The sequence below is a fragment of the Moschus berezovskii genome, chromosome 1 (genome assembly GCF_049115385.1).
Source record: "Moschus berezovskii isolate FMDL1 chromosome 1, NW_MosBer_1.0, whole genome shotgun sequence".
NCBI lineage: Eukaryota > Metazoa > Chordata > Mammalia > Artiodactyla > Moschidae > Moschus > Moschus berezovskii.
Window position 1 is genome coordinate 142,626,244 of NC_142460.1, and position 72,089 is coordinate 142,698,332.

General features: G+C 43.0%; 1 protein-coding gene, 1 non-coding gene and 1 pseudogene across 2 annotated transcripts; 2 read left to right on the forward strand and 1 right to left on the reverse strand.

Moving 5' to 3' along the window:
* Window positions 1-3,392: 3,392 nt before the first annotated feature.
* GYG1 (glycogenin 1) lies at window positions 3,393-44,587 on the reverse strand. Its single transcript, XM_055412096.2, has 7 exons — window positions 44,386-44,587; window positions 41,538-41,673; window positions 39,508-39,682; window positions 39,045-39,207; window positions 26,417-26,543; window positions 7,585-7,804; window positions 3,393-4,252 (listed from the first exon to the last, which is right to left on the reverse strand). The coding sequence occupies exons 1-7, from the start codon at window positions 44,570-44,572 to the stop codon at window positions 4,079-4,081; spliced, it is 1,182 nt and encodes a 393-aa protein (XP_055268071.2). The 5' UTR covers window positions 44,573-44,587; the 3' UTR covers window positions 3,393-4,078.
* Window positions 44,588-62,758: 18,171 nt separating this feature from the next.
* LOC129551193 (E3 ubiquitin-protein ligase RNF146-B pseudogene) lies at window positions 62,759-64,645 on the forward strand (annotated as a pseudogene).
* A 6,383-nt stretch (window positions 64,646-71,028) lies between these two features.
* On the forward strand, window positions 71,029-71,100 carry TRNAW-CCA (transfer RNA tryptophan (anticodon CCA)). The gene has a single exon. It is a non-coding gene; the product is annotated as a tRNA-Trp (tRNA).
* The last annotated feature ends 989 nt before the right edge of the window (window positions 71,101-72,089 follow it).

Genomic DNA, 72,089 nt, shown 5'->3' on the forward strand with positions numbered 1-72,089 from the left:
TGCAGAGCCTCTCTTTCTGGCTTAATCAGCATCTTGTACGAGGTTTTTCCTGAAGACCCTAAGGCTGGATTTGCTCAGGGGCAAGTGTATTTGTCAGTGTATTTAACATAATTTGCAATTATGTATGTTAGTGTCTTTCAGTCTGTTTGCTACTAGAATATAAGAAAATATGTCTGTCTTATACAATACATTCCTATGTATCTACTGTCCATCACATGTGTGATATGGTCAGTACTTAGTAAGTACTTATTGAATGAATTATTCAGAGTTGTATAAATGTATATGTCAACCCAAACTGTGTTTGATGTGAAAATAAGATGACTGAATAAATGCTTTGGTAGATGTAATTTCTGGAATAAGCTCAAGTATTTCCTTGAAATCAGACATTTTTATAACCATTGAGACTGTGAAAGCAACGTAGGGCTGAGACCAACTTTAAGATTAGGCACAGATTCCTTAAAAAAGTAGAAATATAGCAAAGTATAGCAAAGTGATACAGTCATTTATATATATATATATGAATTACAGTCATATATATATATATATATATATATATATATATGAATTAACAAAAGTAGTTCCTGTCTTTTGATGGGGTGCTCATGGTTTATAACATAAATGGCATTATTTTGAGAGAGGGATAACTTAGGTATGGCATTGGGTTTTTTTTTTCTTTTTGCAGCCTGAGGCGGTTGTAAAATAACTTAATGTAGCTTTTTACAACTGTGTATTCTATAGTATTTTTTCATTTGGTGAAATTTTAACTGTTAATGTTTTTGGCATTGTGCTTTGTACCATTTATTAAATAAAAATTGAAAAAAACACACACAAGAAAAACAAAAAACCAACTGTGTAACGGCTGAGCCAGCAGCCACCGCCACAAAAGGAAAGGATGAACCCTAAAGTGCTCTCCCGCCATGGCTCGTCCATGAGTCCTCCTATAGATAGCAGATTTCACAAATAGCAGGCAGAGCTCCTGTCTCCTCTGGTCTGCACCTATCTCCAGTAACCAACCCCAGTCTCGTTTCCACACACAGATTCCTCTAGGGGCTGAGCCCAGATCACCTTCCCGCTATCTGCTTCATCTAGCCAGCTCCAGGGGATGGAGGTACCTGGAGAGAGCAGCTCACATGTCAGGTACCACATGGGTAAACAGAGGACATAACGGAGAGCCTGGGAGGCACAATTTCCCCCACAAGCTCACAGATATGACGCCAATCAATCTCCTGCTGTTAGGTGTATATTAGCCAGATTTGGCAGGGGGAGGAGTGCCAGAAGAGAACTTCCCATTTCCCATAACCTCATGACAAAGCAGCTTCCCCTAATCCTCCACAGTCCCCGAGAGAAAGCGAGGCTCCTTTAGTAGGTTCAAACACAAGTAACCTGAACCTGTAAGCTCTCATTATCTGGCCCACTTTCTTTTGGAAAAGGAAAAAAATTAGAGTCAGCATGGTATTCATTATTCAATAACAGAAGGAAAGGACAAGAAAAAAAAAAGGTAGAAATAAAACTACTGTATGACCCAGCAATCCCACTACTGGGCATTACCCTGAGGAAACCATAACTGAAAAAGACACATGTACCTGAATGTCCACTGCAGCACTATTTACAATAGCTAGGACATGGAAGCAACCTAGATGTCCGTCAACATATTAATAAATAAAGAAGCAGTGGTATGTGGAATATTACTTAGCCATAAAAAGGAACACATTTGACTCAATTCGAATGAGGTGGCTGAACCTAGAGTCTATTATACAGAGTAAGTCAGAAAAACAAAAGTCGTATATTAACATATATACATGGAATCTAAAAAGACGGTACTGATGAACCTACTTAAAGGACAGCAGTGGAGATGCAGACAGACATAGAGAACAGACTTATGGACATGGGACGGCAGGAGCAGGAAAGGAGAGGGTGGGATGAATGGAGAGAGTAGCATGGAAACACACACTACCATATGTAAAACAGATAGCCAGTGGGAATTTGCTATGTGACTCAGGGAACTCAAACGGGCTCAGTAACAACCTAGAGGGTGGGATGGGGTGGGTCTGAGGAGCGACATTCAAGAGGAAAGGGACGTATATATACCTATGGCTGATTCATGTTGATGAATGGCAGAAACCAACACAATATTGTAAAGCAATTATCCTTCAATTAAAAAATTTTAGTATTAGATACAAATAGATTGTCCAGAAATACTTGTTTGTGTGACTTGTAAATTGCACTGTAATGAATTTCAGTTTTGCCAGAATTTTCTATGCAATGGATTCTCATTGGAAGAGATTCTCATACCCCTCAATGCAGAGATTCTTGGACTAGGAGGATCTTGAAGGGTCTTTGTATGGCTGCAGCACCTGACACCTGGAGGCACCTAAATCTTTGGTAGTGCTTCATGGAAAAGGCAATGGCAACCCACTCCAGTACTCTTGCCTGGAAAATCCCATGGGCGGAGGAGCCTGGTAGGCTGCAGTCCATGGGGTCGCACAGAGTCGAACACGACTGAAGCGACTTAGCAGCAGCAGCAGAAGCATGTATTTGAAGATCACAGCAACTCACTTTCCACCAGTCCAACTAACTAGCTTATTTTACCTTCAGAAATCATTTGTTATTTAACAGTTTACACTTTGAGGTAAATCCTCAGGCTCTTCTTAAGCTCTTCTGGTAGCCAGCCTCCAAGGTGGTCCCCCAATTCATTCTTGCCTCCCAATTTCCATAGTCCAACATTCATTCGCACCCTTACTGTGGAAATAAAGGAATCTTTATTCCTGATCTTGAAGGTTAAAAGCCACTGCAGCTTCTGGCCAGTTAAACCTCTAAAGTTTCTTCTTGTCATGGTCTTCTCTCTCGTTTTCTTCAACAGAATAATTTGTGATTACTTCAGATTTAAAAGGTCATTTAAATCATGCCTTCCACTAGCTTGCCGTCCGTGCAACCTGGAATCACCTGCACATTTAATAAGTATGTTTTATATTGATACTTCTATCATTTTAAGCCACGGATAAAAATGCCAGAAGACACTGGGTCTGATACTGATTCTAATAGTCCTGAAAGATTATTGAGCATGTTTAGAGACTGACAATGAACCTAGGTTCATTAAGGTTACAATATTCTAAAATTTGAGTACCCACTTAATATAGAGATGAAATGTGAGTGACAGATGAGATAAACTTGATCTTCCTTTCCTCTCTCCATCATATCAGATACATCACCATCACTGGAGAACACTAGATGCAGATTTCCCTAGGGATCTAGAAAACAACTTCTAAAGCACATATTTCAGTGTCAAGTTTTACATGGTTTTTAAAATACAAATTCTACAAATTATGAATAATTCCCTGATACTTTTTACCCCATGAGGAGTGGGCATCCTTAATTTAATGAAACAACCAAGATATGGCAATAAGTCTTTATTTTTCATACAGGGTGCCACTGCAAGGAACCATCACACTGCTGTTTTCAGATATACAGAACGGAACAAAGCATTTTAGCATGCCGCCTTACTGTACACAGAAAACTGGTGAACATCTTCAGACACTAAGACTAGGAAATGGGTTAACACCATTTGTTGATATGCTTATGAATCACTCAGCAGTGCTATTACAGGCTGTCTTTATCTGAAAGCAGAATTATGATCACTCTGGCAGCCTCTGGGCGACTCTGAAATGCAGGTCTAGTGAGGGGTACAGCAAGCAAGCAAGAGACATGTACCGTGCGTGTCCCATTCTGAAAGGAGACTGATTTGAAGCCTGGCTTGGCACATTTTAAGAGTTGATACAGCTATCTTAACAACTTAAGGTTGAGTTTCCCTTACCATATACATTGGCCATCAGCTTAATTCGAATTTCTGAAATATAAGCTCAGGGTTAAAAAGCAGAACCGTTGTTCATGTAACAGAATTGCTACTTAAACAACTTTTGCCCAGTTCTCACCAGTTGTCTTGCAAAAAACCCCACATCTGATGAATTTTAGTGAAAGCCTCTAGCAACTGTAACAGACCTTTCTTAACCCAGCTCTAGGTACTAAGTATCAGAAACAAGTGCCTGTGAAGTGGATGTGTCCACAGAAAACGGCAGTGTTTCTACTGGAGGTAAGTGTCAAGTTTCCTCTTGATGTTGTCAAAGGAATCCGCTCCCATGTAGTCAGCCTGGCCTTGTTCCCACCGCTCCTTTCGTTCTTCTGAGGATACAAAAGGCTGTGCCGGACCTGGGATCTCCCCAAGGGATAGCTGTGAAATGGCTCCTGAGACATTTTCCTAGAAAGGAGAGAATAAGTAAAGACTCCTTTAGAACTTAAAGTCGGACCATTTTAAAGAATGCAATAAATTGAGGAAGGTGAGTAAAACCAGGATGAATTATCATGCAAAGTAGCAAAAACCAAAAAGTATTACATGAAACAAAACAAAGACACGGAAATACAAGGATCATATGATTTTTTTTTTCCTAACAAAATGAAGACTTCTTGACTTGGTGAAAACATTGGGGGAACAAATTAACTGGGTAGGGTTAATGTTTAAGTTCTGCATACCTTTCTACAGAAGCCACAAGAGAAAGCCAGTGTATAGACCAAGTCTGAAAGCTGCAACAGTTCATTAGAAAGCGTAAGATGGATGGACAAGGGAACAGAAGTCTCATGATAAGTTCCTGATCTGTGTGGGCTCAGAAAGGTTGAGAACTTAAACAAAATGGTACCTCAGAAGCTAAGAACCTAAGCAGAGAGCCACACCACATATATAGCCATCATGTTATAAAAGTGAGCTAAATGGTTTGAGACTATACATCAAACTTATCTTCCTGTTCAAGTTTATTGCCAAGTAGCAGCTATTCCTGTAGCTTCTGTTAATCTGCTTAGTTTTGAATTAATCTTCATTTCCCATCTTTACTTCCCTTGGTTCATAACCCTCAGTCCCTGGCTTGTGTGGAAGGAACAAGGTAAATGTGCTGGAAATGGAGCAAGCCTGATGCTGCTGCTGCTGCTAAGTCACTTCAGTCGTGTCCAACTCTGTGTGACCCCATAGACGGCAGCCCATCAGGCTCCCCCGTCCCTGGGATTCTCCGGGCAAGAACACTGGAGTGGGTTGCCATTTCCTTCTCCAGTGTGTGAAAGTCAAAAGGGAAAGTGAAGTCGCTCAGTCATGTCTGACTCGTAGTGACCCCATGGACTGCAGCCTACCAGGCTCCTCCGTCCATGGGATTTTCTAGGCAAGAGTACTGGAGTGGCTTGCCATTGCCTTCTCCGGGAGCAAGCCTGCTGCTGCTGCTGCTGCTGAGTCACTTCAGTCGTGTCCGACTCTGTGTGACCCCTTAGACGGAAGCCCACCAGGCTCCCCCGTCCTTGGGATTCTCCAGGCAAGAACACTGGAGTGGGTTGCCATTTCCTTCTCCAATGTGTGAAAGTGAAAAGTGAAAGTGAAGTCGCTCAGTCGTGTCCGACCCTTAGCGATCCCACGGACTGCAGCCTACCAGGCTCCTCCGTCCATGGGATTTTCTAGGCAAGAGTACTGGAGTGGCTTGCCATTGCCTTCTCCGGGAGCAAGCCTGCTGCTGCTGCTGAGTCACTTCAGTCGTGTCCGACTCTGTGTGACCCCTTAGACGGAAGCCCACCAGGCTCCCCCGTCCTTGGGATTCTCCAGGCAAGAACACTGGAGTGGGTTGCCATTTCCTTCTCCAATGTGTGAAAGTGAAAAGTGAAAGTGAAGTCGCTCAGTCGTGTCCGACCCTTAGCGATCCCACGGACTGCAGCCTACTAGGCTCCTCCATCCATGGGATTTTCTAGGCAAGAGTACTGGAGTGGCTTGCCATTGCCTTCTCCGGGAGCAAGCCTACTCTGCATTAAATTAAATTATCATTACATACAGGTGGGGAATTAACTTCAGGCTTCCCAGGTGACACTAGTGGTAAAGAATCCGCCTGCCAATGAAGCAGACATAAGACACGCAGATTCAATCCCTGGGTCAGGAAGATCCCCTGGGGTAGGAAATGGCACCCCACTCCAGTATTCTTTCCCGGAAAATTCCAAAGGCAGAGGAGCCTGGTGGGCTACAGTCCATGGGGTCGCAAAGAGTTAGATACGACTGAGCACACACACAACACGGGCAATTAACTTCAGCAGTATCATAAAAGAACATTTAAGGCTATCCTTCATAAAGCTCCCCGACGGGACTAGAATCATTAGTAGAGAAAAAGGAAGGCAAATGAATACATACAGGTATTGCTTTTAACAGAGAAAATGGTAGAACAGAACGTGTGATTACCTATTTCTGTTGCTATATGTGTGTGTAAGTATGAGTATATATGTATGAATTTAAATATTCTAGAATTCCAAGGTATTTGGGTAGATTCCACGGACTCGATTATAGCTGCGGCAACATCTGTCCTTCCCCTGGATTAGTCCTGCGTCTGCCTTCCACTTGCCACAGGAATGACACAGGCAGCCTCTCGCAGTCCCCTTCTCACAATGCTCTTCACAAGGACCACAGTCTCTCAGACCTGGATGTGAGTCCCAGTTCTGCTCCTGCCTAGTCTGTTACATAACTAAGAGAAGTTGTGTGACTTCTTTAAGTCTCAGTTAATTTTAATATATAAGAAGGGGATATTAACAAAAATAATACTTACTTGCCAGGGTTAAATAAGAATAGATAACTTTTCGTAAGCACTTCCTATGTACAAGGCAATATTCCAAGTACTGTATAAATATTTCATGGTCCATATAAAGCAAACAGTGTAAGAATGTAAGTGTTGTTTTTCACTTTCTCCTTTTTATATTTCAGCACCAGTGTTCATAAGTGAAATGACTAAAATCTAACTTTATTGTCTCTTATATTATAGCAAGGTAATTAACTGATCTTTTAGACTTGATTAAACTTTTGATTTTTTAGATGTGATTCACCCATTTAGTTTTATTCTTTATATCTTAATATGTAACATAAAAGTTTAATTTTCTATCCTTCTCCAACTCTTCCAAAAGAACCAACCTCAGAGGAAGACCTTTAAAGTCAGAAAAGATGCTAAGCAGAATGTAACTGCAAATGTTACTATGTAATCTTCTTACAAAGACATTTTCTAAAATCCTATATAACCAGAGGAATAAAACACGGCAGCTCAAAATAATCCTAGAAAAGTATTTATTGTATGTTCCTGTTACTGTAATTTTCACTTGAAAAATATTCTACACAAATGGCAAAACTAAAATAAGTATATTTAAAATCTTTGCAGCTTCTAAAACATGAACTGGGACAATTCTTTGTTTTTGTAAACCATTACTTTAGGAATAATCTTACAGTCTTAGGACAACGGACTAAGAATTTTATAGTTACAACATATGGATGTATATACAGATACATCTATCAGTCTAAACCTCTAAAACCATTTTTGTGCTCCCAAGTCTAATGACATCTGCCACAAAATCGACTTCTGCTTTAATCTTTGCTGGTAATATTTCTCCCCTCTAAGATGAACACTGTTTTCTTTCCACAAAGTCTTACTTATCTCTCTGTTCAAAACACCACTAAAAATTCTGTCTCTACTAGTATACCAAATCTTTAAAAACAAAACACCAAATTACCTGAAGGAAAAAAAGAGGACCTACCACATGTACATATGAGCGGGTGTCTTCGACAAGGCCAAACTGCTGAAGCACAGGGAACACGCTGGTAGCGAAGATGTTCCACCACAGGCTGAGAAACTCTGGGTGAGTCATATTGGGATCATGGGACTCACTCTGAATACTTTTTGTTTGAGGATCGTAAGTATAATTCCATGGTTTGGTTCGTCCTAGGAAATGCACAACTTTGGCATTTGCACCAAATCTGCCAGGTGAACACAAGTTGAAACAGTTAGTGAATTCTGAGCACTGATGGTACACCTTCCATCCTTCAGTCGTGGTTAGAAAAGTTGAGCTCACTGAAAAAACTTTAGACCTACTTCTAAAATTATTCAGTTGTACATTGTTCCTGAGTGCTAGGTTGCTTCAGTCTTGTCCAACTCTTTGCAACCCTACAGACTGGAGCCAGTAAGGCTCCTCTGTTCATGGGATTCTCCAGGCAGGAATACTGGAGTGGGTTGCCAAGCCCTCCTCTAGGGGATCTTCCTGACACAGCGACTGAACCCAAGTCTCCTGCAGCTCTTACACTAGGTAGATTCTCTACCACTGAGCCACCAGGGAAGTCGTCAATTGTATGTTAAACATACACAAAAATCCCAAAGTAACAGTGGATCAGTGCAACAACCACATACCAACCCACCAAGGATAGAGCTGGTGGCTCAGTGGTAAAGAATCTGCCTGCAATGCAGGAGATGTGGGTTCGATACCTGGGTTGGGAAAATCCCCTGGAGGAGGGCGTGGCAACCCACTCCAGTATTCTTGCCCGGAGAATCCCATGAACAGAGGAGCCTGGTGGGCTATGTCCATGGGATTGCAGAGAGTCGGACAACTGAAACGACTGAGCACACACTCAAGGATAGAAAAGGTACAACCACTTGGAAAACCATCTGATATTACCTAGTAAAGCTGAAAATGCTCACGCTTTACAGCCCAGAAGAAAGCTCACCTCTTAGGCATGAACCCTAGAGAAACTCCTACACGTGCGCAATAGGAGACATAATCAAAACGTTCACAGCCATAGCACTGTCTGAAATAGTCATTAACTGGAAACAACCAGAATGGCCACACATCAGGTTAGTTTACCGTCTACAAACATTCACTTTTTTGCCCAATCTCTTTCCTGCCTCCCTGATATTAGTGTGTTTGCATGATCTGCTTTCACTGATGAAATGTGAGCAGAAGGGACAGTGTGCCTTCTAAAAGCATTGCTTGTTTCTGTTCAGCCTCCCTGAGAAGCTACAACTTCTGCCAGCAGAAGAATGTTCCAGAAGAATGAGATGATCGCAACAGATATGGATCAAACCTGTGGCCTAGCTCCTAACTCAGCTGAGACAATCAGAGCTGTCCCTATCTAGGCACTAACATATGAGCAAGAAATACAATGCTGACTGTTGAATGTCACTGAAATTTGATGTTTACTTATCCATTCTTTTTAAGGACAACTTCTAGTATACTGATATCATAGAATACAATACAGCAACGAAAATAAATGAACTGTAGGAGAAGGCAATGGCAAGCCACTCCAGTACTCTTGCCTAGAAAATCCCATCGACGGAGGAACCTGGTGGGCTGCAGTCCGTGGGGTCGCTATGGGTCGGACATGACTGAGTGACTTCACTTTCCCTTTTCACTTTCACACATTGGAGAAGGAAATGGCAACCCACTCCAGTGTTCTTGCCTGGAGAATCCCAGGGACGGGGGAGCCTGGTGGGCTTCCGTCTATGGGGTCACACAGAGTCGGACACGACTGAAGTGACTTAGCAGCAGCAGCAGCTACACGCATCCTGTAGCCAATAGATGACTGATTTTTAAAAATATGAACTATACAAATTCAAATAGAAATATGAATACATGTATATATTCATATGTATGTAAATATGAATCAGTTCAGTTGAGTCGCTCAATTGTGTCCGACTCTTTGCGACCCCATGAACCACAGCACGCCAGGCCTCCCTGTCCATCACCAACTCCCGTAGTTCACTCAAACTCATGTCCATCGAGTCGGTGATGCCATCCAGCCAGCTCATTCTCTGTCATCTCCTTCTCCTCCTGCCCCCAATCCCTCCCAGCATCAGTCTTTTCCAGTGAGTCAACTCATCGCATGAGGTGGTCAAAGTATTGGAGTTTCAGCTTTAGCATCAGTCCTTCCAATGAACACCTAGGATTGATCTCCTTTAGAATGGACTGGTTGGATCTCCTTGCAGTCCAAGGGACTGTCAAGAGTCTTCTCCAGCACCACAGTTCAAAAGCATCAATTCTTCGGCGATCAGCCTTCTTCACAGTCCAACTCTCACATCCATACATGACCACGGGAAAAACCATAGCCTTGACTAGACGGACCTTTGTTGGCAAAGTAATGTCTCTGCTCTTTAATATACTATCTAGGTTGGTCATAACTTTCCTTCCAAGGAGTAAGCGTCTTTTAATTTCATGGCTGCAATCAGCATCTGCAGTGATTTTGGAGCCCAAAAGAATAAAGTCTGACACTGTTTCCACTGTTTTCCCATCTATTTCCCATGAATTGATGGGACCAGATGCCATGATCTTTGTTTTCTGAATGCTGAGCTTCAAGCCAACCTTTTCACTCTCCTCTTTCACTTTCATCAAAAGGCCTTTGAGTTCCTCTTCACTTTCTGCCATAAGGGTGGTGTCATCTGCATATCTGAGGTTATTGATATTTCTCCCGGCAAACTTGATTTCAGCCTGTGCTTCTTCCAGCCCAGCGTTCCTCATGATGTACTCTGCATATAAGTTAAATAAACAGGGTGACAATATACCACCCTGACGTACTCCTTTTCCTATTTGGAACCAGTCTGTTGTTCCACGTACAGTACTAACTGTTGCTTTCTGACCTGCATACAGGTTTCTCAAGAGGCAGGTCAGGTGGTCTGGTATTCCCATCTCTTTCAGAATTTTCCACAGTTTGTGCTGATCCACACAGTCAAAGGCTTTGGCATAGTCAATAAAGCAGAAGTAGATATTTTTCTGGAACTTTCTTGCTTTTTTGATAATCCACCAGATGTTGGCAATTTGATCTCTGGTGCCTCTGTCTTTTCTAAATCCAGCTTGAACATCTGGAAGTTCACAGTTCACGAATTGCTGAAGCCTGGCTTGGAGAATTTTGAGCATGACTTTGCTAGTGTGTGAGATGAGTGCACTTGTGCGGCAGTTTGAGCATTCTTTGGCATTGCCTTTCTTACATATGAATCTACTTACATAAGGACAAAAAAAAAGTACCGTTTAAACAGCAGAAAACCGTAATCAATACAAATTTCATGATACTGGTTATTTTGAGAAGCGAGGGGAAGCTGTGATAGGAAAGAGACAACAAGCGGCTTCTAAGATGCTGGTTATAGTCCAATTCTGAACTTGGGTGGTGGATGTTTCTTAAAACTGAACATTTCTGTATATCCTCTTGTGTATATGCTATATTTCACAATACACACACACTATATTCTCCAAAGAAGACATAAACATGGCTAACAAACACATGAAAAAATGCTCAACATCCCTCATAATCAGAGAGATGCAAATCAAAACCACAATGAGATACCATTTCACACCAGTCAGAATGGCTGCTATCCAAAAATCTACATGCAATAAATGCTGGAGAGGGTGTGGAGAGAAGGGAACCCTCTTACACTGTTGGTGGGAATGCAAACTAGTACAGCCACTATGGAGAACAGTGTGGAGATTCCTCAAAAAACTGGAAATAGAACTGCCATATGATCCAGCAATCGCACTCCTGGGCATACACACCGAGGAAACCAGAATTGAAAGAGACACATATACTCCAATGTTCATTGCAGCACTGTTTATAATAGCCAGGACATGGAAGCAAGCTAGATGTCCATCTGCAGACGAATGGATAAGAAAGCTTTGGTACATATACACAATGGAGTATTATTCAGCCATTAAAAAGAATACATTTGAATCAGTTCTAATGAGGTGGATGAAACTGGAGCCTATTATACAGAGTGAAGTAAGCCAGAAAGAAAAACACCAACACAGTATACTAATGCATATATATGGAATTTAGAAAGATGCAAATGATAACCCTGTATACAAGACAGCAGAAGAGACACAGATGTATAGAATAGTCTTTGGGACTCTGTGGGAGAGGGTAAGGGTGGGATGATTTGGGAGAATGGCATTGAAACACGTATGTTGTCATATGTGAAACGAATCACTAGTTCAGGGTCGATGCATGTTATAGGATGCTCGGGGCTGGCATGCAGGGATGACCCAGAGGGAGGATAAAGGGAGGAGGGAGGTGGGAGGGGGATTCAGGAGGGGGAACTTATGTAAACCCGGGGTGAATTCATGTCAATGTATGGCAAAACCAACCAATATAATATTGTAAAATAATTTCCCTCCAAAAAAAATAAATTACAAAAAAAAAAATTGAACATACTAATGCCAAAAAAAAAAAGAAAAGTACGAGTTAAGAATGGTCCTACTCTGTCTGTCCTATGTATATAGTCTATATATATGTAAAATGAAATAATGATAAAGGTGAATACAAGTGCCAAAAGGAAGATGGGAACAGCAAGTGTCCTAGGAGTTCAGAGGCAAAGAGTTCACTGACAGCTAAGGTCAGTGGGGCAGGTGGTGATGAGATAGAGGATGTGACTTAAAAACCTGTACAGCAGACAGGCATTGGGTAGCAGGTGCTAATACAGGGTCTCCTAGGCAGGGGCCACAGAGCATATGTATGCCAGACCGAGTGTCCTCCAATTAGAGACAAACGGGAAGATCTGAGGGCTTCCCTGGTGGCTCAGCTGGTAAAGAATCCACCTGCAATGTGGGAGACCTGGGTTCAATTCCTGGGTTGGGAAGATACCCTGGAGAAGGGAAAGGCTAGCCACTTCAGTATTCTGGCCTGTAGAATTCTATGGACTATATAGTCCATGGGGTTGCAAAGAGTTGGACATGACTGAGTGACTTTCAGTTTCAGGAAGCGCTGATAGGGAAAGGTAACATGGGACAGATCCTTGGGTGTTGGGTTCAAGTGTCAGATTTAGTGGAGTTATCCTATAGGCAACCGAAGTACTTGAGCATGATATGCAGATCAAAACAATGCAAACTCAATTCATGTAACCTTTCTTATCTCATAAAGGATTTTTGTTTTGTTTTTAATGTCAGAGACATGTTATATAGCTATCATTATCTGACATTTTGCTGACAAAGGTCCATCTAGTCAAAGCTATTGTTTTCCCAGTAGTCATGTAATGATGTGAGAGTTGGATCATAAAGAAGGCTGAGCACCAAAGAATTGATGCTTCTGAGCTGTGGTGTTGGAGAAGACTCTTGAGAGTCCCCTGGACTTCAAGGAGATCCAATCAGTCAATCCTAAAGGAAAACAGTCCTGAATATTCATTAGAAGGATTGGTGCTGAAGCTCCAATACTTTGACCACCTGATGCGAACAGCTGACTCATTAGAAAAGACCCTGATGCTGGGAAAGATTGAATGCAGGAGGAGAAGGGGATGACAGATGACGAGATGGTTGGATGGCATCAATGACTCAATGGACATGAATTTAAGCAAGTTCCAGGAGATGGTGAAGGACAGGGAAGCCTGGGGTGCTGCAGTCCATGGGGTCACAAAGACTTGGACACGACTGAGCAACTGAACAACAACATCTGACATTTTACTGTGTTTGGGGTCCAAATTCTTTCAGGACACATTTGGGAATAAAAATAGTCCTGCCAGGTAGATTTTACTAATGTGTTAAATGGAGGGTCCTAGAGCTGAGTTATCTCGAGTCATACGGCTATTTAGTGGCAGCGATGGGGTCTTGTCCATCTCTTAAACCTAAGTTCTTACCATCCTACCATGCTGCTACTCCAAAACCAAGCTCAAAAAGAGAACCTACTGTCTAATTCCTCCTAAGGATAACTATCTCCCCTCAAGGCACTTCTTCTGATGATGGAATGGATACTTGATATTCCCAAGCATACTCTTTATTTTATACATGTGGTATATTTTACATGCATGCACATACTTGGGCACATCACACACAAGAACTCTCAATGTTATTCCTGAAGGGATAAATCATAATGCTCAAATTTGTGCATAGACAGGCTTCCCTCGTAGCTCAGCAGGTAATGAATCTGCCTGCAGTGCAGGAGACCTGGGTTCGTTCCCTAGGTTGGGAAGGTCTCCTGGAGAAGGAAATGGCAACTCACTCCAGTATTCTTGCCTGGAGAATCCTATGGACAGAGGAACCTGGCAGGCTACAGTCCGTGGGGTAGCAAGAGATGGACATGACTTTGCAACTAAACCACCACCAGGGTGATCAATTAAATAACCAACAGTTCCATGTAAGGCCCTATTACTATGGTCAGTGTGCAGCCCCAAGAGCCTTTATCCAAACATGGAGATGAGTCACCCACATAAAAATAAGAAACAATAGCACAAGCGGGCAACACATCAGAGCCAGGAGGGCAGTGCTGACATAAGTCCTATGGACATTCCAAAGCAATTACTGCAGGTGGGGATTTTCGCAAGAGGCTCAGTCAAGGCCTGAGAAAGATGAGCAGGATTAAGAGAAGTGCCTTTAACAAATGTTCTAATGATGAGGGGCAACCCATCCCAGAGACCTGATACTTGTGTTCTGGGGCAGTGGGGACCAGGCAGGGACAACAGGCACTGCCTCAGCCTACAGGGACACTTAAGCCTAAAACCAGAATAGAGCACATGTGAGGGGGGCCCCTCCCACCTCCTCTGATATCCACCCCTATTGCCCTGACTTCCCTGCCTGAAGCAATAGCACTTATCGGCTTCTCCTTTATTAACTAACCATTGTCTCAACCCATGACCTGCTGAGCTTAATTTAAATGTCATATACAGTCATTATATGAGAGACAGCAACACTAAGAAAAATAATATTAAAACATGAATACAGCATGAACTTTATTTCTTTCCAGCCCACTCTCCTCATAGTTCATACATGCTTAAGCAATAGTAATCAGAATAGCTAACCTCTATTGGCTTCCTCGGAGAAGGCAATGGCAAGCCACTCCAGTACTATTGCCTAGAAAATCCCATGGATGGAGGAGCCTGGTGGGCTGCAGTCCGTGGGGTCGCTGGGGGTCAGATGTGACTGAGCGACTTCACTTCCACTTTCACACATTGGAGAAGGAAATGGCAACCCACTCCAGTGTTCTTGCCTGGAGAATCCCAGGGACGGGGGAGCCTGGTGGGCTGCCGTCTATGGGGTCGCACAGAGTCGGACACGACTGAAGTGACTTAGCAGCAGCAGCAGCATTGGCTTCCTAGGTGGCTCTGTGGTAAGGAATCCACCTGCCAATTCAGGAGATGTAGGTTCAATTCCTGGGTCAGGAAGATCCCCAGGAGGAGGAAATGGCAACTCCTTTGAGTATTACCTGGAGAATTCCATGGGCGGAGGAGCCTGGCAGGCTACGGTCCCTGGGGTCGTAAAGAGTCGGACACAGCTAAGTGACTGAGCATGCACTGAGTACTCACATGTGCCAGGCACTGGTTAACATTTGCCTGGTTTACCTCAGTTAATTTCCAAAACAACTTTGTGAGGAAACCAAGGTAGGAAGAAATTAACTAATTTGTCTAGAATCATGTGGCTGGTGAATAACAGGATTAGGATTTCAGCAAAGCAGTCTGGCTCCAGAGCCAAGGTTCTCCACTACAGCCAGGCTATAAGACATTCCCAGAATTATTAAGGACATAATCTCAGAGTATCACTTGTCACTCCACAGATTAACCCCTTGCCTACAGACAGTCGGGCTTCCCTGGTGGCACAGATGGTAAAGAATCTGCCAGCAATGCGAGAGACCCACAACTGACCCCAGGGTCAGGAAGACACCCTGGAGAAGGGAATGGCTACCCACTCCAGTATTCTTGCCTGGAGAATTCCATGGACACAGGAGCCTGGCGGGCTACAGTCCATGGGATCACAAAGAGTCAGACATGACTGAGCAACTAATACAAGAGACAGTCAATATCAAAGCTGGAAATGAACCCTGAAAATATCCCCAATATAGTCAAGGACATAGCAGCAGGAAGTAATTAACAGGAAAGAAAGCTAGAAAACAAGTAACTTAGCAATGTCTGAAAACTGTTCTCAGAAGGATGCAGTCTGCACAAAGTTTAGTGGGAAAGCGGAAAACAAGAGCAAGAAATGGATGGTGCTTCTTAGGGACTCTCAAGTGGACTGTGCTTGACAATGTCTAGGGGCCTTCCCAGCACCTCACTCCATGAACTGGGCCATCAGAGCTCATGCAGAGGAAGGCACAATGGTCTAATCTACAGCAGAATGCCACTGCAAAGCAGCAAACCTGCCTACCTGCAGGACTGCCCACTGTCTGCGGGAGGCAGAAGTGTATACTGGCTCTGCCTATGCCCTGAGGTGGCTCAGGGGCCTCTGCCGCCTCCCTGGATACCCGGCTCATGCGCGTTGGATTCCTGCCCACGTGGCCCATGGCCTTCTCCTAGTCAACAGGAATGCCACTTGGGGACGGTCCATACACTGCATTTCACTGTAGTTCAGGCCTGGGCTCTTCCTTCATGAATCCACGGTGCCTGAGTGTTTCTTTAATGCTAAGTCACCGTTACCTTCTGTGGCCAGGGGAAAGACCTTTTCTCAAGGACTCCCCATTCCACCCTAACAGTGTGAAAAATTCTATTCTCTGGAGGGTCCTTTCATAGACAGAGCGGCGTTAAGAGAGTTCTTGATAAGTCTGTTAGAGGTACAAACTGAGATCTTAAAGGGTCCTAAACGTGGGGTGAACTGCTCTTTCTGCTCAAAGGTGAGGAATCCCTTGGGTGCTGGTGAGCTGGGGAGAGGGTGGGGTGTATCAAGAGGTGAGCAGAACTGTGAAAGGCTGCCCAGTGTGACGCACTCCCCCAACAGTTACTCAAATTCCAGCAACAAAACAAGTCACAAAATGTCCAATGTGAGGTGTCTCTTAGAAAAAAAAAATGACTGGGTCCAGGGTACTGAGAGGCAGACTGGGAAGAGTTCATGAGGATGTCAGGAGGTGACAGCAGAGAGATACACGAGAGAGGAAGATGCTGGGCTTATAGCCCATGGTGCGGAGGCTTCCGATGTCACAGGTTCATACTACAGTCAGCCCTATTTCTGCACAGTCAGGAATCAGAACTTGTTTTTTAGGTGCTGAGGTATTACTTTAACCTCAGTGCCACCTACCTGACAGATCTGTGGGAATGAATAGGGGTGGGAGAAAAACAAGTTTCAGAGCAAGGATGCTTTATGAGAAGAACAGGCCTGGTGAGTCACTGAAGATTTTGCCCTGGGCCCTTTGAGGGTGGGGAGAGAGGCAGCTGCTGAGTGGGAATCATGGAGCTCAGACAGAAAGGTGAAGACAGACTCAGCAGTTGTGCAGAAGGTAGTCACCCAAAGGATATTCCTGGACATCACCTGAGGCTTCCCTGGGCTCCACGAAAGGGGTGGCCTCATTAGACCTAACCCTGACCACCACATATGAAGGTTTGTCAGTTACATAGTTTATGTAACTATGGTCTCACTGCACAAACAGAATGGTATTTAATTACAAAACACAGTGGCCTGAAGGGCCTGCTCTATTAGCTTTCATGATAAAACAGTCTGTTTGCAAAAGAGATGAGCAAAAGGTCTCAGATTTTGTATCTGGAATTTCCATTCATCTAGATACGGATTTCATGTAATTATGTTTGTCACAATCATGTTCCCTGAGGAATGTTTTTAAAAATCATTTTCTATCATTTTAACCAACTTACTCTTCAGCCATTTATAAAAAGTCCAAAATAACCAAGTGAAATGAAATAGAAAAGGGAAATTACTTCTGCTTAAAAGAACAATTTCACTTAAATGCAAATTTGCGGGAGGGGTGTTTCCTAGACAAGAGAAACCCAGAGTATTTTTCTGGTGGAATCTCTTTCCCTTACCAAAGGCCAAACAGGTACGACAGTCAGAATTTAGGTTGCTGTTTTAGTCAAAAGCAAAGTAGGCAGTGAACAAGAAGGGGACACGCTGATATCAGAAGATCAAGTTCAACTGACCTCGATTCAGTGCAAGGATAACCAGAAGAATCACTGACTCACTGCCCGATTTATCCACCAAATTTTACCAGCCAGGAAAAAAAAAAAATTGGGTACATATCACAATTGTCTCTAAATTACTGAGAGCCATTCATTCTGACCCACTACTGGGGATTTGTCTCAGCTTGCACACATCTCTTAAAATAAATGTTCTAATTTTAACTTGATAGAATCTCAAAAGTGACGTCCAGATCACAAGACATAGTTTGAACCCAAGCCAGCAATAATACTGCTTAGGTTAGCCGTTAAAATAATCCCTATGACCTGGTGTTACCAAAAGATCAGATAGAATTTTCACGACCAGTTTAGCAGTTGAGAAATGCAGCCGGTAAGGTGTGGATGAGACGACAGGACTGGTCAGAGCAGAATGGGAACTAACCCATGACAGTGCACACAGGAGCAATTTCAAGTCTCATGAAGCTCTTTGCGTGCAGTGTTCACGCAGGTTCCAAGAAGAGACACACAGCCCTGCCAGCCCAATCCTTCCCTAGGAAAGGTGGCCGCCGTGCCAATCATCCTCGGACCATTTCAGTGACTCACGCTCTCTGGTCTGTGGTTACTCTCTTTCGTATCTTCTCGGGTTCCCTCTCACACACGAACCCAAACCGATCCCCACAGTTGATCAGCCACCTCTCCTCTCTCACCAAAAATTTCCTCCTCTTACCACTCACAATCTAGATCAAGAGTTATAAAGCCAAGGGCCCATGGGGAGGGCTGCTCATGCAGAGAGTGGAGCTGGTGAGGGGGGGTCATGGGGTGAGTGCTTTTCCCATCACCAGAAGACAGCTGCTACCCAGCAACAAACAACTGCAGCCTCCAGGGACCCACCCAATCTTTCTTTGCCTTTCAAGCTAAATTAATCAACCCTCCCAATTGTGCCCTGGAAATGCCAACAACATCAGTACTCAAACCCAGGCTTTAATAAGCTCAACTTGGGACTTCCCTGGTGTAAGAATCTACCTGCCAATGCAGGGGACACAGGCTCCATTCCTGGTCTGGGAAGATCCCACATGCTGCGGGGCAACTGAACCCAAGCACTGCAGCTACTGAGCCTGTTGCACCCTGGAGCCTGTGCTCCACAACAAGAGAAGCCCACACATACAATGAGGGAGAGCTCCCACTCACTGAATCTAGAGAAAGGCCACATGCAGCAGTGAAGACCCAGTGCAGCCATAAACAAACAAATATTAAAAAAAAAAATAACCTCAACCTGGACCTTGTCAACTCCACCACCTACCTGGTTGGCTACTCTTCACAAAGTAGCAGGGAGAGCCCCATGAGGAAGGGTCACCAGGGAGACTCTCCTGGGGGTAGCGTGTCCCTCGAGTCTCTTCTGGCTGACTGCTCATTCATTCACTCGATCAAAAAAATACAGCCACCTACCTGCATCCGTGCCCACACAGCCATCCTCCCCTTGTCGGAAGCCAGCCTCTCCACTTTTGCACCCAGACACATTCCCTTTCACCTACTCAATGGCATCACTCAGCAAGTCTCCCTCGAGGTTTTTCAGTGCTCTCTATCCCTCCTGGATCATTTCCATCAACACATAAACATGCTGTAACTGCTTCCATCTTAAAAAACCACCACCACCACTGTCTCTTGTCCAACATTCCCATCCAGTTAGGAGTCCCTTTCTCTTCTCTCTTTTAATTAAACGCTTCAGAAGGGTTCCAATTCTCCCTTCCCTTGGATCTGCTGTGATAAGGTTTTCTCTTCCACCCTCCACCAGCTGTGTTCCTGCCAAAGTCACCGGTGACCCCACGTTCTAGGTCCAGGACTGCTTCTCAGCGGTCCTCTTACCTGGCTTACCACAGCATCTGACATGGATGGATCACTGCCCCTCTCCTGAAATGTTTTCTTTGTTTGGCTTCTGCAAAACCTCACTTTGCAGGGTTTCCTCCTGCCTTGCTGTTCTTGGTCTCTTTTTCCTGTTGCTCCACATTTTCCTGTCTCAGGGCTCAGTCTCCAGGACTCTTCTGTATCATAACCACCCTCTTGCTGATATCATCTTGTCTCCCAGCTATAAATATCACTTATATGCTGACACTCCTGTGGCAATGTCTTACCCGACCTCTCTCCTGAACTCCTAACTTCTGTACCTCCTCACCCCTTCCACATTTTCATTAGGATGTTTAATATTTGCCTCAAAACTTCCCACACCAGACACATCTCTGGTCAGTCCCTGCTCCTAATAACCGGCTTTGCTCAGAGTCTTTCCCATCTTGGGAAATGGCAGCTCCTTTGTTCCAGCTGCTTGGGTCCCATGCTGGTAACAATATCTTTGACATTCTTCTTCCACATCCTGCTAAAGATCTGACTTTTTTTTTTAAGGACTTGGAAATATGCATTTCATGGGAAATTCCCTAATTTTAAGCATTACTAACTGAGAAAATTTTAAAAAATAGAAAATTATGTTAGGAAGACAAAACATATCTGTGAGACAAATACAGTCTGTAGCCCACCAGCTTGAGACATTACTCCTTGGACCCTTTTGTGCCTACTGTCAGAGCAGCCTCTGAAGGCTGCAATGGGACTATCATGGAAGCTTCCTGCTTTGTGATGAGGACCCAGGTAGCAGAATGGGCCTCAGCAGTAAGATCTGAGGACAGACCATCTGACAGGCGCGTAGAGGTGAAGTCAGAATGACCCGATGGCTGTGCTGAGACACAGGGCACCTGGGGCCCAGCAGGCACCCCTGACACCCAGAAAGGAGAAAGAAGACATCTGTGGAACCACACACTTGATTCCTCGACACTCAGACCATACTGGACTGTACCATGGAATGTACAGGAAGCTCTGCATGCTTAAGCATTTGCCAGGTTGATTGGCTGATTACAGAGCCCTCATTCATTTTTCTGGTCCTCTGTGAGCAGAAGGCAGGCACCCTCCATATGCTCCATGCTGGATAATCAGTAAGAAGACAACAAATGGATGAAAAAATAAGAGCTATACCAACTACAGCTCCTCAGGGTTTTAGGTGAAGATGGAGGAGTGTGGAAAGAAATGAACACAGATGGTCTATATCTTCAGTGACAACAGTCCCAGGCAGAACTGGAGCCAGGGGTCTCTTAGGGATCAAGGAAAAGCAACCACATCAGAAATATGCGGACACAACCGAAATGAGGACACCAAAGGTTCAATATCACTTTCAGAAAATACTGACTTTAAAGAGGCTTGAAAAGTTTTTACTGAATAAGCTACATTTCTGGGAAAGAAAGAATGGATATGAACATCCTCCGAAACATTTAAAGCAGCAAACAAAATGTTGTCATATGTGAAACGAATCAGCAGTTCAGGGTCAATGCATGTTACAGGATACTCGGGGCTGGTGTGCGGGGATGACCAAGAGGGAGGATAAAGGGAGGAGGGAGGTGAGAGGGGGGTTCAGGAGGGGGAACTCATGTACACCTGGGGCGAATTCATGTCAATGTATGGCAAAACCAACCAATATAATATTGTAAAATAAAAATAAAAAAAAATAAAATAAAATACATGTAAACAAACAAACAAAAAAAGAAATATTATGGGTCTGTAGGTCTAGTTTCTGAGATTAGATTACTAGGCCACATCTTAGATCATATTTAAACTCAAGTAAAAGGGTAAGTTAAAATATTTATTTGGAAATTATTTGACAAATCAAGTTTTTTAGTCAATCAATTTGACCAATTAATATGTATGGCAGTTTGAAGCAATACCATAGAATTCTTTATCTTTGCTTTAGGCCAATTTTATATAGCATAATATAACATAAACAGCTTTTAGTCAGTGGATTTAATAGAAAGTAAAAATGGAACTAAATGGCTGATTTTAAAAAGACTAATGAGATTTCGCCCAGCATTATGTACAAGCCAAATTCAATGCTATATGGATAAAACAGGCCCTCCAGATGGAGAAAACATAAAGAAATGAATATTAACTAGGAGTCTGCTATTTCCTAAGCATCATGCGAGGCACTTTCAGAAATATTATTTCATTAAGAAATACATTTATGAGCTTGTTTTTCAACACATATATTACAAATTAATTGAAAAGTTCTAAGCCAAGCATTTTGATTCTCAAGTTATGCAGTATTAAACAGGATCTTCTGTTACAGAAAATATTATTAACTTGTTTTTTCAGAAGCTATGTTTGAGAATCCATTCAAAGTGGTAAAACTAGTACATGTGTTTCCTTTGTGCTTTGTTCTGTCCAAACAGTTTGCAGAGAAAGGCTTTAGATATGCTACCCCTGTGGCTCAAATTCATTAATTTTGATTCACGTCAGGCCACCCTTTTGCAGAAACTTCATGTAAGAGAAAAGGCTACATTGCTGTAAGATATCCAAGGTGGTGAGATTCTGGGGCATCTAAATTCTGTCCTGGCATTCTCAAGGCACACAGTTGCTAGGAGCTGGTGAGCCACATCCTTGTCTTCTTCCATGAAGCCTCTAAATCACTCCTTAGTTTCATTCCACCTGCCACCACCTGGGCTGTCCTGGGGAAGGCCAGCACACCACAGAGCCACTCAGTCCTGGAGGCCAGCAAGGTTATCCTGAGCCCAACAGTGGGGCTTTGAATCCACTCTGAGTTCCCAGCTATACACAGGGCTCTTGGTCAGGTAGTGATGGCAGCCTAAGAGTTCATGCCTGTCTGTGTTGTTATTTAGTTGGTAAGTTGTATCAGACTCTTTGCAACCCCATGGACTCATAGGCCACCAGGCTCTGTGGGATTTTCCAGGCAAGAATACTAGAGTGGGTTGCCATTTCATTCTCCAGGGGATCTTCCCGACTCAGGGATCAAACCCGCATCTCCTGCATTGGCAGGTTGATTCTTTACCCCTGAGCTACCAGGGAAGCTTCAAAGATTTGGGCCACAATTTTATATTAATTTAAAACAAAAAAGAAAATGTAACCGCCTGCCTTTTTAGCCCTTCCCAGTTGTAACAAAAGCGTAAGGAAAAATGTCTCTGGAGACGGATATCTGCAAAACAAAACAAAGGAATTTTCTGGCAAAGGGAAGGGAAAATGAGTTCTGTGATCTGGTTTCCACATCCCTAAATAACTAGCAGTGGGGAGAGGCAAGGCATCTCTCTGAGAAGCCTCATTACCAAACTGTGGAGCCGACACCCCCCAGGGAGAGCAGCACGCAGGCAGTGTTAACTCCCGTCAGGTCACACGCCAGCTGACGTTGAGATAGTGATGGGGCTGCTCCGAACCTCCCAGTGCGTCATCTACACTACGGTTGTGGCAATACACCAAGCAGATGTCCAAAATTAGCACTCATTTCTAAAGTCAGGAAGAAGAAACCATCCTAACCATTTTGGTAATTTAGATCCCAAACTGTTGTGCTGGGAAATTCATTTAGAGGATATAAAAACCACTGGGATTCTGAGAGAGGGGGCCAAGATTCCAGTAAGTCAGTCAATCTTCTTCCCAAATAACTTAACTCAGCTCCACCTGCTTCTTGTTCTTTGTCAAAATAAAATGAATGCAAGCAGTGTCTGTGCAAACCAGGCTTATCACTAAAGGGACAGTAAGTTCAACATTGGTAGGAAAATGAAAATCAGAGGGAATCTCAACGAACCATAGTGGAAATAAGGCCATGTTACATGAAAAATATGAATCTTTAAATTCTGTATCAATAGTTTGGGAACCGAATCCAACTGGGAGGATGACAAATTTATGTTTCCCGAGTACAGTCATCTCAGGATACAAGCTCGATGAGGAGACTTGAGTGGAAAGGGGCGCAGAATTGCTCACACCACTAATGATTCTTTCTCTTTTGCACGCTCACCTTTGCTTGCTCTGCTGAAGCTAGTCAATTAAATTAAGCAACTGCCCTCTTATAGGGCAATTCAGTTCTAGAGGGCTTTCAAACTGTGGTGCTGAAGAAGACTCTTGAGAGTCCCTTGGACAGCAAGATCAAACCAGTCACTCCTAAAGAATATCAGCCCTGAATACTCATTGGAAGGGCTGATGCTGAAGCTGAAGCTCTAATACTTTGGCCACCTCATTCAAAGAGCCGGCTCACTGGAAAAGACCCTAATGCTGGGAAAGATAGAAGGCAGGAGGAAAAGGGGACGACAGAGGATGAGATGGTTGGATGGCATTATCGACTCAGTGGACATGCGTTTTAAGCAAACTCTGAGAGACAATGAAGGACAGGGAAGCCCAGTGTGCTGCAGTCCATGGGGCTGCAAAGAGTCGGACATGACTGAGTGACTGAACAACAAAGGGACCACGGTTTGTAGGAACACTGTCAGTCATGAGGCAATAAGGGTTAGAAAGAATCAGGCACAGAGAAAACATCATACTTAGTGAAGGAAGTCAGACAAAAACGAATATTCTATGCTATCACTCATATACAGGATCTAAAAAACAACACAAATGAATTTATATCCAGAACAGACTCACAGACATAGAAAACAAACTTGTGGTTACCAAAGGGGAAAAGGGAGGGGAAGGAACAAGTTAGTGATTTACGATTAACAGATACAAACTACTATACGTCAAAGGATCAACAAGGACACAGTGTAAAGCACAGGGAATTATACTCAATATCTTGCAACAACGTTTATTGGAATATAAACTGAAAAAAACTCACTTTGCTGTATATCTGAAACTACAAGCAAAACTAGAGGAAATCAAGTGCACACTTCCAAGCAAGACAGGCTTATATCTCACAAGGCCAAGGACCAGAGGCGAAGTAATGCATCTCCTATTCCATCCCTTGACAGTGATTGCATTCTGTCTGCTTTACTCAGACCACAGTTGGTATGTTTGAAAGGCTGTCTGTTTTGTTCTAGAAAGGAAGAGGCTGCAATATGTCAGAGACACACTCCAAGAGAACAGTTAGGGAGGAAAGAACACAAAATACTTGTAATCTTTAGCTGGGTGACATTGACAGAGTTTGCCCAGAAAAGAACACAAAAGGAAACATTTCTGCCTCAAAAAGCCAGGCATGCTCATTACCGTGGGGCAAGATATCTAGAGGGGACTTTGGCTATAATGAAACACAAGGAGTGAAAGACCCTTTGTTTTCTGCTCACTCAGGAATGCCCATGCGGGATATAGACATCATGAGCCTAGCCCAACTCAGCAGAGAGTGTCGCTGCTCACGGTTATGTCTCAGGATCAACCTGACAGCTTGGCCGCTGCTCAAGAAGCCTGAATCATCATCTTGGTTGCACACAAATGAGTCAGAGGCTAAAGGATAGGGCCCAGGCCCTCACTGGGAGACAAGCACTGTTAACTGGGCACAGGGAACAGTGTGAAATGAGCACGTTGCAAAAACAACAAATGCTCACCGAGCACTTTACGTATCCGTTCCGTTCCGTTCAGTCGCTCAGTCGTGTCCGACTCTTTGAGACCCCGTATACGGACTGCTTTATCCCAACAGCCTGACGAGGGAGGTTATTACTTCCCTCCTCATTTTACATATGGTGGACTGAAGCCACGAGCCTTCCCCACACTGCAGGGAAATGGCAGAATGAGGACACACACGCTGCTCCTCAGGCTGAGAGATCACCTGCATTGCTAGACTACCTCCCAGACAGAGAGGACGCATCACCTGCTATTACTAAATGCTAAGGGAGGCCGAAGAATTGATGCTTTTGAACTGTGGTGTTGGAGAAGACTCTTGAGAGTCCTGTGGACTGCAAGGAGATCCAACCAGTCCATTCTAAAGGAGATCAGTCCTGGGTGTTCATTGGAAGGACTGATGCTGAAGCTGAAACTCCAGTACTTGGGCCACCTGATGCGAAGAGCTGACTCACTGGAAAAGACCCTGATGCTGGGAAAGACTGATGAGGGCAGGAGGAGAAGGGTCGACAGAGGATGAGATGGTTGGATGGTATCACCGATTCACTGGACATGAACTTGGGCAAACTCTTGGGAGCTGATGAAGGACAGGAACTCTGGTGTGTGTCCATGGGGTCACAAAGAGTCGGACACGACTTGGTGACTGAACCGCCACAACAAAGGGAGGCCAGCCTCTCAGCTCTTCACATGATTGCCTCCCTTAGGTTTAGTGGCTCAGTCATGTCTGACGCTTTGTGACCCCATGGACTGTGCAGCCTTCCATGCTCCTCTGTCCACGGGATTTCCCAGGCAAAGAATACTGTAGTGGGTTGCCATTTCCTTCTCCAGGGAATCCTTCCAACCCAGGGATCAAACGCTGGTCTCCTGCATTGCAGGCAGACTCTTGACTGACTGAGCCACCTCCCTCAGTGCTCACAATACCCTTCGGAGGACACCGAGAACAAGTGTTCAATAACAAGCCCAACTTCTACTAAGCTGCGAATTCAGTAACTAGTAACTATCCAGGAAGTGGCTTCTCCAGGATGTGAAGTGAGGGAGGCCAGCTCCACAGGCCCTGCCCTTGACCATAACACCACGCATCTTATGTCATCCCCACCACAACCATGGAGGGAGCTGTTCACACCCTCATTTTAGAGAACTGAGGCTCAACAGTTTGTACGAGGCAGAAGTGTTCTTGACCATGACAGAGAGATGATTCATCAGAGGGCTTGGCATTCCAGGAACCAATGGGAACCTTTTCCCACAGGCAGCAAAGTGCCCTCTGGGTTCCTTTCCAAACGTAAAGTAATGAATACCAGCAAGGCCCCTCCCCATCACAGCCAAGTTTCTTATGAGAGACAGAACTTTCCTTAAAGTCTCCACCTGTTTTTGCCCCAAGAATGACACTGAAGCACCCCCCTCCCCACACCATCCCACACCACAGTTAAACCCTTTGCACTTACGCTTTAAATGCTGGGAGGTAGGAGTATATAGAAACGCTGCTTAGGTTATAAATAAACGGCAGGTGCTTTCTGATATCTGTTGTTGCCCAGCTGCTAAAAAATGTGTTCAGTAAACCCTGGTCCCCACCTGAAAGAAACAAACAAATTACAGTCATGGACTTCAAGGACAGGTCAATAATTTTACAGGAATATATAACTGGACCTTTTACAAATAGGTACTAATTCTATTTTTTTGTTTTGGTTTTTTTTTCTGGCCGTATCTCAAGGCTAGTGGGATTTTAGTTCTCTGACCAGGGATTGAACCCAGGCCCTCAGAAGTGAGAGCCCAGAGTCCTAACCCCTGGGCTGCCAGGAAATTCCCACTAATTCCATTTTAAAAATAATAAATTCTATGTCAGGCTCCCGAAGGACAGTTTAGAGGGTAGCCATCTCCTTGAGTTAATTCATTAATTGAGCAAATATTGACTGAGAAGCTACTATGTGCCAGACACCAACCCAGGCACTAGAGAATCAACTGTGAGCAGAGACAGGGCCATCATCTCTAGGACAGTCTGGGTAGGGTGGGAGGCACCACTATCAGCAAATCAAGAATGCACAGCACCACCGCAAATGGGGATGAGGGCAGTGAGGGAAAGTTCTGAGTGCTATGAGGCACGTGGCAGTGGCTTGAGACTTGGTCTGACAGGCTGCGGAAGGCCTCCGTTTGGAGGCTGTATGTAAGCCAGAACTGCCTACAGATACAGGGTGTACGAGGGATGCACAGGCGGGCTGACAACTGCAGCTGGAGAGAAGGTGCAGCTAGCGTTCCAGGCAGAACACAGCACCGCAGACCTGAGGAGGGCAAAACAGGCAGCTATGGAAAGAAGCCCTGGAAGGCGGCCTGGGTAAGTGGACTGCAGAGTAGGACGGGGGTCACCTGGCACCAGGTGGGTCTCCAAGAGGTAGGCAACAACTAGACCACCCCAGGCTTGGATTTTAGATTATTCTTGGTTAAAGATTTTAGACTTTAGGTTAAAGAGCAATGGGACAGGGTTTCCCTGGTGGCTCAGTGATTTAAAAAAAAAAATCCACCTGCCAATGCTGGGGACATGGGTTCGAACCCTGATCCAGGAAGATCCCATACGCTGGGAAGCAACTAAGCTCGTGTACCCCAACTACTAAGCCTGTGCTCTAGAATCTGGGAGCCACAACTACTGAAGTCTGAACACCCGAGCCCATGCCCTGCAACAAGAGAAGCCACCACAAGAAGTCCACACACCACAACTGGAGAGCAGCCCACACAGCAAGAGGACCCAGCGCAGCCAAAAATAAGCAAAGGAGCAAATAAATAAAACTATTTTAAAAGGGCAGATAGCAAATTTTTTTTTTTAAATAAAGAGAAATGATACAGAAAGAATCAAAAGCAAAAGAGAGCAAACTGGGATACTGCAGAATTGCTTCTGTAGCCTCCAGGATTGATGGAAGGCTGATGGACAGCAGGCCATGTCACCCTGGTGAACCCTTCCGCCACTAACCACACCTCCAGGCAGGTCAGTCCTCCCTGGGCTAAGGCCAACAGCAGCCACAAACACTTAGCACAATGATTGCTCAGACCTGGGGGTTCCTGGACCTCACCCTTTCCTTAAATAGTGAGGACCATGCTATTCATTTAAAAGAAATAAAAAAATAAAAATCTCGACAGCTAAGAACAAGACCTAAATCATAAACACACAAGTAACCAAAAGGCACTAAGCCACTTCAAAACACATTCAACCACATAGCCCATGTGCTTCCCACCTTAGGCTCGTCAGCCTAAGAAACACCCAGAACCAGAGTCTCCCATGAATCAGAACAGCAGCTCAGGTGTGCAGGTGTTCATAGGTGTGTGCACGTGTGTGTATGTGTGCTTAGGAGGGAGGGAGGGTGACAGGCAAGGAGAATCCTGCTCTTTCAAAGTACAAGGCTGGTAAACCGCACTGTTACTTCCCTCCCTGGTTTGCTTTACACCAAGACCTAGTTTCCTTTCTAAACATACCCGAATTGGCTGTCATTATTATTTGATTTTTCTTGGTTCTGAAAAAGACTTTAAAGATCTGGAGATGTATTTAAAATTCAGAGCTAAGTGGTAAGATCAGGGCATTGGGTTTAAAGTCCAAATGTACCTTACCTATCCTATGTGTGTCCCATCCTTTCCAAATGCCTTCGATCAACTCTATGGATCAAAGGCATCATTGAGCAACTGTCTGGAGTGACCTCACATGGAGTGATGTCTCTGTATCAGAAAGTTCTGATGGGCCCCCATTACTTAAGGAACAAGCAGCTCAACAGAGAATCAAGGTTGGTTGACTGCATCAATGCATCAATTCCTGCTGCAGAATTACAATTATACAAGATGTTATCATTGGGGGAAACAGCGTGAATGAAGTGTGTATGGGGTCTCTCTATACATTTTTTAAAGCTGCATGTAAATCTACAATTCACTCAAAAAAAATTTTTTTTAAAGTTCAAAGATTAATGTGGCTAAAATGCAAAATGCCATCAAGAACTTTTAGTCATTAGATTCTAGATTCCACAAGTACAGAGATTATGGCTCTTTCTGCTTATCATTGTAATTCTAGCAGCTAGCAGAATGCCTTACACATGGGTAAGTTATTTGTAGAATGAACGAAAGAACCATGAAGCCGGTCATTAACGGCAGAAAAGCTCAAACAACTTGAATATTCCACCACAGAACAGTGGTTAGTACACTGTGTTACTAACCACTCCCTGAACATTATTCAGCCATTAAAACCAGTGGTTATAAAGACCATCAGTATACTGTGTAATATAAAAATATACAATGACACATTATGATTATAACTAAGAACATACGTGCGTGTGTGTGTGCGTGTGTGTGTATGTGCTCAGTCCTGTATGACTCTCTGTGACCCCAGGGACTGTAGCCCGTCAGGCTCCTCTGTCTGAGGAATTCTCCAGGCAAGAATACTGGAGTGGGTTGCCATTTCCTTCTCTTGGGGATTTTCCCAACCCAGGGATTGAACCCTCATCTCCTGGGTCTCCTGTATTGGCAGGCAGATCCTTTACCACTGAGGAAGCCCCAGGAACACACACATTCCTACCAGAAGATAATAAATCCAACAACAGTAGCAGTGTGCGGGGTGTTACCGATGTTCCCTCACTCCAACTCTTAACATTGTTACATTATCTTTGTAATTCTAGCATATTAATAATACAATTGGGGAAAGAATGAGAATTGTGCCAAGACCTTTTCTTTCCATTTTTCACTTATTTTCAGTATGAAATATATTAGCAAAAGAAAAATATATGTGTAGGTTATAAAGCATATAATAACACTAAATATACCCAATATCCAACTGAAAAACTCATACATTACCAACACTGTTTAAATTCTCTGTGGGGGTTCCCTTACCCAATTTCACTGCTCCTGACCCCAGAAGGAACTATTTATTATGAAATTTGCTTGTAATTACCTTGATTTCCTTTAGCACATGTGTATGTATCTCCAGACAATATATGAATTTTCACTTGTTTTTGAACTTTATAATAAACTGGACATAATACTATGTATCTTTTTCTACTACTTGTTTTTTTCCTGCCACATTTAAAGACTTTTCTTTTAAAATTAAGCAATTCCACTTAAAATGACTACTGAAGACACTGTAATGCAGAGAAGAAATCCGATTCCACGAAGGTCAGAAGAGAAGGCATAAAGCAGGACTCCCCAGTCTGACAGCGTGAGCCTGGGAAACAGGAGTCAAGAGTTTTGTTGATCCCTCAGAGCCCCTGGCCAGCTGCCTCCAGCCACAAAAGGCTGCTTCTGTTCACTCTCAGGTACCCTCCACATACCATCAGTCCCTTAGCTGTGTGCCATGGCAGGGCTGAGAAGCACTGCTAGAACAGGAAACAAGCAAGAAGTGGAAGAGACAGGGCAGCAGACGTGTGAATCAATGGTACTCATTCAACTGGTCAGTCCTTAAACCCTCAACAAGGACCCCACCTCTCAGGGCACAGAACATACAGACCATGAAACTTCCATGGCCACTGACTTCATTATGTGACTATGAAGGGTGACCCTTTAGTCAAAAGTTGTGGATTAAAAATAGAATTAAATACCACCTAGAAGTCTATGGCTTCTTATATAATTTTTTAAATTCAGCCATCTAACCATCACTCCAAATATACAATTGCACATCTCAAGATCATGCAAAACTATGTTTTAGTTTCACGAGGAAAATCTGTGTTTGGTGCTATCAACATCCTTTCATTAGAAGTCCCTAAACTTGAGCACACGTTAAAGCAAAATGCAAATCTAGGCAGGTCTGTGCTACAAGACATACAAGGATGTAATGAAGGCTGCTGAATTTTCCTAATGACCCCAGGACTTTTGTCCAGAACATTCTAGTCAGGCTTCCAGAGGCAACTTTATTTATTTTGACAGGTTAAGACACTGTTCATCTCAATCGGCTCAGAACCAACAAGCACGATTAGCAGACATGCCAGCAGCTGTGATCCAGCAAGCGTGGGTGTGGTGACACAGGTGAGAGGCAGAAAGGAAATGGAACGAGAGATGCATGGCACTTGTTCAGCAACAAAAGCAAACATCAGAATTCTGTATCTTCCTTCCCCCAGGCTGGCCAAATGCTAGTGATAACGTTACAACCACTCAGTATTCCCAGGTCTTTTGACCAGAGCCATGAACCTGATAAACATGAACATATCACAGCACTTATCAGAAACTGTGTCCATTATTTTATGAGACAGAAATGGAATTGTGTGCTGTTTTGTTTTTTAATGTGTGCACTATTCAATGCTTAAGTATTTTGTGTGCTTTCCCATAGTTTGTTGGCAGCCGGCTTGCCTACTGTGAATAGTAGGGCAGAAGTGGGGGGATGAATTTTGGTTTACACATGAACCTGAATTTCTCAGCCCCAAGGAAATGTTCCCCTAGAACCACGTTGCTCAACACAAGGATCCAGAAGCAGGGGCATCACTTGAGAGTTTGACAGAACTGTGGAATAGTGAGTCCCCAGTCCCACCAGACTCACAGAATCAGAATGCTCATTTGAATCTTTAGATGCTTTTTTTGCATATTAAAATCTGAGAAGCACTGGTCTAGGGTCTTTTAGAGAATGACCCTTTTTAAATTTAATTATATTAGAGAATATAACTCTCAGAAATGTCATTTCTATAGAAAATGTCTGAGGTTATATAAATTACATATAGGTACTATAGGATGAGGTGGCCAAAGGCCTGGTGTGTTGTGATTCATGGGGTCGCAAAGAGTCGGACATGACTGAGCGACTGAACTGAACTGAACTATAGGATGATGACTAAAATAGGCTCCAGCTTTCAAATAGTTCTCAACTTAATCAGGGAGTAGAAGAGCATAAACCAAGCAAACAATTTAAAGCAAAATAGGCTTAATATTATAGGAGAGGGACGGGCTTCCCAGGTGGCTCAGTGGTAAAGAATCCACATGAGATGCAGGTTCGATCCCTGGGTCAGGAAGATTCCCTGGAGAAGGAAATGGCAACCCACTCCAGTATTCTTGCCTGGAAAATCTCATGGACAGAGGAGCCTGGCAGGCAACAGTCCATGGGGACACGAAGAGTTGGACACAACTTAGTGACTGAACAACACAACCAAGAGATAGACAAATGCTGAAATGAAAATGTGATTCAGTCCTTAACGCGGAATTCCTATAACATGCTCGGCAGGTGTTATCACTCTTGCCTACAGACAGCATGCCAAGGATACTAAATTACTGTTTGTGAATGTTCCAGCTCTTGGGGATATTTCCATCAGGTTTACTAAGGATCATCGGATTAACCCAGGTGGCTCATGGGAATCCCGGTACTTTCAGCCCTGGTCTTAGCATCACTGCATCTCGCTGGCCTCAATCCATTTAAACCAAGAACGATTGATTTATTTTACCATTCCATGTTCAGCTTTTGTTTCTCACTTTAAAAAATATTTTTAATAATCAAGCTATTAAATAATTACACAGATGCAAGGGAACACTTATTTGTGGTTTAAATTTCACTTTCTCAATTTAAGGCAGCTCCTCCTAAGTCTAGATTCTTTTAGCACTCTGAATTTATCAGATTCATGATTACATACTTAATTGTGTAATTAGGTGTTAAATGTAAGGTCTCATAAAATATACAGTGTACAAGCTTTATACAGGTAGGGATTAAAAAAAAAAACTGTATTATTTACTTATCTATTCCTAGCCCTTAAACTTAGTATCTTCCCCAGATGAGGAGCTCAAATGATTTTTTTTCAATCCTACAGGAATGGATTACAGAAACGAAGACAAAATTCATCAATTGCAAAAATACTTCTAGACCCACAAAACAATTTAAGACCATCCACTGTGCTGCTGATTAAAAAAGACAAAGTAACTTATAGACACAGAAAACAAACTAATGGTTGCCAGTGGGGAAAGGGAAGTGGGGACAAGACAGGGGTCGGGGGTTAAGGAGTACTGACTACTATGTATAAAATAAGCTACATGGATAGACTGTCCGGCACAAGGAATATGGCCGATATTTTGTAATAACTATGAGAGGAGTGTAACCTTTAAAAATGGTGAATCACTACGCTGTACACCTGAAACTTACATATATTATAAATCAACCATATCTCAATCAAATAAAGCACATCCACTATTTTAACAATAAAAAGACAAAATATTTCTAGAGGGGAGAAACAGTAGCTGCAGAGATAGAAGACTTAAGTGTCCTCATCTCTAAAATGAGGAATATATCAACTGCTTTCTCTAGTCAGGGCAATGAATTTTACGTAATTAATCTGTAATAAAGCCAGTATAATATTTTCCTCCATCCTGTACCATTCCCAGGATATATTTTCATGAATGTTGCAGCATGTGATGATCCATTGGGAGAGGAGTCATAAAACTACACTCATACAACCCAGCCACAGCTTCAAGAAAGACTGTCTGCTTCAGACCTTGCCAGACTGTCTGGCAAGCAGCTGTCCGAACTGTATCTATGCTGGTACCCAGTACAGCCATATAGCAGGCCTTCAATAAATAGCTATTGAATTAATATATTAATGAATAAATAAATGACTACTTCACAAAACTGTTAAGGAGTAAATGAAGAAGTAAAATGACCCCCCTAAGAGCCTGTACACATGAACACTTTAGTTCTTCCTTCCATCTCTATTTCTCAAGAGTTCATGATCTCTGCTGGTTACGAGCTAGAAACAGATGGCTAAGTTATAAAAAAATACTCATGGGTAGGTACAGTGAGATAAAAATAGCTCTTAAAAATTGTGTGTACTCATTTATTTTGCTACATGATATGACTTTTGCTTTTCATCTTTATTCAAGATACTACCCAAACTATCAATTAAAATGTAATTACTGAATGATATAAACACAAGAGAACAGAGTAATTTTCAAAGCAACTGACAAAACAGCTTAAGGCCTATATAGCCACAAGTACCCTAGTCTGTGGGAGAAAGCAATGGCAACCCACTCCAGTGTTCTTGCCTGGAGAAACCCAGGGATGGCGGAGCCTGGTGGGCTGCTGTCTATGGGGTCACACAGAGTCAGACACTACTGAAGTGACTTAGCAGCAGCAGCAGCCTAGTCTGTGGGCAACTGGGGAAAGCCTACCACGAGCACGTGTCAGAGTGGAACCTTTCAAGTCAGGGGACCAGGTGAGGCACATCTGAATTTCTGAGCATTTCTGGTTTGAACAAGACAAGTACTATCTGGGAATACCTCTCTCCTTCACTCCCTTTTTGGACAGCTTGAATCCAAACTAATCGCAAAGGTTAGAGAAGGTAGCACTGGGGTCAATTTTACACTTTAAAATTTAGAACCAACTCTTTTAAAATTATTTTAAAACTTTGTTGTACTCTCCCAGTTTACATTTCCAAGCACAGAAAAAAATTTTAAGGGGTCTCAGTGACCCCTTAAAATCAGAATAGGGAACACAAAGTTTAACGAACTCACAGCAGACTTTAGATTCTGCTGAAGGAAAACCATACCTAACATTCTACACCAATTTACTCTATTTTTTTTTTTTGAAAATTCAACTACAGACCAAAATTTCATGACTTCAAAAAAAGTTTAGGGTATTTAGATTACACTAATGAATTCCATGTTTTTTGATGGATACTTGAAATTGGAAAATATGAATTCTAATTTTTCACTTAGGTTTTTGAAGGTAACACATGGAAATGAAATTTAATATACAGCAACTGTCAAGCATTAAACTTTTCAACTATATCAGCTCAGTTCAGTTGCTCAGTTGTGTCCAACTCTTTACAACCCCATGGACTGTAGCATGCCAGGATTCCCTGTCCATCACCAACTCCCGGAGCCTTTGACTCAAACTAATGTCCTTCAAGTCAGTGATGCCATCCAACCATTTCAACTGTATAGGCATCCTTAATTTAGGATACTCTAGAGTCATTGGGGAGAAGGCAATGGCAACCCACTCCAGTTCTCTTGCCTGGAAAATCCCATGGGCGGAGGAGCCTGGTAGGCTGCAGTCCATGGGGTCGCAAAGAGTTGGACACGACTGAGCAACTTCACTTTCCCTTTTCACTTTCATGCATTGGAGAAGGAAATGGCAACCCACTCCAGTGTTCTTGCCTGGAGAATCCCAGGGACGGGACAGCCTGGTGAGCTGCCGTCTATGGCGTCGCTGAGTCGGACACGACTGAAGTGACTTAGCAGCAGCAGCAGCAGAGTCATCGGAGGAAAGGAAATAAAAATCTCAACTTGCATCCAGATTAATTTAATCAAATGAAGAGTCAAGTGAATCAGCCTTATTGTACTCTGTGTGGAGATAAAACTGCTGACTAGTATTGACGAAATCATCACCTCTCTTCCTTCTCACTGTTAAGTCCTGAAGTTGACCTTATCTTGTCAGAGTCTATAAAATGTTACTGTATATGTGTTTTGCAACAGTCATTGTACAACTCTTCAGAAAACATGTAATGTTGGTTATGAAGTAAGTGCAAGACAGTCCACAAATATTAACGGCATAGGAAGTTAGACACTTCATTGTGGGAAATTAAATGCCAGCCACGAATTAGGTATGAAGTCACTAGTTCAAAATTTCTAACACTCTATAGATATTGGGGAAGAAAAGAGATGTTAAGATAAGGTTGTTTTTAAGTAAAGATTCCTAAAATTGTTTTTGAAAAAATTAAACAAAAATTAAAAAAAAAAAACAACAAAAAACAGAGATGTCAAGGTCCCCAGCATTATTTGCCATATTAGGAACATCCTCTTGGTCAGGGGCAAGGGTGCAGTGTGATTAGAGGACTGGTTGACAGCCACATTCTTTCACATTAGAAGGGCTACAGAAGCAGCTGCAAATACTCAGCCATCAGCAGCCCACGTGGCTTGTCAGTGGACATCAGGCCCCATCAATTTTTGTTGAACGTATGAGATTAAGCAGAGCTTGCAAGACATTCAGACAGAGATATAGTTATCTGCAAACAGGGTTTATTTAATATCAGTCTAAAAATGCTGGGACTGAAGACCCCTGTTCAGTACACCTAGGGGTTGGGGGTGGAGGGAGATATCTGTGAATATTAGAAAACGTATGGTAAGGTGAAAGGAAATGCCTGAAAGTGCTCATCTCAGAGCCTGTGGCATGACATCTAAACAAGACAGGGCGCTGCATTGAGAGCTTGACATCAGTTCCTCCGTTCAACTAAGCCCAGGAACCACAACTACTGAGCCTGTGCTCGGTAACAGGAAAAGCCACTGCAATCCACCGCAACGAGAAGTCCTCCCACCACAGCCAGAGAGTAGCCCCCTCTCACAACTAGAGAAAAGCCCATGGCGCAGTGACCTAACACAGTCAAAAATATAAATAAATAAATAACATTAAAAAAAAAAAGAATAACCATGAGCTCCTATCTACATAGTTGAATTTTCAACTCTTTCAACTAGGTATTTCTACGAGTCACAGAAAAAATTCAAATCCTTTGCCACCAACGAGCCAGTAAATGGAGCACCCTCCAGAAAGGCCAGCTCCTGGAAACCCTGCTGCTGAATAATGAATGTGCTCCCAGACACAGAGAGAATCTCCTGCGGTTTCAGATTCTAGCTGAAAAAGCAGAAAGTGCTTTCTAGTTGAGCCCTCTTCACACGTTCTTGCTTCTTAACAACGGACCATCAACTCCTTTAGTACCTTGTGGTTCCAGAACAAATACATGATCCAGGTTGATTTCTACCAGCTAATTAAATCATTTTATATTCTGAAATTGTAATTTATCATGGCACACTGTTTGGTATCCAAACTTTCATCTTGCAACAACAGAATCTATTATTCTTCAGAATTAGAAAGTGGATTCTCTTTACGTGATTACAATCGTGTGCATTTTGGGCAGCTAGATCTACTGTCGAATGCGACTTACTTACTAAATCTGAGAATTTATATGAAATTTCTGGCAAGATCATGCTACTTCCTTTAAATTTAATGAGAGGAGGTGAAGAAAGCCACAATCTGACGTGAAGGTTAAGGCAAACAGTGAACTTCTGCTAAAAATACTCTTATCTTCCTTCTGTGCAAAGGTAACTATTTTTGTGTGAGCAAGAGAAATACATGTTTTGAACTCAAATGCCAATGTAACTTTCACTCCTTATATGAAAGGAAAATAGCAGGAGCTACAAAATAAGTCAGTGAAGTGAAAAAGTTACATTTGGCCATAACCACAGTGAACACTCAACCCATTATTTCTCACTTAAGGTTGCTTAAAGTAAGAATGCACTTCCTGTCAGAGAATGCCATTTATTACGGCTCAGATACTTTTGCTCACGGTTTTTAGGGCACATAATGACTTGGCATTGAGCAGAATTTCTCAACCTTGGAGCTACTGACCTCTTGAGCCGGATGATTCTTTGGTGTGGGGGCGTGTGTTAGAGGATGTTTAGCAGCATCCCTGGCTTCTACTTACTAGTTGCCAGTGCTGCCTCCCCATTCACTTGTGACAACTAAAAATGTCTCCAGACACTGCCAAAAGTCCCCAGGGGGTGGGGCCAAATCACCCCAGGTTTAGCACTACTGTTCTAGAGTATAAACTGTCAAATAGTGAAACAAGATTGAGATTTAAATTTCTCCTTCCTTTTCAATGACATTTCAAATAGCTGCTATTCCAAATCCTCAAATGACTAAACAGAATTCAATTTCTGTGAACAGCAACAAAAAAAACCCAATTTCAATTTTATATGTAACTAAAAATGTTTTGGGCTTCCCTGGTGGGGAAGGTAAAGAATCTGTCTACAATGCAGAAGACCTAGGTTCAATCCCTGGATCAGGAAGATCCTCTGGAAAAAGGAATGGCTACCCACTCTAGTGTTCTTGCTTGGAGAATTCTATGGACAGAGGAGCCTGGCAGGCTAAGGTTCCTGAGGTCACAAAGAGTTGGACATGACTGAGTGACTAACACACACAAAAATGTTTTAAATTCCAATCTCTTAATTTCAGCAATCCCATGAATTTCTAGATGTACTTTTAATTCAAAAAGTTTAAATTTGAAATTGTGATTTTTAACTTTACAACTAGTTAATGGAGATGAACCCCCATATCTGCATCCAGGGCTGAACTTTATGTCAGTTGAGGATGGTCACTGCTGCTGGTGTCAAAAGATCTACTCACTGCAAATCTCATACCTGCTCTTGGAGAGGAAATTAGCCCCTGAGGCCTGGGGTCTGCTCAGGGCTCTGGCCTACCCCCATGTTCCAGGCCCTGGCTTCTGCCACAGTGTCAAGTATCTGACAGAGAGTCATTGCTGAGAGGGAGCCTCCTTGTACAAATCCTTCTTCCTAGATACAACTGGGTCTTTTCTTAATTCAAAGGATCCATCAACATTTATTTTCAAAAAAGCTGCTTTTGCATACTAACTGCTAGTTTTGTGGTTTGTGCTGTTAAAAACAAAAGTGACTTATTATTTATTATTTTAGAGACTGGCCTAAAATAGAAGTATACCTAACTAATTAATTTAACCAAAATTCTCCAAGGGATCTGAGGCCCTAAATCACAGTCATAACCTTTCTATATAAACACATATTGACAGCTATAGATACACACACGCATTATGGAAAATGGATGGTGACTCTGCCAAGGTTCTATGCTTTAGCTTTGCAGATAGCACTCTATCCGATGCACTGCCTTATAGACAGTGAAAATTTGGAGACAAAGATTAGTCACAGAGCCTATGTTCTGAGAATGACAGCCTACATTTATTCCTCAAATTTCCACGGAGACAATTCTGGGTCCTCCTGTTCTTGCACTTCAGTTTACTCAGGCTTAAGACAGCTGCTAAAGTCTTTCATTTGTTTAGTGGTCTTTTGAATTCCTGAATAATCATGGCTGCTTTAATCATACTCCAATTTAGACACAGGAAGATCAATGAAGGGCAAGTCTGTAAAACAGCCTAGATACCTATAGGAAAAACATGCATTCACACACACAAAAAACACATTATTTCCCAGAACAACACGACTTAAAACACTGGTCATATCACATGTATCACTATCTTGTAGACACACGGAAACATAGCAACTCCCTGAGAAAAGCAGCCCCTAGAAGTTATTCACAGCTTATCGGATACAAGGAAAACAGATACGTACCATCAAAACTACCTTGCTCTGAAGCAAGATGCAAGAGCTGATTGTATGTTTCCACTGAAGGCTGATATACAAAGACTCCAGAATTGAAGCAGTCAGGCCACCCTGGGTCTGGTGCCGCCGACAATTCTTCTCTCTCAAAAAGATCGTCAATATTGGCTAGGACCTGATTCAAGGGTAAGGGGGTGGGCAGAAGGGAAAGCATTTCAGAACTGTTCTTCTATAGCATAACCCTTCCGAAGTTCTCCTGAAGTTATCCAACACACAAGATGCGATCTGTTGCTGTTCTTTAACTCTTCAGATGACACCTGAGAGGCAGACTGGTCCTACTCTCCTTCAACACCTGACACTTTCCACAACAGCAGTTTTATCTGAACTTTGCTGTCAGGTCCTGACAGCATTCTTCACATGCCTAACTGGTTTCCGTTACTATATCCATCTCTGCAGCCATCAAAGTCATACTCACCAGAGTATCTGCATCCATGAATACACATTTTGAGTACTGTGTAAGTGACCAGCAGTGGAGTTTAGTCAATGTGACACCCAACTCAGGCCTCTTCATTAAGGTTAGATGCGCAGAATCACCGCTGTCCAGGACATCGACCACAATGACTTCATCAAAGACTGTCTCTAAAGTTTTCCTGTCAAATAAAATCCAGAAAACAGCTCTTAGCATCTCTTCAGAACAAATGACCCATATAATGTAAGACTGCATTCTTATTAGCTTATCGATGACTACAGCAATCTGTTGCTTTGGTATATTACAGTCTCTTAAGTATATCCTAATTGACTTCAGCATAAACTGTTAATTTGCATGTGCAGTTAACTTCACTAAAATGGTAAGACTTATGGTGAGGATGAACTACTTGTCTTAAACACTATCATAGAAGAAGTTCCAAATGGTTTATTGTACCACTGAGTACCAGGCAAATTATGAAACAGCCTATAAAAACGTAATTGATGTTTGGTCAGACATCTTTTCAACATCCAATGTCTTTAACAATAATATTTTATTTGAACTGATACTTGCTGACCACTGAATACTTTTCCAAGTGAAGCTGAGTTAAGGCATACAAGATCTGCACTGAAGCCTATAACTAATTAATAATTTTTGCTAAAGCAGTTGACAACTGCCTGAAGTTGTAAAAGAAGCTGAGTGACTCAATTACTCAGTTTCCATTCTTTTGCATTGAATATAACCAGCATTTACTATATGCTTAGCACCCCTGGCATGAGAGACTCGCTTTGGTTTGTGAGGTACAACACTTCTCTCTGCCCAAAATTAACTAAAGACTTACTTTAGAAAGCAAGCCAGAGGTGAGAGAAGTGGGGATGTACTTCTTAGATGAGACACTAAACTCAGCACAAAAAAAAAAAAACACAGGACAAAGACAGATCATCACTGAAAGTTTATAACAATATCAAGCATGTAGAACAAAACCGGTATTGTCCTAGTAATCTCCAAAGCTGTACAAAAATATGCTCCAGTTCACACTGTAAACTTGATTTCTTTGAAAGAAATAGTTGGTGTACCACTTACCACAGGAAAGGGGGCTTGGTTTCTTGGTTTCTAAGACTCCATCCACTTTCTTACAGTATCCTCACTAAAGTGATTACGGATTAGGACATACACATAGGAGACAGTTTGGGGGTAATTTGGTTTTCCTAAATTACCCTTTAAGAACAAGACTGTTAGTGTGTGAGATACATGTATGCATATATAATGCCTCTTTTTCAGGGGTCGTTGGCATGTGCTTACATTTTTTGAAAAGAGTCACAAAAGGGGCATTTTCAACTTCTAAAAGGGATAAAAGAACGCAAAAATAAATGCAATACAGAGGTGCTAGTGTGGCAAGATACTCTTAAATAAGTTAGTATGAGAATCAAGGCAGTTGATTCAGATACTTCAAAATTTAATTCCAAAAAAGTAACATGAACTATCCCAATCAACAAGCAGCTTGTACTCCTCAGGGTCACTTCTAGCAGGACCCCTAATTCAAAGAGCTCTTTGGAAAATATCTAGTCTACTGAATTGTAAACAAAGATCACTAGGTTACTAATGTCAGATGTGGTGGAGAAAACTGCTACTTTCTTTCAAAGGCAAGGGAGGTTTGCTTGGCTGGAAACAGGAACAACAGCCCCTGCTCTCTTTGGGGGAAAGGTATGCAGGTGAAGCAGGAGTACACAGAGGGAACGGCTGGACTGAGTCCCTCACTTGGATCATCTGGAGAGGACCTGCCTATGAGAGAGCCCACCTCCTGGTTGGGATCAGTAAGCATAAGGGCCAGAACTCCACCTCCCAGATGGAGCTTGGTTGGAACATCTCCCAGGAGCCACGAAGAGGTTTCAGACCCAGGAATCCTTCACTCAGCAGCTCTCATCGTTCTCCACCAGCACTCAAACTCTGGAAAGGGTCTGGCCTTAAGGTCCACTGATGCCAGAAACAGGGGAGGGGATGTCAGAGCCCAATCAACAGCCCGGCAGCAAGGTCCTCACCTCATGGAATCCGAGACCTGTGGGGTGACGAGCACGACCAGCTTCCTGGTGGTCCTATGCTGTTTCAGAGACAAGCCCAGGACCAGGGCTCCTTTGGCGTAGGAATCGTTTGTGCTCAGTGTCACAAAGGCCTGATCTTAAAACAAGGAAAACAGAAGGTATTCATTATATCATTCTAACTAGAAAACATGACCCCAGGACCCTGGTCAACCAATAACTGGGCAAAATCAATTCCTCTGTGATCAACCTGCTCGATTAATAAAGGAATAGCCTCTTGGGGGATGGGGGAGAGAACCCAGTGCCCACTCTAAGAGTGTCTCAATACCATTCTTTAGCGGGAGATCATTGGCAACCTTCAAGAGGCCATAAAAATTAAATCTAATTTAGAGTCCAGACATGCCAAATTCTCAGACTACACAGTAGCTTAACACCCAGAGGGCAATTACCAGGTAGCAGAGGAAATATCAAGAAGTGCATTTTCTGTTTGTCCTACAAGGTATCATGGACAGTATTCTCAGCCAAGAACAAATCCAGCCAACAACCTCAACTGAGAGCATCTGAAGCAGAGGCCATATTCCTCATCCTGGTGCTCCCATGTGCGAAGCCTCAGGCTTTTTCAACTCTTTCCTCAACCTGCAGCAAAGACTCCACAGTCACCCAACCACCTCTCCAGAGTCGCTTTGAGTCTCTCTCAAACAGCACTTCCCCCAAGAAGCCTTCCCTCCTTGATGCTTCCATCTAAATAGTGGCCCATCACTGTTGAATGGATTTAGGGACCACCTCACGAGCTCTAGCAAACCTGCCTCCTTTTCCTTGGAGAATCAAGCAGGACATCCTACCCAGTACCCTGGGGCCCCTCAACCCTCTTTCACATTCATGCTTGTTCTCAGTCACTCAGTCGTGTCTGACTTTTTGTGACCCCCCCTGGCCTGTAGCCCGCCAGGCTCCTCTGTTCATGGAATTTTTTAGGCAAGAACACTGGAGTGGGTTGCCATTTTCTCCTCCAGGGATTGTCCCAACCCAGGGATCAAACTCACATCTCCTGCTTGGCAGGTGGATTCTTTATCACCTGGCCACCAAGGAATCCCCTCTCTCTCTCACACACACATCCACATTCAAAAATCAATCTCCAATAATCACTTAGTTGCAAATACATGAATTATTCTTCCTCCTGAACAAGCTCAACCCTCCCAAGGCCACCAGCCAAGCCTTTAGAATTTCTTTAGTCCTTCCCAGAATGGGACACATTCCCTCTCGAAAGGGATTTTAACGTTAAAAGAGGTTGATGGGCATTCAAACACAAAGGATCCAGTGCTGCCGGGGCTCACGTGGGTCACTGTTGCCCAAGTAGGGAGTTGGGACACTGTGAAGAAGCCACTCTGATTCGGTCTTAGGTTTCCTCTTCTTCCCTTTGCCCATTTTCCAGTGGAGCCTGGAGGCAAATTCCAGTGAGAAGTTAAGAGGAAATTGTAGGCTGTCCAGTGGGCCAGCACACTCCCTAGCCGCAGATCTGAGGGCAACCTTCACATATAGCCTTGGATTCTCTGTCAAGCAGTAGAAGGTCTGGAGTTTCTACCTGCACCCCGCCCTCCCCCAGGGTCATCTGCTTCTCGGCCAGTCACTCCAGGAAAGCTCGGAACAGGGCAGCCATCCCTTGACATACCCATCAACCTCTGCCTGTTCTCGTTTCTTCAACCCGTCATAAGATAGCAATATTTTAGTGAGCCCACCCCAAGGGCGCTTAACCTGGGGCATGATGAATGACGTTTCAACTCAAAGATGGTCCCGATTCCAGGACCATGGAGGAGGGCATGGCAACCCACCCCAGTATTCTTTCTTGCCTGGAGAATCCCTGGACAAGAGAAGCTACAGTCTATGGGGCCCCAAAAACTAGGACACGAGTGAAGCCACTTAGCACACATACACACACCGGGGGATCAAGGAGAAAAGTTTACAGGTAAGTAGGATTCAAGGCTTTCAGGAAGCAAGGATATGGATGATTTCCCAAAGGAAGCGGGAGGCAGGCCAACCTTAGGAACCGAGGTTTGCAAGGCAAACCTAGCAAAGGAAAGACCAATGACAGCTGGGGAGGAGGCTGAACCCTCCCAGAGATGGCCGTGCTCCGGGTGACTTCTGCAATCTTTCCGCAGTTCAGCGGCTGTAATAACCCCACCATCAGACTCAACAGCACGGTCTGCGGTCCTCGGGGGCAGACTCGCCGAGCGGCCCGGACACCCTGCAACAAGTGGGCCGGCGCCTTCCCACCGCGCGGGTCCCGCTCCCCGGGGGCGCTCGCCGGGCTCGGGCTTCCCGCAACCCAGCCCCAAAGGCCTAAAAATAGGCTCAGCGAGGCGGCCAGCGCCGGGACTGACGGCCGAGGAGCCGGGCCGGGGCCGCCGGCGTGCCCGCCTCGCGGCCGCCCCTCTCCGGAGGTTCCAGCCCGCGGGCTGTGGGGGCGGCGCCCGCGACCCCGCCGCGCTCCGGGCTTCGGGCCGGGCGCCCCCGAGGAGCCGGCTCCCCGCCCCTACGCAGCCCGCCGCGGCCGCTCCGCCCGCCCGCCCGCCCTTCACGGTGCGCGCAGGAGGAAGGGCACGGAGACGGAAGCAGGAACGGGGGCTTCGGCGGAGGGCCCAGGCGCTGCCCGCCGGGGGCCCCTCGGCTGCGCTCCGGGTCGGGACGGCCGCTCGGGCCCCCGGGGCGGCGGGGCAGCGGCTGACGCAGGAAGCGACACGCCCGGCTGCGGCCAGCCGGCAACTTCGCGGCGGTCTTCGTCCTGCCCGGAGCTCCCCCGGGGCGGAGGCCCGGGCGCGGGGGGAGAAGCGCTGCGGCGGCGGCGGGCGGCGCGTACCTGTCATGGTGCAGCCGGGGGCTCGGGCGGCCGCCGCAGCCGCAGCCTCAAGTTCGTGACTCGGAGACGCCGGGCGCAGGCAGCGAGCGCGGCCGGCGAGGAGGCGCGGCGGGAGCCGAGCGTCCGCCCGGAGCGCTCTTATAGCGGCCGTCACGTGGCCGCGCACGCTCCCCGCGCCCGCCGGCATCCTCGCGGGGAGGCGGCCCCGGGACTGCGGGACCCCGGTGCTAACCCGGCCTTCCCGCTGTCGGGGGGCGGGGGGCGGCTGGGCTCCGCGTCCACCTCCCGCGACCGCTCTAGTCCTGGGCCGGCTCCCGCGGGGCACCTGCCTGAGGCCGTGAGCTGGGGATTTGGAGTGTGTCTTTAGCGGCAGAGTGTGGCATCCCAGGGACAAGCTCCCAAAGAAGCCAAGGATCAGGGAACTTTACAAAACAAAACAAAAACCCCAGATCACTCCAGTTAGAACAATTCATCCGAACTGCTTGTGTGAAACATAAAGTTTAACTGCACTGTCTTCACCTGAAATTCCAAATCACCTTCCGGAAGCATTTCTCAGTGTTCTCACAGCGGTTTTGTGGCCTTAACCGAAAAACAGAATAAATTTTCAGTACGTTAGATTCTCGAAGTCCTCTGCGTCAATTAGATATTTCAGTTTCAGCGACTTGTTAAATGTTAACTCTATGAAGGAGGTTCTATAATCTTCATTTTACAGATGAAGAAGCTGAGTCACAGACAAGTCACTTGTCTATGGTCGTTTCATGTAAGTGGAGAAAGTAGGGTTTGAACCATGGCAGTTTTGTTACAGAACTGACCTTGCAAGCAAGACCATGACATCTCTGGTACACTGGTGCCCAAAAGGTTAGTAAACTATTCTAACTGTAGTTGGGTAATACAGTCTTTTAGGTTAATCTGTTTCACAAATCATGGAAAGGTGAGTTTGTCATTTTTCTGGAAGTTGAGAAATAGTTCTCTGATGTGATCACACCCTTCTCTCCCTATCTCCTTCATCCAGTCCAATCACAGGGGAAAGCAGCAGCTAGTATTGATACAGTTCTCTGCAAACAATAGTTGCTCAGTATCTGCTGAATGGAAACCAAACAGGAAGTTGACAACATCAGTTGAAACAACCAAACAGATGCTTTCAGTTCAGTTCAGTTGCTCAGTCGTGTCCGACTCTGCGACCCCATGAATCACAGCACCCCAGGCCTCCCTGTCCATCACCAACTCCCGGAGTTCACTCAAACTCATGTCCATTGAGTCGGTGATGCCATCCAGCCATCTCATTCTCTGTCGTCCCCGTCTCCTCCCGCCCCCAATCCCTCCCAGCATCAGAGTCTTTTCCAGTGAGTCAACTCTTCGCATGAGGTGGCCAAAGTATGGAGTTTCAGCTTTAGCATCAGTCCTTCCAATGAACACCCAGGATCGATCTCCTTTAGAATGGACTGGTTGGATCTCCTTGCAGATCAAGGGACTCTCAAGAGTCTTCTCCAGCACCAGAGTTCAAAAGCATCAATTCTTCGGCGATCAGCTTTCTTCACAGTCCAACTCTCACATCCATACATGACCACTGGAAAAACCATAGCCTTGACTAGACGGACCTTTGTTGGCAAAGTAATGTCTCTGCTTTTTAATATACTATCAAGGTTGGTCATAACTTTCCTTCCAAGGAGTAAGCGTCTTTTAATTTCATGGTTGCAATGCTTTCGAATAGGTGATTTATTTGTAAAGGTGGTATTGCTGTTCTCAAACCAATCATGTACGTGTGCTTGGTCACTCACACCCTTCTGACTCTCTGCAGCCCTGTAGGCTGTAGCCCACCAGTCTTCTCTGGCCATGGAATTTTCCAAGCAAGAATATTGGAGCAGTTTGCCATTTCCTACACCGGGGAATCTTCCTGACACAGTATTCGAATCCCAGTTTCTGGTGTCTCCTGCACTGGCAGGCAGATCCTTTACCACTAGTGCCACCTGGGAAGCCCAAACTAATTATATCACTGTTTATTCAAGTGTAGGCCTGGACCTCCTACATCAGAATCACTTGGGGGCATTTGGTTCTAAGCCCAGACCCCTGAATCAGAATCTTAATAGAACCCAGGAATCAGCATTTTAAATGTCATCTCTGGGAGACTCTTGAATCCTTTCCCCCATCCTGACCATAGCAATTGATACCACTGATTCACTTCGGAAGACTGCCTGATTACTTGGCATTCTAAACTTCTTTGAAGGAAGTGGAAATATGGGGAGAAGGTGCAGTAAGTGGGTTACCACTTACTCAAAGCCTACAAGTTTTAAAGAGTTGGAGTTCTTTAAGGACAATAAGTCTTCCCAGGTGGTGCTAGTTGTAAAAAACCTGCCTGCCAGTGAAGTAGATAAAAAAGACACGGATTCAATCCCAGGGTCAGGAAGATCCCCTAGAAGAGGAAATGGCAACCCATTCCAGTATTCTTATCTGGAGAATCCCATGGACAGAGGAGACTGGTGGGCTTCTGTCCATAGGATCCCAGAGTTGGACACAACTGAAGCAACTTAGCAAACACACAAGGAAGATAAAAGGCTATAGTTGAGTTGCACCTCCCGAGGAGAGGAAAGGGGTGCTAGTGGTAAAGAATCCGCCAACCAAGCAGGACATGTAAGAGATGCAGGTTCAATCCCTGGGCCAGGAAGGTCCCTTGGAGGAGGAAATGGCAAGCCACTCCAGTATTCTTGCTTGGAATAGCCCACGGACAGAGGAGCCTCACACCCTACAGTCCACAGATTTGCTGAGAGTTGGACATGACTGAAATGACTTAGCACACATATGCACCGGGAAAGGGAAAACAGAGTGGTGCTTTCAGGTTTGAATTGCTCTTTTCCATACTGGGGCTTCCCTGGTGGCTCAGAGGTTAATGCGTCTGCCTCCAATGCGGGAGACCCGGGTTCGATCCCTGGGTCGGGAAGATCCCCTGGAGACGGAAACGGTAACCCACTCCAGTATTCTTGCCTGGAGAATCCCATGGACGGAGAAGCCTGGTAGGCTACAGTCCACGGGTCGCATAGAGTCGGACACGACTGAGCGACGGAACGGAACGGATACTAAGTGGAGTTGAGAGAGTGAGGTTTTCCTCTTTCACCCAGGAACCCTCCTACCTTTATGATACTTAACCACCTGCTGATTGAAGTCTAAGTATTCATACTGGGCTTCCACGGGGTGTGGTTCTGGGGCCAGAAGGGCAAAGCCTAGGGGAAGAACTGTGGACAACTAGAACTGGCAGGCTTTCCTTAGGAACAGCTCCTCTCTGCTCCCCGCCACCAATCCGCGGTGTTTCAGTAAAAGCAGTCACCATAGCCTCCTTTCCTGTGTTTCATATGAGAAAAACATTTACATGAAACAGAGTTACTGAAACAGAGACTTTGCAGGTTTTACCACATTGAGTCAAATAGGGGCATTTTGAGGTTGCTACAATCTATTCTTGCATGTTTTCTTAATTGAGATGACTAATAGTGACCCACTGACCAGTTTTCCTGAGGCTGTTCCACATTGAGCTTCATGAATTATGAGATCAAAACGTCTCAAATTTTAACGTGACCACACATTGCCTGGGGATTTTGTTGAAATGCAGATTCTGACTCAGTGGTTTGGGGTGGATCTCTCAGGTGATGTCCCAGGCTGTGGACCAAGTAGGTATTCAAACATTCTGGCTTATACGGCTTTGCAGGCAGTAGTAGACACTACCTGCAAATACTACCTTAATACATGTGCCGAGACAGATGTTTCTGACTTTCATTTGTTTATTGTTTTTGTGTGAAATTTAAACTTGTAGAATTTCTGATTCCTAAAAAAAGATTTAAGGTTAAAAAAAAATCGGTATTCTACAAGAGTACCCAGAACTATTAACAATTTAAACTTTTGCTAAATCCATATATTCAGCATGGTTGGTCCAAATTAATTTTTAGTTGGCCTTGGAACACATTATGTAATTTTTTTTGCAGGATACTTATCTTCCTGATTATGTTTTGTTTAAGATCATGCTGAAATCAGTTTGCATTCCCTTGAGCACACATGCTAATTGATGGTGGGAACAACTGACCTGGAAATATAATCAAGAGCAGAGGGCAATGTGCTGCACTAAGACACAAAGAGTTCCCCCAGACAGTCCATGGAATAGACACACCGCATCTGGCCAAACACAGGAACTAACTAGGTAACTAGCAGCTTAAAAGTTTTCCCTTAATTGATAATACGTAAAATCCATCCCTGGAATTGTTGCCAGTGACCACAGCCCTAACTGGAAGCTTAGTTTCAAGATATATTATCCTTGGAGGGCCAAAGGAGTCCATTCTTTACTCAAGAGTTGGAGTCCCAATTCCACAAGTTGCAAGAGCTTGGTGACCAGCTACATTATCTTAAAAGAAAGTTTTGTTGTTGTTCAGTCGCCAAGTCATGTCCAACTCTTTGTGACCCCATGGATTGCAGCATGCCAGGCTTCCTTGTCCTTCACCATTTCCTGGAGTTTGCCCAAATTCATGTCCATTGAATCAATGATGCCATCCAACCATCTCATCCTCCGTCACCCTATTCTACTTTCAATCTTTTCCAGCATCAAGGTCTTTTCTAATGAGTCAGCTGTTCACATCAGTTGGCCAAAGTATTGGAGCTTCAGAATCAGTCCTTCCAATGAATATTCAGGGTTGATTTCCTTTAAGATTGACTGGTTTGATCTCTTTGCTGTCCAAGGGACTCAGTCTTCTCCAGGACCATAGTTCAAAGGCATCAATTCTTTGGTTCTCAGCCTTCTTTATGGTCCAGCTCTCACATCTGTACATGACTACTGGAAAGACCATAGCTTTGATTATATGGACCTTTGTCAGCAAAGTGATGTCTTCACTTTTTAGCACACTGTCTAGGTTTGTCATAGTTTTCCTGCCAAGAAGCAATTGTCTTCTAATTTCATGGCTGCAGTCACCTCCACAGTGATTTTGGAGCCCTAGGAAAGGAAATCTGTCACTACTTCCACCATTGCCCCTTAAAAATATTGAATTTTAAGCTTTTTCACTCTCCTCTCTTACCCTCGTCAAGAGGCTCTTTAGTTCCTCTTTGCTTTTACCATTAAAGTAGTATCATTATATCTTTATAGATATATAATTCACATACTGTGAAATCAAGCTATTTAAAGTATACAATTAGGGGCTTCCCTGGCATTTGGTGGTTATGCCTCCGTAGGCGGCATGGGTTCCTTCCCTGGTTGGGAACTAAGGACCCACGTGCCATGAACTGTGACCAAAAAAAAAAAGCACACAATTAGTTTTTAGTATATTCACAGAGTTGTGTAAACATCACCACAATTTAGAGAATATTTTCATCACCCCAAGGAAACCTATAACCGCTTGCAATCATTCCTCTTTCTTCCCCTTTCCTCAGCACTCAGTCAACTACTAATCTACTTTCTGTCTCTATAGATTTGTCTGTAGAGATTTGCCTGTGTGTGGTCTTTTATAACTGGCTTCTTTCACTTAGCAAAATGTTTTTGTCATTTTTCAGTCTTGTGGCACGCATTATTAGTATTTCATTCCCTTTCATTGCCAAATAATATTTCATTATATGGATATACCAGTTTTAGTTATTCATATCATGGATAAGCATGATGATGGGCATTTCAGTAATTTCTGTTTTTTAGCTATTGTGAGTAATGCTCCTATGAATATTTGTTTCCCAGTTTTTGTGTGAATATATGTTTTTCTTTCTCCTGGATATATACCAAGAGTAGAATTGCTAGGTCGCTTAGTAACTCTGTGTTTAACATTTCAAGAACTGCTAGACTTTTCAAAATATAGGTATCATTTTGCATTCCCACTAGTAGGAGACTTCTAATTTCTTCACTTTTTAGCCAATACTTGTTATTGTTTTTTTTTTTTATTATTATGGCTATTCTAATGGGTTTGGAGTGGTATTGGCCATTTGAGTATCTTTGGAGAAATGCCCATTCAAACCCTTTACCCATCCTTTAACAGAGTTGGTTTTTTTATTTTTGAGTTGTAAGTTACTGTCTTTGTTTAGTTACTAAATCACATCTGACTCTTTTGTGACCCTGTGGACTGTAGCCCCCCAGGCTCCTCTGTCCAAGGGATTTCCCAGGCAAGAATACTGGAGTCAGTTGCTACTTACTTCTCCAGGGGATCTTCCTGATCCAGGGATCGAACCCGCATCTCCCGAATTCACAGGCAGATTCTTTACTACTTAGCTACCAGGGAAACCCTTTTGAGTTGTAAGAGTTCTTTGTAAGATAGGAGTTTGGGATTAACTTATACCAGGGAGATCGATCCTGGCTGTTCATTGGAAGTACTGATGCTAAAGCTGAAATTGCAATACTTTGGCCACCTCATGCGACGAGTTGACTCACTGGAAAAGACTCTGATGCTGGGAAAGGTTGGGGGCGGGAGGAGAAGGGGACAAACAAGAATGAGATGGCTGGATGGCATCACCGACTCTGTGGGCATGAGTTTGAGTGAACTCCGGGAGTTGGTGATGGACAGGGAGGCCTGGCGTGCTGTGATTCATGGGGTCGCGGGGAGTCGGACACGACTGAGCGACTGAACTGAACTGAACTGTGAAAGTCACTCAGTCATGTCCAACTTTGCAACCCCATGCGCTATACTGTCCATGGAATTCTCCAGGCCAGAATACTGGTGTGGGTAGCCTTTCCTTTCTCCAGGGGCTCTTCCCAACCGAGGGATCAAACCCAGGTCTCCCACTTGCAGGAGGATTCTTTACCAGCTGAGCCACCAGGGAAGCCCAACTTATACATACTATTGTATATAAAATATGTAAACAACAGGAGCTATTGTTTAGTACAGGGAACTATACTGAATGCTTTACAATTATCTATAGTGGAAAAGAATCTGAAAAGGAAACTGAATCACACATATGTATATATATATGTACTATATATATAAATAACTGGATCACTGTGCTCTACACTGGAAACTAACACAGTATTGTAAACTAACTATATTTCAATTAAAAAATCTGGGAAAAAAGAGGTCTTTATATATTCTAGATACAAGTCCTTTTCAGATATATATTACATGCATATAATTTGCAAATATATCCTCCCATTCTATGGGCTGACTTTTCTTGCTAGTATATTTTGTAGCAAATAGTTTTATATTTCTACATAATCAAATTTATTTATTTTTCTTTTTTGTTTTTGCTTTTGGTGTCATATCTAAGAAACCGTTGCCTAATCCAAAATCATGAAGATTTACCCCTAAGTTTTATTCTAAGAGTTTTATAGTTTTAATTCTTAAATTTATGTCTGTAATCCATTCTGAGTTATTTTTTGTGTGTGATCTGAAGTAGAGGCCCAACTTCTTTCTTCCTTGTGTGAACACTGAGTTGTCCCAGCACCATCTGTGGAAAATACTATTGCTTCTCTTTTGAGTTGTCTCAGCACCTTTTGAAAATCATTTGACTATAAATGTGAGAGTTCTATTTCTGGACTCAGTTCTATTCTATTGACATATATATCTATCCTAATGCTAGTTCCATGGTTTCTTGATTTCTGCAGCTTTGTAGAACATTTAGAATTGGGAAGGGTGAGTTCTCTGTTTTTATTCTGTTTTCAGATTGTTTTGGTTACTCTGAATCCTTTGCATTTTCATATAAATTTTAGGATCTATTAATGGAGCAACAGACTGGTTCCAAATAGGAAAAGGAGTGCGTCAAAGCTGTATATTGTCACCTTGCTTATTTAACTTATATGCAGAGTAAATCATGAGGAACGCTGGGCTGGAAGAAGCACAAGCTGGAATCAAGATTGCTGGGAGAAATATCAATAATCTCAGATATGCTGATGACACTACCCTTATGGCAGAAAGTGAAGAGGAACTCAAAAGCCTCTTGATGAAAGTGAAAGAGGAGAGTGAAAAGGTTGGCATGAAGCTCAACATTCAGAAAACAAAGATCATGGCATCTGGTCCCATCACTTCATGGGAAATAGATGGAAAAACAGTGGAAACAGTGTCAGACTTTATTTTGGGGGGCTCCAAAATCACTGCAGATGCTGATTGCAGCCATGAAATTAAAAGACGCTTACTCCTTGGAAGGAAAGTTATGACCAACCTGGATAGTATATTAAAAAGCAGAGACATTACTTTGCCAACCAAGGTCCGTCTAGTCAAGGCTATGGTTTTTCCCGTGGTCATGTATGGATGTGAGAGTTGGACTGTGAAGAAAGCTGATCGCCGAAGAACTGATGCTTTTGAACTGTGGTGCTGGAGAAGACTCTTGAGAGTCCCTTGGACTGCAAGGAGATCCAACCAGTCCATTCTAAAGGAGATCGATCCTGGGTGTTCATTGGAAGGACTGATGCTAAAGCTGAAACTCCAATCCTTTGGCCACCTCATGTGAAGAGTTGACTCACTGGAAAAGACTCTGATGCTGGGAGGGATTGGGGGCGGGAGGAGAAGGGGACGACAGAGAGTGAGATGGCTGGATGGCATCACCGACTCGATGGACATGAGTTTGAGTGAACTCCGGGAGTTGGTGATGGACAGGGAGGCCTGGCATGCTGCGATTCATGGGGTTGCAAAGAGTCAGACACAACTGAGAGACTGAACTGAACTGAATTTGTACAGCTAGGATTTGAACCAGGTCACTTGCCTCTCCAGTCTGTGTACTAACCTCTGTTCGGCAATGTGTGTAGGTTGTGCACTACTAAAAAACATATGTGTACAGCAAAAAGTGTCTTGCCTGCTACCTTCCCCCCGCCCCAGCTACCATGTTCCCCTCCTAGAATGGCATTATCTTCCTGACTTTCCCATGGTTTTAAGGATGTCAGAAAAAACTCACTGTTGTGATTTTTCCTATATTGTTTTTCAGTTGCTTAGTCACGTCCGACTCTGCAACCCTGTGGACTGCAGCACATTTCCCTGTCCTTCACCATCTCCTGGAGCTTGCTCAAACTCATGTCCGTTGAGTCAATGATACCATCCAAATATCTCGTCCTCTGTTGTCCTCTTTTCCTCCTGCCCTCAATCTTTCCCAGCTTATGGTCTTTTCCAGTGAGTTGACTCTTCACATCAGGTGGCCAAAGTATTGGAGCTTCAGCTTCATCATTAGTCCTTCCAGTGAGTATTCAGGGTCGATTTCCTACAGGATTGACTGGTTTGGGCTCCTTGCTGTCCAAAGGACTCTCAAAAGTCTTCTCCAACACCACAGTTCAAAAGCATCAATTCTATGGATTCTATTTTTTTAAAATGTTATTTATTGTTGATGCTACACGTGGGCTTTCTCTAGTTGTAGTATTCAGGCTTCTCACTGCTGTGACTTCATCTGGTTTCTAATCATGGGCCCTAGGGCACATGTGCTCAATAGTTGCTGCATGTGGGCTTCGTTGCCCTGAGGCATGTAGGGTCTTAGTTCCCAGACCAGGGATCAAACCTGTGACCCCTGCTTTGGAAGGCAGATTATTAATATTAACCACTGGACCACCTATGGGCCCTCCTATGGGCTCTTATAGATATTTCTTGATGTCACAGAATTTCCTCTTTCAGGGGCTCTATGGGAAAATTTTCACCTTGGTCTTGGTATCAGAGAGTGTGTTGTATGCCTTAATCCTTAGTTTTTTTTCATTATCTAATAGACATTTTGAGTTATATTAATTCTTTTTTTTTTTAGGCCACTAAGAGACTTAGAGCAAAATTTGTAACTTTCCAGTAGTTACTTTACTTGGCTCTTCACCCTGCATTTATTTATGCTTTAACCTTTTTTCTCCATTATTACCCTGCCTGATTTATTTCTGAAGTTGCTGAGATCCTTTGGAAGTGGGGAAAGAATGTGGAATTAATTAGTAAATAATTAAGTGATCAGAGTTTTCTAGTGGGAGTAGAGAAGGGAAGATGACATTTCAGCTCAATTTGGGTGACTGGAGATTTTTGCAGTGATCTGTTAGTAAAATGAAAATTTCATAGACAGGCTTAACTGATCCAGACATGGGAATAACCTATAATTAGTTTAAAATCTTAAAAAGACACAGTAATGGCTTGATTTGTCAGCCTTAGTTTTATTATCTATTCTAACCAGTAATATAATAACAACATGATAATGGTCAAAAGGGAAGGATAAGGTTGTCCAGTTTCTCAAATATATTTCAAATATTTTTCACCTTTCAAGTTCTAGTTATCATATTTGTGATCTTTTATTTGATGAATTGTCATTTAAATTAGCTAATTATCAGGCTGAAATTAGGAGAATCTCTTTGGTGGTTACCTTTTCTTTAAAATGCTTTATGATGGCATAATTTATATACACTGATTTTACTTTTTAAAAGGATGCAATTCAATGAGTTTTAACAAATATACAATCATATAACCATCATCACAATTATCTCCAAAACTTTATTATTGTATCTTGTGGTCAATTCCATTCTCCTCCCCTGCCAAACACAGCTCTGATTTCCATCTGTATAAATTTACTTTTTCTAGAATTTCATAGAAATGCAATCATACAGTATGTAGGCTCTTGTGTCTGGCTTCTTTTACTTAGCATGATGCTTTAGAGATTTATTCATGTGGTTGAATATCAGTGGTTCTTTCCTTTCTATTGCTGAGTAGGATTCTTTTGCGTACATATACCACAGTGTAATTATTCAGCCGGTGGACATTGGAGCTGCTTCTACTTGGGTTTTATAAATAAAGTTGCCAGGAATATTCAAAGGAGTGGGATTATATAGTATGGTATATTTAATTTTATAAAGAAGCCTTTAACTTTATAGGAAAGGCAGTTAACTTTCAAAGGTCATTGACAAATTTAGATATGATCATGAAAAACAGAAGTTATTGTTTTTATACAAGTCAGTTATGTCTTAAGATGATCATATGTCCATTCCTAGTTCACTGAGAGAAAAGGGGACATAAATCCCCAAGTGCATCACTGGAGAATTTCTTTTTTATGAGCATGGCAGTGGGCTTCCATCTATGGGGTCACACAGAGTTGGACACGACTGAAGTGACTTAGCGGCAGCAGCAGCAGTGCCATTCACTTCTACTTGTCCAGCATGTGTACACACAGGGCCTCATTTGAGAAGGACTGGAAAAGATGACCCCAAGGTTCATTACACTCCAAAGTCTTAGTGCTCTATCAACTGCAGGGATGTTGCCCCAAGAGCAGAAAACATGGAGAGAGAAAACATTACCAAACCTCAAGGTCACAATATATATTATAGAAAGTTTTTTCCCACGGATTGTGTCATTTGATCCTCAAAATAGCCAATCGTTAATCCAGCTGGATACATGACATTTTCACAAGGCCACTCTGGGAAACTAGAACAGTTTTATTCTTCTTTTTTAAAAAACTAAGCTTCCAGTTTTAAAAATATTAAAGGCTGTAACAAGTACCCCCACATAACTCAGAGCCATCTTCACATCACTGAACTATACCTCATCCCTCAGACTCATTGTATCTCTGATTCAATCTCAGCCTTGAACCTCTAAGGTGAGGATGAGGGTGAGGGATGTATTATCGAGCACAATGTTTGAAAACAAAGTTTCATTTTTTGGTTTCTGTCTTGTCTTTTTCTTTCCCATCAGGAAAATGACTTTCTTTAGCTCATGCGGAATGTATATGACCAGTGATGTAACAGAGACGTGGAGAAGAGAAGAAATTGTCCAGGGTCATTTTAGTAGAGGGTAGCAAATCTGGGTCTCCTTAACTGTGCTGCTTTACTGCCATGTAAGTGGGGAGCAAAGCATTCCTCCGAATCTAGGACCTCAGAGATACTCATTTCCAATGGAGACAATCAATACGTCAACGGCATCCCACCATCTGCTGCTTCTTTTGATGTAAAGGAAGTGGAGGAATGAATGGGCACTGGATTTTGGAAGAAGCTCTCTACACTCTCTAAGAATAAAAATAAAGGTAGAAAGTAAAAGAAGATGGACGGATGCAAGAAGGAGCCTGAGAGAGGCTCCCAGCCCATGGGCAGGCAGAGAAGGAGAAGGGGTGAGAGTGTAAGAGGAAAGCAAGCTCCAGGGTGCTGGAAAAGCTGGTGTTAAAGGACATACACGATTTCCCTCCCTATGATTCCCAAGCAGCTTCTAGAACAGATCCTGTTGCATATTTCTGGTTCCAGGGAGGGGTCATTTGAATGAAGGCTTAATGATTTCTTGGAGTGTCCTAAAATCCTGAAATAGCTCCATGAGTCTGAAATTCTTTTTGATGACAAATATATCACCTACAGTTAGAAAAATAATTCTGATTGAGGGAGGAGAGACACTTATTTTGAGTGCTAATTAATATCAGGCATAGTAAAGAAGAAGTCCTACATATATGATCTCATTTAATTTTTTTAGCAGCCTGTGCAAGAGACTAGTAGCTCCATTTAGTAAACAAAAATGATGAAACTGAGAGGTTAAGAGACTGTTAACTTTCAATGTGTGGCTATGCCTTTTGTGAGCCAGTAAAGAAGATTCTGTGTCCAGAGGTATTTTTGTCATATATGAGTCCATTTTGTTTGGCTTGAAATGACTGCTGAAGATTTTTTAAAGCAAAGTACCTACTAAAGCAACACGTTTTCAGAGGATGCATAAGGTATCACTGTTTTGCACATAGAGCAATTATATTAACATATGATTCTTGGAAACATGAATACCTAGTGCTATTTTTGTCATTTGTAAATTGAAAAGGTGTTTGTGTAGAAGCAGACATTTCCTCAGTCCTGGTACTAAAACTTTTAAAGGACTATTTAAGTTTTTTTCCTCCAAATATGTATTTTAAACAATTTTTTCCCCAGTAAGACAAGAAAAAGTGACTTACTATTATTTTGTACAGACCAATAAGGTCCTTGAGCTAGAAAATACTAACTCACTTCTCTTTTTTAAAAATTAATTAATTTATTTTAATTGGAGGCTAATTACTTTACAATATTAGTGGTTTGTATGCCACGGCTCTTAAAGTTATGCAGCTGGCTGCGTTCACTTTTGTTTCTGATGAACTTTCAAGTTCTTTATGACCAGATAAGCATTTCCCCAAACATTTCAGATTTTGTTCTATTGGATGATTGAGATAATTTTTGATTTGGAATTAAACAGCTATAAAAATTTATTCAGGTACCCCCCCATGTTAACCTTCATTGGCAAGGATTCTCACTCACAGTCTCCAACATCTGTATTTCAGAAAGACTTGCAATCAGTAGTTGTAGGGTATGTGGGTGAACTGGCTCCATGCAGCACAGACTGACCTTGAACTGAAGATTTTTCTCGGCCAGTTTGCATCAGGAAAATCCCTCCCATGGCCCAGGATCTTCCTTGACTGCTACTGAGCCAAAAGCTGTTGTCAGAATTTGATACTACACCTCTCCTTGCCAAACAGGATCCCACAGCCAGAAACTGTTCTGTCATGGTATATCATTAGGACTCACCCGGCTTCTGGCCTGGCCAGAAGTTTAGGAGGGGGGGTGACAGTATCTAACCTCCCCAGGCATATCAGAAAATCAGCATGTGAGTTGCTTGGCAAGTTCAGTTGGTGTCAACTGAGGGCAGCCCTTTCTGGAAGCCAGTGGGTTCTCCCAAAGGGAGATGAGGCAAAGATGCCCAGCCACCTGCCCTGAAGTGATACTGCTTAGGATTCTGGTGTGTTAGGCTAGAATCAAATTCATGAAAAAGGTGTGTGACCACTGTTAAGTGAAATTCACAAGGGGATGTCTGTAAGAAAGGCAATACCCACCCCAGGGGCAAGTAGAAGAATGGCTTTTATCAAAGATACCGGTTCTTGAAATTTGGCCCACAGACCTCCTAGACAAATGGGTTTTGAATGAAATAGTATTTACCTGGAAAAGATGTTTAGATACTTTTTGAGGTCAGGAGAAAAATGTTTCACATCACAGAAGGCCCTGCAGTTCCCAAGAAATATGCTCAGCTGATAAGGACACCTGGGTGTTTCTGACACACCTGGGACACACGTGTGTATTCCCTGCTCACAGAATCTTTTGGATTGGAGGCTTAAAAGTTAAGGCTTTAAATGGAAGACAAGTAATCAAGACATGGCTGATGTTAAAGGTGAAGTTTACATAAGGAAAAAAATGGAAGGCAGAGGTTAATACAGGAATCCCCATTGATTTAAGATTTGATTTTTCTCTTTTGGAGACTTTATAGGATTTTCTTTATACTTTTGTTGGTTTCAAGAAGATTGAAAATTGATTCCACACTTTCAAGGTTAAAAAGTGTGTGTGTGTGTGTGCTCAGTTGTGTCTCTTTGCTACTCCATGGACTGTAGCCCACCAGGCTCCTCTGTCCATGGAATTTTCCAGGCAAAAATACCAGAGTGGGTTGTCACTTCCTATTCCAGAAGATCTTCCCAACCGAGGGCTAGAACCTGAGTGTCTTGAGTCTCCTTCATTGGCAAGTAGATTCTTTACTACTATGGCACCTGGGAAGCCCTAAAAATAAATACACCACTGTGTAATTGTCTCAGTTGAAAAAATATATATAAAGAAGGAACCTCAATGAGACAGGTAGGAGAGGGTGGAGCCATGATTCTGTCAAGACCCATACCACTGGTAGGTAACCTATAAATGGGAGGATAATTAAAATTGCAAAGTTTTTCCCCACAGATGAAGTGGTCTGAGCCCCACATTGGGTCCCGTAGCCTGGGGGTCCTGCACCAGGAAGACAAGCCCCCAGAATGTTTGACTTTGACGGCCAGCAAGACTTATTTTCAGGAGAACCAGAGGGCTGTGGGAAATAGATTGCACACTTAAAGGGTGCACACATCACACTTGGACCCAGGTAGAGAGAAGCAATTTATAAAGGAGCCTGGTCAGACCCCTGTGCTGATATTGGAGAGCCTCTTGGAGAGGCACTAAAAATCTGGAGCTCATCCTGGGGACGTAGAAGCTAGAGGCAGCCATTTTAGGGAGCTTGTTATACCATGAGGACACTGTTGCTGGCAAGCATCATTTTGGAATCTTCTCTCTAGTTTATTAGCACTGGGACACAGCCCTACCCACCAGCTTGTCAGCACCAGTGCTGGGACACCTTAGACCAGGCAACTAGTAAAGCTGAGGAACCACCCACCCTCATCCACCACGAGGCCTGCTACTCTAAGATCCCTGAGCCTACAGCTGCCCTGGGACCTGGCCCTGTCCACCAGAGGGCCCAGCACCTGGTCTGCAAGCCTACATGGCAGTAGTTCCTGACCCCCAGGACCCTGAAGTCAGAAGCCCCAGGACTCAGCTCTACCCACAAGGGGGTAGTTACCAGTTCTAGGCCCACCTGGGCCCCAGCCCCACCCACCAGTGGGCCAAAACCTAACCCAGGGCCCTGCAGTCAGAGACCCTGGACCTAGCTCCAGTCTCCAGTGGGCTTACGTTTGTCCCAGGATCCAGCCCCACCCACCAGCAACCAACAGCCTCCATATAGGGTAGGGCTTGGCAACCAACTGGACTAAGGACCTGCCACAACTACCAGACCTCCCACAGTCGTCAGCTTGCCACAACAGAAGGACCCTCACAGCCTAAATGACCAGCCGAGAGTCGATAGCTCTAGTGACAGCGGGGAGTGTGCTGCTGGGATGCATAGGATGACTTCTATAAAAGGCAACTTCTCCAAGGTTGGGAAATGTATCCAACCTGCCGAATATATAGAAATAAAAACAGCTAATTAGGCAAAATGAGGTGACAGAAGAGTATATTCCAAATGAACAAACAAGATAAAAACCCCAGAAGAAGAACTAAGTGGAGAAAGGCAACTTACCTGATAAAGAGTTCAAGGAAATGATTGTAAAGATGCTCAAAGAACTCAGGAAAAGAATGCATGAACACAGCGAAAAGTTGAATAGGGTTAAAGAAGAATCAAACAGAACTGAATAATACAATAATTGATATAAAAATATACTAGAAGCAACAAATGGTAGGATAGATGATACAGGATAACAGATCAGTGAGCTGGAAGACAGAGTAGTGGAAATTACTGAAGCTGAACAGAAAAGAGAAACAGAGAAATGAGGACACATTAGGAGACCTCTGGGACTATATCAAGCACACTAACATTCATACTATAGGGATCTCTGAAAGAAATGAGAGAGAAAGGGCCAGAGAACATATTTGAAGACATAATAGCTGAAAAGTTTCCTAACCTGGCAAAGGAAATGGACATCCAAGTCCAGGAAGCACAGAAGTCTCAGACAAGATCAACCCAAAGAGATACATTGTAATTAAAGGAAGGTGGTGATTTAGTTGCTGAGTTGTGTCTGACTCTTGCAACCCTGTGGATTGTAGACTGCCAGGCTCCTCTACCCATGGGATTCTCCAGACAAGAATACTGGAGTGGGTTGCCATTTCCTCCTCCAGGGAATTGAACCCAGGTTTGCTGCATTACGGGCAGATTCTCTACCGACTGAGCTACGGGGGAAGCCCAGTTAAAGGATTAAAGTGAAAGTCATTCAGTCATGTTAGACTCTTTGCAACCCCATGGCCTATATAGTCCATGGAACTCTGCAGGCCAGAATACTAGAGTGGGTATTTTCCCTTCTCCAGGGGATCTTCCCAACCCAGGGATCGAACCCAGGTCTCCCACATTGCAGGCTGATTCTTTACCAGCTGAGCCACAAGGGAAGCCCAAGAATACTGGAGTGGGTAGCCTATCCCTTTTCCAGCAGATCTTCCTGATCCAGGAATTGAACCAGGGTCTCCTGCATTGCAGGTAGATTCTTTACCAACTGAGCTACCCGGGAAGCCCAATTAAAGGATAGAGAGAGAATATTAAAAGCAGCAAGGAAGAAGTAACAAGTTACATACAAGGAAGCTCCCATAAGTCTGTGAGCTGACTTTTCAGCAGAAGCTCTGCAGGTCAGAAGCAACTGGTACAGTATATTTAAAGTGATAAAAGGGAAAATCCTACAACTAAGAATACATTAAGCCAGTGGTCCCCAACCTTTTGGGTACTAGGGACTGGTTTCGTGGAAGATAATTTTTCCACATATAACGGGGGAATGGTTTCAGGATGACTCAGGCACAGTAGGGTTCATGCTCGGATGAGAATCTAATGCCATCACTTTATCTGACTGGGGGCAGAGCTCAGACAGTAATGTGAGGGATGGGGAGTGACTGTAAATACCGATGAAGCTTTACTTGCTTGCCCACCACTCACCTCCTGCTGTGCAGCCCAGTTTCAAACAGGTCACGGACTGGTACTCCATAGTCTGGGAGTTGGGGACCCCTGATTTAAGCTTTCATTCAGAGTTGATGAAGAGATCAAAAGCTTTATAAAGAAACAAAAGCTAAAAGAGTTCAACACACCAAACTAGCTTTACAAGGAATGTTAAAGGGTCTTCTCTAAGCAAAAAGGAAAAGGCTACAACTAGAAAGATGAAAAATACAAAAGGAAAAAGCAAATGTACAGTAAAAGTATTATGTCAATCATATATAAAACTGGTAGAAAGCTTAAAAGACAAAAGCAGTAAAATCATTTATATCCACAATAAGTAGTTAAGGGATACACAAAACAAAATTATATAAAATATTATGTCCAAACAAGAAAATGTTGGTAGGGAATAAGGAGAAAAAATTCAGGGTTTTTAAAATGGGCTTAAACTTAAGAGATCAGCAACTTAATTATATATATATATAATTACATACATATGTATATAAAATGTAGTGACTAACCAGACACACAGATCATGCTGCAACTGTGAAGAATGAGAAGTTGAAATAGTGTTGAAATAGTGAGCAAAATCATATATATGTATTTGTTATTTTAATTACTAAATTACCCTCTACTGGGATTCTACCAATTTATACTCATACTCCTAGTAGTGGCCTATGTTTCCATTCTCTTGACAGTGTCTTTCACAAGGCAATTGTACCAATTTATACTGATACCATATATGAAATACTTGAAAAGCTGTATCTCAGTGTAGTTTTGATTTGTATTTCTCTTACTATGAGCAAGGTTGAGTATATCTTCTCTTTTTATATTTGAGTCATTTATGTTCCTTTTTCTTTCTACATCCTCTGCCCATTTTTCTATTGGACTATTGGTCTTTTTCTTGTGAGGTATAGTAGCTTTTTACATATTATGAAGATTATCCATTTATCTGATATGAATTTCAATTGAGTGTATATATGTATAGACTATTTGAACAAAGAATACTCTGCCCCAATGGTGTTCAGACATAAGATCCCTTGATAAGAACTTTATATCAGATATTCTTGGATCAAATCTGTGGACCATATGACTTTTAAAGTATATTTCCATTCTCAGCTTTTATACTTTATTGATTAAACATTGCCTTACCTAGCCTAGAAAACCTAGGTCAGGCTAACTATGCATTCTCCATATAAAGCAGTTTGCTTGAAACATAGTCTACCCAGAATCTCCTCAGAAGACAAACCAGGCTGCGGGCTCGGAGGCCGAAGAGAAAAGACGGCGAGGTGGCTTTGGCGGTGGCTACAGAGCACAGGATGATCCAGCGATGGAGGAGAAAATTCTGCAAACTGGCTGATTACTCATGAAGATGAGATTTTATTTTTGTGGCAGGCATCTGTGGGGTCTGTAATAGAAATGATGGCTGGCTGTGGAGAAATTGATCACTCTATAAACATGCTTCCTACGAACAGGAAAGCAAATGAGTCCTGTTCTAATACTGCACCTTCTCTAACTGTCCCTGAATGTGCCATTTGTCTGCAAACATGTGTTCACCCAGTCAGTCTGCCTTGTAAGCATGTTTTCTGCTATCTGTGTGTGAAGGGAGCTTCATGGCTTGGAAAGCGATGTGCCCTCTGTCGACAAGAAATTCCCGAAGATTTCCTTGATAAGCCAACCTTGTTGTCACCAGAAGAACTCAAGGCAGCAAGTAGAGGAAACGGTGAATATGCCTGGTATTATGAAGGAAGAAATGGGTGGTGGCAGTATGACGAGCGCACTAGCAGAGAGCTGGAGGATGCTTTTTCCAAAGGTAAAAAGAGCACTGAAATGTTAATTGCTGGGTTTCTGTATGTTGCCGATCTTGAAAATATGGTACAGTATAGGAGAAACGAACATGGACGTCGCAGGAAGATCAAGCGGGATATAATAGACATACCAAAGAAGGGAGTAGCCGGACTTAGGCTGGACTATGATTCTAATACTGTAAACCTAGCGAGAGAGAGCTCTGCTGACGGAGCAGACAGTGTGCCGGCTCAGAGCGGAGCTTCTGTTCAGTCGTCTTCTGTGAGGCCCCTGACATCAGTAGATGGTCAGCTAACAAGCCCCGCCACGCCATCCCCTGATGCAAGCACTTCTCTGGAAGACTCTTTTGCACATTTACAACTTGGTGGAGACAGCATAGCGGAAAGGAGTCATAGAGGGGAAGGAGAAGAAGAGCATGGATCACCATCTTCAGGCAGGGCACCAGCACCAGACACTTCGATTGAAGAAACCGAATCCGATGCCAGTAGTGAGAGTGAGGATGTATCTGCGCTTGTTGCACAACACTCCTTGACCCAACAGAGACTTTTGGTTCCTAATCCAAATCAGACAGTATCTGATCGATCAGGAACTGATCGATCAGTGGCAGCAGATGGAACAGTGAGTGTCAGATCTCGAAGGCCTGATGGACAGTGCACAGTAACGGAAGTTTAAATAAAAAAGCTTTCAGATCCATGCTCAAGATGAAAATGGTTATCTGTAAATTTCTGCCCACGTAACATTATACTCATCCCTAGTAGTGCATTTTGGGAGTTGGGGTGGGAAGGGGTACGGGAAGGATAGACCTGTAATTAAAATGTCTAACACATCTCTGTTGAGAAATTTATTTAATATAAGGAACTTGGGTGTTAATAGTTGAGAGCTGTTTAGTAATAACCCAGTTTTCTTGAGGTCTGTTTATTTTATAGTTTTTTAAAATACCTTCAGTTCTTTTGGCCAGCGTGTGTGTATTATCTGTGTATTAATGGTCCTCATCTGACTACTGCATTGGTTCATATTTTTCTGCATGGATTGACATAAAACCATTACTAAAATTTGGCACCTACAAGATGTCTGGTATCAGTATGAACAGAAAGCTTAATTAACATGAGAACAAATGTGAATTTGGGGTTTTAAAATAGAAGAATAACAACTACTTAATAATAAAGTTACTGAAATGGAAATGTAAAGAAAACAGCTTATAACTTATGTTTCAGAATCTTGTCTGTAACACACTTCATGGCGTTCTCATAGGCTTTGCTGTCTAGTCCTTGTAGTTAGCTGTTTCTCTTGATCCACATTTTTTTTTTGATTACAGACTTTATAATTTAATAAATACTAGAATTTATCAAAATTAAAAAAAAAAAAAAGAAGACAAAGCCAGAACACTTGGTAAACACCTATTTTCCAGTATCCAGTGGCCTGCACCTTTGTTCACTTTCCCCTAGAAAGGAGGAAGCAGCTGTGGCCTCTCACCTTTGAGTATTTTTGGCCAGCAGCCTGGCACTTTGGGAATTTATCCAGCATGCTTTTCAGAGGTATTTCGACCCTTTTATGAAGAAAGCAAAGTCATGAAAGGAAACCAAGAACATTAAAGATTCATGCCTCTTGTGTAATTTGGCTGTTAAGACACAAAGCCAATTTCTGCTCAGCACTTCCTGTAAGATCAACTGAAAACTGCAAAGAAACATGTTTAAAGATAATATGTTTGTATCATAATTTTGTCCAGTCACTAGTACCACACATCTTACAGGCAGCCTGAAAACATTTTGCACACTAGAAAGATGAAAGCATTGGATATTTATTTTCTGGAGGTGGAAGAGGAGTCCTGGGTTTCTGAAGTTCCCAGATGATTCAGCATATACTCACATAGCTACCACCCATGGGAAATCATCAAGGCCTCACTGGGATTTTGGATGTGTCAAGAAACAGTATGGGGCCAGCTGAAGCAAATGCCAATGTGACGTCAGCAGTTGCTGAAGGATTTTTGTTCAAGTTTTATTTTTTTTCAAGTTTAAGAGCAAGACTTCCCTAACGTAGAATGATTAAACACAAAACTTTTCTAAAAGGAAAGAAACAATAAGGTTGGGTCATATTGAACAGCTTGGAACTTCAATTTTCCTCATTTTTTTTCTTTTTTTTTAAGAAAAGTTTTCCTTCTCTCAACTCTCCTAATTAGCTGTTTGATCCTCGTAACTCTGCCTCTCATTCCCCACCCTCCACCTTTAAATTCTGTGCTCTCCTATCTCTGAGAGGGTCTAATGAAAGGAATATATTCTTTACTTCCTTTTTGTTTTCTCTCCTCGAGGGTAGATCCCTTGTGTTTATGGACCATTCAATATTATTGAAGAAGGATGAGTTTGGGATCTAAAAAAGATGCCAAATGCAGCAAAGTACACAACTGTGACCACAACCCCTGATTGGGAGGTGGCATTAGGAAAGGCCAAGAATGAACTCAGTGGCTCTAAGCATTTCTCATGGCTGACCTGGAGCCTGATGTAGCTGTAATTAGAAGTGGATGTAGCCGTAGATAGAAGTGGATGTTTTGGGAACGCACGGCCAAGCCAGACCGTCAGGAGTTCTGCAAGGCAAATAATGGTTGGATCCACTATACTTGGCCAGCCATGGAGAACACCCCAAGGCACCCCACCTGTTAGGCACCAGGCAGAAACAGTCAATTTTGTCTGTCAGTTAAAAAATGAGGGGAGTGTGTGAAAGAGGGGAAGAGAGAGAGAGATTAAAAAGAAGCAGTATTTTTTTCTTTAACTGAAGTTTTAAGACCTCCAGGTTGAATTCACAATAATGACGGGGTGGAGAAAGTTCAAATAGATGTATCCCATGCATGGCATTAAAAATGAAGCTTAAGCATAAGCAAATAGCAAGTCGATGGCAGCTCTGAGATGATGGTGAAGCACAGGCTCTGGGCTGAGAAATAAGCTTGTGCTGAGAAACCATCTGGGAAAACTCTTCAACTAATTTGAATTGAGCCAAGCTGAGACCTTAAACATTTCTTCCCAATGAGATCCAAGCTGAACAATGACACGAGCTGATGTTCAGTGGTGGAGATGCCCGTGTATCCTCGCCTAACAGCTGTCATGGTAAGTCCACGCTGCTCCTGAAAGCTAGATAATTAACTGCCGTTTGCTTTGAAGTCCAGGGAAAGCTGCTTCCTACTGCGGTGCATTTACAACTTCTACAATTGCCTCGTCAAATGTTCAGTGCCTCGAACCGCGTCAGTTCCACTAACTCCTTTAGATGTTCAGGTTTCTCAAAGGTATTCAAATCACTGAAGCTGCCATGTGAGGTTTTTCAAGACAGATGTTTTAAAAAAGTGACTTATTTTTTAATCACTAGATTATTAAATAAGTTTGCCAAAAACATGACTACAAGTCATGGATGTTTGCAGCTTTTTCTTTATTTTTAATTGATGGAGAGCTGTTTTCAAAGGGATCAAGTTTGGCAAGCATAGATATAGGATTGTTAAATCTATAGAACATTCCAGGTAGTAGCATCATACTAGGAAAAGAAGACTAGATTAGTTTATTATTTGTTTTAAAAGCTTGATAAAAGGACTAAATTCACTTCTGTCTACCTTAGAAGTTTCCAAATAGGCCTTGGGAGAAAAATATATTGATAAGAAGGTTCAGCATGGAGGTTCAGAATGAACCTAAGTTTAGTGTATACATGCATTGAAAGTAGCAGAATAAAGCACAGCTGAATGAATACTTTATTTGGGTTCCATATATATCTCTCTGTGGCAGTGTGACAGTTGGATCTCTATAAAGGACTTTGGTTTCTAGATATTAATCATTCAAACCAAGTGAATGTAATTTTACTTGGAGACGGTTATGAAGGGAAAGGAATTAACGTGATATTTTAAAAGATAATGTTTCACAGCACAATTTTGAAATGGATTACTAAGATTTTTAGTGAAATTACATCAGTTGATTCGCTATATGTGACATTGTAGTAAGGAAAACATCAGAATTTTCATGCTGAGATTACTTGGTAGGGTAACCCAAGGGTAATTGCCAGTTTGGGTTTATCTTTGCAGTAAAAATCAAATGTGGACTTCATTGAAACAGAAATCCAGGACTTAACCTGTCCAATGGAAATCATCCGTGCTTAGCAAAGCCCCACAGTTATTTTTCTTTCAAATTTACATTGTTTTGCCTTTAGGGAGTTGATGGAAATTCATTGTGAGTGTTTTTGTGGGTAAAGTTAAAATTGTTTCATTAAATGTTAATGGACTTAATAGTCCAGTTATAAAGACCCAATATATTAGCCTGTATTCAGCACTTAATGCTGACATGGCTTATGTTCCAGAATTGCATTTGGGCCCATAGAGCTGAACATCAGATGTGAGCATAGGTTAGGAATGGGTTTGGTTCTTCTGCTATAAGGAAATAACCATTCTGTTTACAAATGACTCTGATTTTTAACAAAGCAGCTGTTTTAGATGCAATTCATTGGTTTATTTTGGCCCAAAGAAAGATTCGGACATCTACTTGTACATTAGGAACACAGCACGGCTCACTGGACTTGACAAGCAAATAGAATGTGAGTTACATAAAATCCCATAATATGCTTCTAACTTTCTTTTGCACCTTTACTATCAAATAAGCTAACAGTGCTATGGGAAGGAATTACCAATTTTAAAGTATTTTGCAAATATGCAAGAGATATCTTGCTGATTGTTTTTTGGGAATGGAAACTTATGCCATAAAAGATATATCTTGAAAAATGAGTTTGTCCTTGGCTGATGAAGAGAGTTAAAAGGCCATTTCCTCCAGATTAGATGAGAATAATAATTTTTTTGCAATCTTGAGCAGTTAAGAGTACATTATGTTAAGTATAGGAATGCAGGCTCAGCTTAGCCCACAAGTCCATAAGACCGCCCTTATTCTCGTCTTCAGGAATCACAGCATCTTGTGGCTTTGGGTACATCTTTGTCAGCTCTTTTGAAATCAAACAACACTCATTTAAATATAATCTTTAAACATTGGGAAATAGAAATACTGCATGGTTTCACAATACATGAACCACCTGTAGTTTGAACCATATATGTAGGCTGAAATGATCATACACCAGGGTCTCCATTCCTCTCCTACTTTATAAAGTGGTTAGGAATTCAACAAAGAGATTGTAAGATAATATGAAACAAAAGCTTTAAAAATTTTCATTCATTCATTCAACAAGTATTTTTGTGCACTGACTGTTTTTGTTTTCCACCCAGAGAGAAATGTAAAATTTGCACAAAAGTTTACAACTGTCTTTAGTTACAGCAATTCTAGGATTAGAGATAGGAATTTGGCCAAAATAATTCAGAATAAACTATATATGCAAAATGATGACAGAGGTAGAAGGGGCAGAGAAAGAGTCTGAGACTAACCAATGGGTCCTCAAAGAAACAATTGAATTCTCTCTGCATTAGTGTCCTCAGCAAATGAGGAATTGATTGGTAACTTGAGAGGTTCCTTCTCACTCAACAAGTCTGTGAATCACAACATAAATCACTGTTGAATCACTGATAATAATAATATCAGCACAACAGGAGAGACTGACACTCTGAGTCTTCCCAAGGGCATGAAGTTTTCTAAAATTCTCTGGTTTTCAGATGCTCTGAATGGACATTTTATCGTTGTCTAATGATTCATGGGGTAGCAAAGAGTCGGACACGACTGAGCGACTGAACTGAACTGAACTGAATATTGTCTAATATTCAAGTGCTTTGAAAGCTGCTAGGCACTTGAATGCAAGGCATATTTCTTGAAAGATCACAGTTCTTCAGGATGTAAGACAAATCCATGGGTAAGTTTCTAAGCCTAAGTCGCCACTTTGAATTTCTTTCATAGAAGGTAAATAAAATATTAAAAATTAGCCAAACCTAAGACTGTGTATTTCCACTGCAGGGAATGTGAGTTCGATCCCTGGTCAGGGAACTTAATATCCTGCGTGCCATGAAACGTGGCCCCTCCCCCTTCCCCAGAAACATTAATCAAGCCTGCATGGTCATTCCTCTATCTCTTGAATTTTATATCATTAAGCTACCTTTAGGAAATCATGATAAAGCTACTGCCTTAATGACCTGAGAATGTTTGGTTCTTCAAAAGCTTTTCTATGGTAACTCAGTAATTTTGTTAATATCAGAAACTCAAAGCCAGTCAGTTATAGTCATGAGGGGAAAAAGGTGAAAGTGCTAGTTGCTCAGCCATGGTGTTTGACTCTTTGCAACCCCCTGGACTGTAGCACACCATGGGATTCTCCAGGCAAGAATACTGGAGTGGGTTGCCATTCTGTTCTCCAGGGGATCTTCCCAATCCAGAGATCAAACCCAGGTCTCCTGCATTGCAGGCAGATTCTTTACCATCTGAGCCACCAGGGTACAACAGGACGTATCTAGCATTTGTTTCTTTCCTTTGTCAGGTACTTTTCTAAACCCCTTATATTAACTCATTTAATCTTTGCAGCAATCCTCAGGTTGGTACTGTTATTACTCCTGTGGCATGGATGAGGAGATTAAGTCACAGAGAAGATGACTTGCTTAATATCACTTAAATTGTAAATGACAGAGCTGGCATTCTAACCTGTGTGGTCTATGTTTAAGGCTCATGCTTATGTCCACAATAACACAGCTATCTTCTAACATGACTACCCATTTGTCATATTCACAGTGACACACACTTAGTAACCAAGAGTAACCAGTGTTTAACCCAAGTACTGCTGAGCTGGAGGCAGCTCAGCTCTGTCTTTCAGGCATAGGAGGCCAGGGTCTAAGACCCATGATACTTTCAGGGGCCCAAGAAAATGTTTTAGTTTCTTTTAAAATCAGAAGGAAAAACCCCCAATATAATTTAGCCTGGGTCATATTTGTTTATATCAGCATTGCCATAATCTATATTATATATTTAAAAAAATGTGCCCAGGAACATTTTAGTGTGGGCCTGACTGGAGTAGAAGTTGATAGGCGTGGACAAAGTTGCTCTTCCCATCTGGTCGCTTCCTCCTCTCTGCAGGGTGGTACCCAGGCAAACTGCCATATAGCCCATCTTTGGCTCAACACAGCATCAGACCTCTGGTTTCTCCTGGAAATGCCCCTCCCCCTGCCCTTGGCCCCTGCCTCTGTCACTGGGTGGATGGAACTTTTCTCTTCTCTCCTGCCCTGTACTGAGGCAAGCCTGTTTCACTGCTGGCCTGCAGGTGGGTCTGGTCTGGTCTGTACAATGTTTGAACAAATCAGAGTACAGTAAGCCCTCTACATCAGAATTAGTTCTGCTCTGAGAGTGTGTTCATAACTCCAGTTTGTTTGTAGGTTCTAACAAAGTTAGCCTAGGGACCCAAGTATTGCAATCGGCTATATAGCACTGTACTGTAATATGTTTATAATACTTTTCACACAAATAATATGCTTCCTTGGTGGCTCAGCAGCAAAGAATCTGCCTGCAATACAGGAGACACTGGAGATGAAGGTTCAATCCCTGGGTTGGGAAGGTTCAATCCCTGGAGGAGGGCATGGCAACCCACTCCAGTATTCTTGCCTGGGAAATCCCAAGGACAGAGGAGCCTGGTGGGCTACAGTCCATGGGGTTGCAAAAAGTCAGATACAACTGAAGTGACTGAGCACAGCACAGCACACAAATAATATATAAAATACAAGCACAAAAAATTAAGGAAAACATTTTTAATCCTATGGTACAGAACCTTGAAAAGCACAGTGGTATGGGCTTCCCTGGTGGCTCAGAGGTTAAAGCGTCTGCCTCCAATGCAGGAGACCCAGGTTCGATCCCTGGGTTGGGAAGATTCCCCTGGAGAAGGAAATGGTAACCCACTCCAGTATTCTTGCCTGGAGAATCCCATGGACGGAGAAGCCTGGTAGGCTACAGTCCACGGGGTCGCAAAGAGTCGGACATGACTGAGTGACTGAACGGAACGGAACGGACAGTACAACAGCTGGCAAACAGGGGCCAGCACTGAACGAACAGGCAAGAAGAGTTACTCACTGGAGGAGGGAGAGGAGGTGGGAGATGGTAGAGCTGAAGCTTTGCCAGCAGTAGGAGAGGAGGACAAGCTGCAATTTCACTCATGCCTGACATTGATAGAACGTACATTCCCGTTTTTTAAAGTTTGCAACTTGAAAGTTCATATATAGGGAATTTATTGTAGTTGCCAACGTTTTTTTTTTTAATGGGAGGTTTCACATAAAAATCTAGATTTCTGTCTTCTCTTGAAAAATCAGAAGGCTTAGTAGCACCGGGCTGGTATTATACAGCTCCATTTGGCTGGAGGTGAGTGGAGCCATTGCTTCAGCCCCTCCCAGCCCCCCCTGGCCCTGTAAATATGGGAGAATTTCAAATCTTTGTGCTAAGATATAAATGATAGCCTAAAACATTATCTTCCCTCAAAATTCTTGCAGGTTTACTGAGAAGGAAGAAAGCTGTAGTAATTATACAATGATAATGGCTGGATGGCCTCACCAATGCAATGAACATGAACTTAGGCAAACTTAGGGAGATGGTGAGGGACAGGGAGGCCTGGTGTACTGCAGGCCATGGGGTTGCAAAGAGTCGGACACGACTTAGTGACTGAAAAACAACAATGGAATTACAGGCTTCAGCCATTGGGAAGGCGTGAAGAACATCAGGGCTTCAGCATTTCACGTCGGGTGAGGCCTTTGCTTATGTTCTTTGTCAGCAAGGTTTGTCCCAGGCTTCACATGAATGGTGTGGCCAGGACACCTGACTTTGCAGGGATAAAGGTGGGTAGAATGTGAATCAGGAGAGGCCATGG

Coding starts and splice junctions, on each gene's coding strand:
- GYG1 (XM_055412096.2), bottom strand. CDS start 44,572: ATGCCGGCGGGCGCGGGGAGCGTGCGCGGCCACGTGACGGCCGCTATA. Junction 39,208..39,507: donor TCATGGATGCAGATACTCTG/GTGAGTATGACT, acceptor CCCTTGAATCAG/GTCCTAGCCAATATTGACGA. Junction 4,253..7,584: donor CCCGCTCATATGTACATGTG/GTAGGTCCTCTT, acceptor TCTCCTTTCTAG/GAAAATGTCTCAGGAGCCAT.